The sequence below is a fragment of the Pelobates fuscus genome, chromosome 10 (assembly GCF_036172605.1).
Source record: "Pelobates fuscus isolate aPelFus1 chromosome 10, aPelFus1.pri, whole genome shotgun sequence".
Classification (NCBI taxonomy): domain Eukaryota; kingdom Metazoa; phylum Chordata; class Amphibia; order Anura; family Pelobatidae; genus Pelobates; species Pelobates fuscus.
In genome coordinates, this window is record NC_086326.1 from 69512130 (window position 1) to 69584218 (window position 72089).

Consider the following 72089-nt stretch of genomic DNA (forward strand, 5'->3'; position numbering starts at 1 on the left):
CTCGCGTTTTTTTTTTTTTTTTTCATTTGTTTGTATATATTATACGGTTTGAGAGGCCTGATTTAGCCACCATCAGTTCTACTACTTCAGAAAGGCTGTGTTTTACCTAAGGATATACAGCGGTAGGGATCTGGGATGGGATTTGGAGTAGCATGAGAAATCAGTGGCAGGTATAGTTAGCGATATCACAATAAAATAAGCATACAATCATATACTAACCACATAACAAATATCAGTGTGCAAAAAAGTACAACCCCAGTTAAACTTGAAGTAACCAGGGACAAATATATTTATCATTAGACCCATACGTTCTCTCCCATCTAAGATCCCCACATACATTCCAAGGCTTTCTACCACTTGATATTGCTTTACATGCATCAAATAGCAGAACACCCGAAGAATGTACGGATTCTAACACCGTTTTAATTATTAGGGTCCCCTGAGGATCTCCATTCCTGAGAGTCAACCAAATTGTACGGGGTTGATACTCTGGATTGAAGCGCTTAGGTTCTCCTATCCCTAAATGGCATACACTATACTCTACATTTAAGTATCTACACCTAGACACATCACCTTTACACTCATATTGCGAATGCCAAATTAGGGTCTGGGAAATATGGTTACCTGTTCTTGTAGTCTTAATGCATACCTCACAGCTAGGAGTGTCGGTACCTCTACCTTCCTGAATATAAAAAGACATATAAATAAACATTATCATAAGCACATCTTTCGTCGGCATCCTCAGTCTTCGTCCGTGCGATGGCACCTCAGCTTCCAGGCTTTAAGGGCTGCAGGGAATGGAGTTCTGCTCGTCTTCACAGGGGTCCCTTCGAGACTTTCCTGGCTTTTAAATTACACGTTGGTGAGCAGACAGGCTTTATTATGGCCGTCTAAACACTCACTTACCAATCTCTGAAACAATAAAATTTGTAATCCACAAGTTTCCTCGTCACTCCGACTGAGTCGTGCGCTTTAACCGGATCTTGCAGGGATTCTCTGGATCTGATGTAGCTTGCCAAGAATCTACCGCTGCTGGTTTAACCCTGGAGTGATGAATCCACGGAGTCACTTCAGCCACTTTTATCGCTGTAGGGGTAGACAAAAGAACAACATAAGGATCTCTCCACTTGGGCCCTAACGGTATATTATTCCACTCTTTAATCCACACTTGGTCTCCTGGGTGGTAACTATGAACAGGGGGATAAATATTCACAGGTAATCTATCTTGTACCCATTTCTGTACCTCCTCCATAGTCTTACCCAACTCTACAACCTGCTGCCGGGTAATTCCTTCTCCCAACTGACTCAAATCCCCCCTTAAGTTACCAAGTACGGGAGGTGGACGCCCATACATGATTTCAAAAGGAGAGAGACCCATCCTTCTGGTAGGTGTACTGCGAATTCGCAACAGAGCTATGGGCAAAAGAACGTTCCACTTAAGTTGGGTCTCCTGACACATTTTTGCCAACTGGTTCTTAATAGTTCTATTCATTCTCTCTACTTTACCAGAACTCTGAGGTCTATATGCCGTATGAAGTCTCCACTTTATACCAAGCATATGAGTCAGTTGTTGTAGGCACTGATGAACAAAAGCTGGACCATTGTCCGATCCTATAGAGCAGGGTAGTCCATATCGGGGTATTATTTCTCGTAGCAGGAATCTCACAACTTCTCCTGCTTTCTCTGTACGAGTAGGACATGCTTCTACCCAGCCTGAATAGGTGCACACAACTACTAGTAGGTAGCGATGTCCACCAGATTTAGGCATTACTGTATAGTCAATTTGTAAATCGGACATAGGGAGTCCCCCCATATACTGAACTCCTGGTGGCTTTACTGGTCCTTGCCTTGCATTATTTTTAGCACACGTTACACATCTTCGTACAATGGCCTGAGTTAAGTTGGACAATCTTGGTATGTAGAAATGTTTTCTGAGAGATTCTTCTGTACTATCTCTTCCAGAATGCGTCCCGTTATGATAGTTTTGGACGATTTCTACCGCTAGTGATGCTGGAATAACTATTCTCCCATCTTCTAACTGATACCATTTGTTCTCCAAATACTTTCCAGGTTCAGTCTTTAACCACTCTTCTTCTTGAGCTGTATAAACTGGAGTCCATTGAGACAGTGGAGTTGGAATAAGAGCAGCTATATGTTCCACATATTCCTGTCTTCCTGATTCAGCGGCACGCTTAGCTGCACTATCTGCCATCCGATTTCCTTTGGTTACATCACCATCTCCTCTCAGATGCGCTCGACAATGTATAATTCCGACTTCTTTCGGTTCCCATACTGCTTCCAATAGTTGTAGTATTTCAGCTGTGTACTTGATTTCTTTGCCCTCTGAATTCAATAGTCCTCTTTCTTTATACAAAGCTCCGTGGGCATGAGTGGTTAAAAACGCATACTTGGAGTCCGTGTAGATGTTCACTCTTAAACCTTCAGCCAATTGTAACGCTCGTGTCAGTGCTATAAATTCTGCCTTTTGTGCCGATGTTCCTTTTTACAGTGGCCGAGCTTCTATCACCTTATCTATCGTTGTTACTGCGTATCCTGCATAGCGAATCCCTTCTTTCACATAACTACTGCCGTCTGTGTAATATTGAACATCGGGGTTCTGGATGGGAAAATCACGAAGATCTGGTCTACTTGAAAATACTTCATCCATCTCTTCCAAACAATCGTGTTGACTTTCAGTAGGTTGCGGCAGAAGGGTAGCTGGATTTAAGGTATTTACAGTCTCTAAATGCACTCTAGGGTTTTCACACAACATTGCTTGATACTTGGTCATACGGCTGTTACTAAACCAATGATTTCCTTTGTAATCCAACAACGTCTGTACTGCATGTGGAACTCGTACATAAAGTTCTTGACCCAGAGTGAGTTTATCGGCTTCAGCTACCAGCAGGGCGGCTGCAGCTATGGCTCTTAGACAAGGTGGAAGTCCGCTGGCCACTGCATCCAGTTGCTTAGACATATAGGCAACAGGTCTTTGCCATGATCCCAAGTACTGTGTCAATACTCCCACAGCCATTCTTCTTTGCTCGTGTACATACAGGTAGAATGGCAGTGTGTGATCAGGTAGACCTAATGGTGGGGCACTCATCAAAGCCTTCTTCACATCTTCAAATGCCGGTTGCTGTTCTTGAGTCCATAAGAAGGGGTCGTGTTCTGTACCCTTGATAGCTGCATACAGAGGTTTCGCCAATATCACGTAACTGGGAATCCATATCCTACAGAAGCCTGCTGCCCCCAAGAACTCTCGCACTTGTCTTCTATTCTTGGGTGTTGGTATTTGGCACACAGCTTCTTTTCTCTCTGGCCCCATTATTCTTTGACCTTCAGAGATATGGAATCCCAGATATTTGACAGTTGGCAGACACAACTGAGCCTTCTTCCTAGACACCTTGTATCCTGCCTTCCAGAGAATGTGTAGTAGATCGCGTGTTGCTTGCTGACATATTTCTCTTGTGACTGCGGCTATCAACAAGTCATCTACATATTGTAATAATACACACTCTCCTGGGATGGACTCGAAATCCAGTAGATCTTGACTTAGAGCTGAACCAAATAGGGTAGGTGAATTTTTAAACCCTTGGGGCAGTCTTGTCCAAGTCATCTGGCGTTTTGAGCCCGTTACAGCATTTTCCCATTGGAAAGCGAAGATACATTGGCTTTCTGCGGCAATTCGGAGGCAAAAGAAGGCATCTTTGAGGTCTAAGACTGTAAAATAGGTAGCCCCGCCCGGAATTAAAGCAAGCAGGTTATACGGATTGGGCACAACTGGGTGTATACTAACAACCGCATCATTGACTGCTCTCAAGTCCTGCACAGGACGATACTCATCTGTACCGGGCTTTTGAACAGGCAGCAATGGGGTGTTCCAGGGGGAAGTACAGAATTTTAGGATACCATACCGTATGAACTTATCCAGATAAGATTGAATATTTTTCTTAGCCTTCTGCGGGATGTGATATTGCCGTAGGCTCACTGGATAAACCCCAAGCTTTAGTTCGATTCGAATGGGTGGAATATTGCGGGCCAGTCCTGGTGGGTTGTTCTCTGCCCAAACTCCTGGTATGTTGAATAAGGATTCATCACTCTTAAGGTTTTGGCTAGTCAATGCTGTATAAAGTCGCCACTCTTCTTCCTTTGGTACGGATAATGTCATAATACCTGAAGGTCCATTGAACTTTAAGGATGTTGTTCCGTTTGGTAGGAACGTAATCTGCGCTTGTAATTTGGATAGCAAATCACGTCCCAACAATTGGACTGGACATTCAGGCATGTAAAGGAATTGATGTTTTACTACGTGGCCTCCCAATGTACAGAGTCGACTTTTAAGAACCGGTTTTTCAGCACTCCTTCCAGTTGCTCCTATTACGGTAATAGTTCTTCCAGATGGAGGAGCAACTAGATCAGTCACCACCGAATGTTCAGCACCAGTGTCGATCATGAATGCACTCCTTTTTCCCCCTATTGATACATCGACCATAGGCTCCGCTCGACCAAGGGGGATGGAGCCCGGTCGGTATCAATAGCTCTCCTTGACCGTGTCAGCCAATCCTACAAAGTCCCTATCTTCTCTATCGCGGGACCTTTGCGCTGCGGGATAGTATCTGTCTTCTCTTACACTTCCTCTGTTATTACTATTACTCCCTCCGGGACCTCCTCTACCTTTCGCTCTGCCTCTAAAGTTTCCATAACCTGCCCTGGGTGGGTCTCTCTCGTATTGCTCTCTTTTTGGACACTCGCTTCTCCAATGCCTTTCTTCTCTACAATACGCGCACTGATTCCTACTCAGGGGTTCCCTATTCCACCTACTATCGCCTCTGTCTGGGCCCCGTCTATCTACGCCTGCGATCGCTACCGCTAGCATATCCGCCTTTTTACGCATCTTGCGCTCTTCCTCTTTCTTACTTTCTGATTCCCTATTCATATACACCTTATTTGCTACCTCCATTAGTTGGGTGATGGACATTCCTGCGAACCCTTCTAACTTCTGTAGCTTGCGCTTAATATCTCCGTAAGCTTGGCTGACAAAGGCAGAGTTTACCATTCGGGAATTCTCAGTGTCTTCCAGATTAAAGGGGGTATACAGGCGGTATGCCTCCAATAATCGGTCATAAAAGACACTGGGCGCTTCATCACTTTTCTGAATCACCTCAACCGTCTTCGACATATTTATGGCTTTTCTCCCTCCGGCTTTCATGCCAGCAATTATAGCGTCTCTATAGGCTTTTAGTTGAACCATATCTGCGCCATTAACATCCCATTCGGGATCAGCATTAGGATAATGAGTTGCGGCCCATGCTGCTGGATTTGCTTGGTTTAAAGTACGGGCTTCTTCCTCCAGCGCTTTAATAGCCGCTTGGTTTATCCTAGTCCTCTCCTCGTTGTTAAACAATGTCATTAATAATTGCTGGCAATCAGCCCAAGTTGGATTATGCGTCTGGACTATCGAGGTGAACAGGTCGGTCATGGCTTGTGGCTTTTCAGTATACGAGGAATTGTGGGTCTTCCAATTCAAGAGATCGGTAGTCGTGAACGGGACATATACGAAGACTGGGTCAGCATACACCATTTGACCTAAATCATTAAGGTAGGCTGACCCAGGATTCAAACGAAGAGGCATCTGGTAATGTTTAGGTTTTTGGGTTCCAGTCAGTTGTCGGGTTAGTATAGGGCTTCATGGAGGGGCGTCGGTTAGGGGTTCCGGTCGGGGGGTAATAAGACGTGGGGATGTAGAAGCTTTATTATAGGGAAGGCCGGTGAATAAAATATTCCGAGCCGGGCTAGAGGAAGCCTGACCGGAAGCTTGAAGTGGCGCCAAATCAGGATGGGTGGGTTTAACGGAGGTTGGTTCCGGAAGGGGAGGTTTAGTATGACGTGGGGTGGATTCTGAGCTGGAGGAGGAAGTAGATAGGGACAACGGGGGAGGGGGTGTGGAACTTCCTGTACTTGTATCACTTCCCCTTGCAGAGAAGTAAGGGGGCGGCATAGGGATCTCGGACTCAGGGGGCGTGTCCAAAATGGGCTTAACCGTGGTCCTAGTGGACAAACAAGTCCTGGCCACCATGAGGCGACATTGCTCCTCGTGGCATATCCGGATCCATCTTGGCGAGTCGTTTACGGCCTGCCTCCAACAATCAATGTATGGAAACTGTCCGTAAAGTTCAGGCCTACCTGATACAGCCACGTGTACACGCTGTACCAGATTTGGATCTAAACTGCCACGTGGCGGCCATGCCGCAACCAAAGTAGGCCATTCCCTAGTGCACAAAGTGACCAAACGTGCAGGAGACATTTTAACCCCAAAATCACATACTGTAAATCCCTTTTTAAAATTCTTTACCATACATCCTAAGGGATCCAAAATCGTCGACTCCGACGCACCCATACTTATCAATGGAGCGTCGTTGACAACGAATGCTATACACACGCTCTATTCAACAGTCACACCCGTTTCTTCCGGCAACAGCATCACGTGGTACAGTTACCAAGTGAAACGTACACAATAACACAATAAAAACACTCAGGGAATTCCCGTACACACACAGCTGTTACACCAGTCACTAAGTAATCGAAATTATGCCCTTTGGCGAAACTATACCGTCACCCACGCTATAATTCTCTATATATGAATTACCCGTCTATAACACACCCCAGTAACATCGTCTTTTACAAACAGCGGTTACAGTACGGTTAGCATAGGTCAAAGTACAATTTAAGGTCACAATACAATTATTAGTGGTTATGGTGTTAAACATGCAATAGACGACAGTTATTAGTACTTATATACAGTGTCAGTAAATATACAGGGTTATGGTACCGTACACTATAATACAGCAACACACTATTAACACTCTCGCTAGATGGCAGAGCTCACGCTATCTAACAAGATATACACGTTACTAAACAATCTTTATCACATATACAATCCCAACTAATCTATTGGCCAGTACCTTGATGGACTACCTAAAACTATCTACATCCGTTTTGGTTAGCCACACTGCCCAAGCACCACATATAGCGAACTAGAGGGCGGAATTTACAACAGATAGAGAATTTACAACAGCCAAGATAGGTTGAGAGCTAGCGGACCGAATTTACACAGACGCCGCTTAGTCTCCCGGTCCCTCCGACCTAGCGAACAAATTGTACACCCTAGAACGCTAGTCTAGACAAGACACCGGTGTCCGGCTAGGGCTATTTACACAGAACCCCGCCTGACTCCAAACCAAATCAAACGGTCTTACTAAAGAGCGTTCGATTGAGCGGTGCGCCTTCGCTCCTTCCCTCCGACAGAGGGGGCAGATTCCATACACAGATTAACCCCTTATGGGCCTACCACACAATCGGTATACCCCTAGTGGGTCCGCCGTCTAAAACAGCGGTCGTCTTACCTCCTCGTTCCTAAACCTGAGTTCACACTCATCGACGGGGACACCCCAGCACTTACTACGTAGAGGCCGATGATCTCCTGGACAACAGACCAGTGGCGCCGAGACGAAGGGAGGTCCATGCAGAAGTTCAGGGGTGCAGCCGTAGAGAACGTGGGCAAAGATAGACCGTCTCACGCCTCTGCTTCTCAGCTACCGTTGAACGATGAGCTTCCCGGCCAATGCACCAAATGATACCGGAGAAACTGATGGAAGCCAAGCACAGAGAGATGGACACAGGTTTCTTCAGGAAGGAAGAGATTCTTTATTCGGTTCACCGATCGGGACTCAGAGGGACTAATGTCACCAAAATACAACAAGTTCTGAGCGCCGGACAATAGTGCAGGCTCCTTATATAGGCACATAACTCCTCCCATATTAAGCTCCACCCGCACATTCTCTTGACCAATCAATACAAATAAGAATTAACTTCCTGCTTGACCGCATAGCCTGTCCAGCCGAATGGAGGAGGGGAATACTACATCCTGTATTCTCGCACATGCTCCGTACACTACTGATCGTATCTTGCCACGTGCAACCAACTGATCGATACGTCAGCATATGCACGTACACATGCCACTTGGTAATCTCGGCCTACTAAATTTATTTTTACCGAGATTCCACCACAGCAGTAGGGAAGCAAGGTGAGTAAGATTTACAGGAGGGCAGGGAGAGAAATGGTTCTGGGGGGGCGCAGGGTGAGAAAGAGTTAACGTGTGGGGGTGGCAGGGTGTGGGGGGCTGTGTCCTACCTTTATTTCTAATATAATAAATCTCCTGGTGGTCCAATGTCTCTCCCTGATGGTCTAGTGGGTTAACTCTGCGGTTTGCAGCTCTGCCAGGTGCAGAGCTGCAAACCGCAAGCCCCCAGAGTGTTGCCATGGTAATACTCTGGGTGCTCGTGAGACCTCTTTCACATGGTCTGCAGCTCTGCACCCGGCAGAGCTGCAGACTGCAGGTGCTGGGCTCATTCTCAGGCAGACTGATGGCAAACAGGGCAAGCCGACGGGCCCCCTCCTGGTGTCGGGACGGCAGTCATGGACAGAGGTCTGTGCTAATTAGTCAGCCTGATGGTCTCCTAGCTTTAGGTTGTCGGTGGCCCTGGATGCGCGGATCAACGCGACCCACGGGAAATCAGCCAGCGACCCACACTTTGGGAAACCCTGCTCTGTAGATTTTTGTTGTGTTTGCATCATTTCTACAGAATAGAGCTACACTTTGCCACTGTCCTCTGAACCACTGATAAATTCAATTAAAGCTAGGCATGCCATTAGTTCCTTTTGAAGGTTTAAGTGCTATGCAAATAATCTCAGCACTAAAGCAGCTAGTACAGGCTATCTAGCTCATGCAGATATGAGATATTAGAAAAGTTCAGTTTTCATTTTGCATTCATTAGGCTATTGTTAACTTTCCATTTGTTTATTCTGTTCTATTAGTTTTTGACTAATTCTTTTTAACAGTGGAACGCTGATCAGTTAGTGGTGTTTTAAAAACATACCAATGGCTTATCTTTCTGCATAGGATTTACTTACATTTTTCCCGTTACAGGTCATTTACAGATTCAAAGCTTGACATTTTTTAAATGGGATTATAACAATTATTAGCAGCCAGGGCCTCCACCATAAATTTTGGGGCCCCTAACTCAGCTCAGGGTCTGGGCCCCCTGGGGCCCGCCTCCAAATACCGCCCACAAGGTCCGCCTCCAAATACCGCCCACAGGAATACACACACAGACACAAACACACACACTGATACAAAAGGACACAGATACATACTAACAGACACACATACTGAAACAGACATACACGCATACAGGCATACATGCTGACACACACATACTGAGACATACACACATATACAGACACACAGGCATACATAGTGACAGACACATACTAACGTACATACAGACACACATGCATGAGGAACAGGACCGGCGCTACCGTAAGACGGCCCAGGCGGCCGCCTTAGGGCGCACGGGTCCAGGGGGTGCGATCTCCAGGGAACAGAAGGAGGAGAGTGCCATTCGCATCGCTCCCCTCCTCTCTGTCACTGCGTGGTGCGTGGCTGAGCGGGCGGAACGCTACTTACCCGGTCTGACAGGAAATGCTTCCTGTCAGACCAGAACAGGAAACCGGATCCTTCGCCACAGACCTCCTGCTCAGTCACATGGATGGCGGTGCGGAGGGGTCAGTGAAAGGTACGAGGGGATAGGTACAGTTCGGAGGGGGGGCAATAAAAGATACAGTAGGGAGAACAATAGTAAAATGTACAGGAGGGGAGAGGAAGGAGACAATAAAAGGTACAGAAAGGTGGGGGCAATAAAAGAGACATGAGAGGAGGGGGACAATAAAAGGAACAGGAGTGTAAGGGGACAATAAAAGGAACAGGAGTGTAAGGGGACAGGAGGAGGAACAATAATAAAAGGTAGAATAGGGGAGTGGGGGACAATAAAAGATACAGGGGACAACAATAAAAGGTACAAGAGGGGAGGGGGACAATAAAAGATACAGGACAGGAGGGGGAAAGGGTATAGGAGGGTAGGGGTACAATAAAAGGTACAGGATGGGGGGACAAGAAAAGGCACAGGTTGGGAGGGGGGACTATGAAAGGTTCAGGAGGGGAGACAGTAAAAGGAACATTAGTAGGATTCTGAAAGAAACAGGAGGGGGGCAATGAAAGGTACAGAAGAAGAAGGGGAGATAATAAATGGGACGGGAGCGGGGACATTAAAAGGTATGGGGCATTGAAAGACACAGGAGGGAAAGGTCAACTATGAAAGGTTCAGGAGGGGAGGAGGGGAGACAATAAAAGGTACAGGAGGGACAATAAAAGGTACAGGAGGGGAGAGAGGGGCAATAAAAGGTACGGGAGAATATTAAAAGACACAGGAGGGCTGGGGGCACAAAGAAACATACAGTGGGGTTAAGGGGGGACAAACACAAAGGGGCTGGGGGAGAAAGAGTCGCACAGAAGGGTGAGGGGCTGGGGAAAGATGCACAGAGGGGCTGTGGGGGAGAATGAAGCACAGAGGGGCTGTGGGTGAGAAAGAAGCACAAAGGGGCTAGGGGGAGAAAGAGATGCACAAAGGTACTGGGATAAAAATACACACAAATATGTTGGGGAGAAAGAGCCACACAAATGGGCAGGGGGACGAAAGACACACAAAAGGGCTGGGGGGAGAAAGAGAAAGGCAAAAGGGCTGGGGACGAAAGACACACAAAAGGGCTGTAGGGAAGAAAGAGAAAGGCAAAGGGGCTGGGGGAAGTAAAAAAATACACAAGGAGGGTTGTAAGAGACACAGGAGAGATAAAATACAGCAAAGGGGACACACAACGGATAAAAGGGGGGGCAAGACAGACAAAATGGGATATAAAACACTAAAGGGGGTAAGTTAGTCAAAAGGGGGGTAAAAGACACACAGGTGAAGATAAAAAAAATTTCGACGGGGAGGGGGGTCGCAAAATTCATCTTCGCCTCTGTAGTCAAAAATCCTTGCACCGGCCCTGATGAGGACATGAAGACACATACATACATACACACTGACATACAGGGAGTGCAGAATTATTAGGCAAATGAGTATTTTGACCACATCATCCTCTTTATGCATGTTGTCTTACTCCAAGCTGTATAGGCTTGAAAGCCTACTACCAATTAAGCATATTAGGTGATGTGCATTTCTGTAATGAGAAGGGGTGTGGTCTAATGACATCAACACCCTATATCAGGTGTGCATAATTATTAGGCAACTTCCTTTCCTTTGGCAAAATGGGTCAAAAGAAGGACTTGACAGGCTCAGAAAAGTCAAAAATAGTGAGATATCTTGCAGAGGGATGCAGCACTCTTAAAATTGCAAAGCTTCTGAAGCGTGATCATCGAACAACCAAGCGTTTCATTCAAAATAGTCAACAGGGTCGCAAGAAGCGTGTGGAGAAACCAAGGCGCAAAATAGCCCATGAACTGAGAAAAGTCAAGCGTGCAGCTGCCAAGATGCCACTTGCCACCAGTTTGGCCATATTTCAGAGCTGCAACATCACTGGAGTGCCCAAAAGCACAAGGTGTGCAATACTCAGAGACATGGCCAAGGTAAGAAAGGCTGAAAGACGACCACCACTGAACAAGACACACACGCTGAAACGTCAAGACTGGGCCAAGAAATATCTCAAGACTGATTTTTCTAAGGTTTTATGGACTGATGAAATGAGAGTGAGTCTTGATGGGCCAGATGGATGGGCCCGTGGCTGGATTGGTAAAGGGCAGAGAGCTCCAGTCCGACTCAGACGCCAGCAAGGTGGAGGTGGAGTACTGGTTTGGGCTGGTATCATCAAAGATGAGCTTGTGGGGCCTTTTCGGGTTGAGGATGGAGTCAAGCTCAACTCCCAGTCCTACTGCCAGTTTCTGGAAGACACCTTCTTCAAGCAGTGGTACAGGAAGAAGTCTGCATCCTTCAAGAAAAACATGATTTTCATGCAGGACAATGCTCCATCACACGCGTCCACAGCGTGGCTGGCAAGAAAGGGTATAAAAGAAGAAAATCGAATGACATGGCCTCCTTGTTCACCTGATCTGAACCCCATTGAGAACCTGTGGTCCATCATCAAATGTGAGATTTACAAGGAGGGAAAACAGTACACCTGTCTGAACAGTGTCTGGGAGGCTGTGGTTGCTGCTGCACGCAATGTTGATGGTGAACAGATCAAAACACTGACAGAATCCATGGATGGCAGGCTTTTAAATGTCCTTGCAAAGAAAGGTGGCTATATTGGTCTCTGATTTGTTTTGTTATGTTTTTGAATGTCAGAAATGTATATTTGTGAATGTTGAGATGTTATATTGGTTTCACTGGTAAAAATAAATAATTGAAATGGGTATATATTTGTTTTTTGTTAAGTTGCCTAATAATTATGCACAGTAATAGTCACCTGCACACACAGATATCCCCCTAAAATAGCTATAACTAAAAACAAACTAAAAACTACTTCCAAAAATATTCAGCTTTGATATTAATGAGTTTTTTGGGTTCATTGAGAACATGGTTGTTGTTCAATAATAAAATTAATCCTCAAAAATACAACATGCCTAATAATTCTGCACTCCCTGTACATACAGATACCTACATACATTCATACATACAGACATACTGACAGACATACAGACACTGACATCCATACACACATACATTCATAATGGCATACAGACACACATTCATAATGGCATACAGACATACATTCAGACTGACATACATGCATATATACAGACATACTGACAGACATACATACATACTGACATACATGCATACAGACATCCATACACACAGACCAGAAGAAACATTGACCTTATCTGGCGTCAAACGACCATGGATACGCCCACTGTTGTTGTATCAATCGATGCGGAGAAAGCCTTCGATAGGGTAGAATGGCCCTATCTTTTTAATCTGTTGACATTTTTGGGTTTCCCGGAAAGATATGTATCTACCATTAGAGCCATGTATAACCAAGTATACGCACAGGTGAAAATTACCGGTGCAAGACCTAAACCATTCAAGCTGGTGAACGGAACTAGGCAGGGATGCCCTCTCTCCCTGCTACTGTTCGTACTTACGCTGGAACCAATCCTACAAGCTCTACGACAACATCCCCACATACAAGGGATTACGATAGGAGGACAGGAATTCCTTGTATCCGCCTACGCGGACGACGTCCTGCTGACACTAACAAATCCGATTGCATCCATGCGAGCCCTACAGGATGTCCTCACGAAATTCGGAGATTTCTCGGGATACAAGGCCAATCTAGAAAAATCTTGCGCCATGCCAATGGGCCTGTCTGTGGGGGACACGGCGGCACTATGGGCAAACTATAACATCCCCATAGCAAGGGATCACATTAAATATGTAGGGATCCAATTAACGAGCGATCCAACCAAAATATTCCAGCAGAACTATGCACCACTCATACACACACTAATGCAGGACATGGAGAAATGGCTAGATAAACCTATCTCCTGGATCGGTCGTATACATTCTGTTAAAATGAATATATTACCCCGTATACTGTTCTTCTTCCAGGCACTACCCATTAAACTCCTTAAATCAGATCTAGCCCTGCTACAAAAAGCTATAGGGGAATTCGTGTGGCAAAACAGGTGCCATAGAATATCCCGAAATACCCTATACAGACAGAAACAGAGGGGGGGACTAGGACTACCACATCTATATTTCTATTATTTAGCGGCACAGCTTGCACAGGTGGCCATGTGGCATGCGCCACTGGATGCGAGGAGATGGGTGGACCTAGAGTCCCTCCTCAAGGGACCGGACCTGCCCCAATACCACATGTGGGTACCCAAGGCAGAAAGACTGCTCTTAAGAACCAACTGCCCTGCAATATTAAACTCCCTACGAATATGGGACCTATCGGCACATAAATACAAATTAGCAGCATCGCCATCCCCATTAACACCCCTGCTGAGAAATAGGGCCTTCCCCCCAGGTATGGCACCTAGAGAGTTCGCAAACATAGAAAACGTGGGATTGCAGAGGATTTGCCATATGTTTCAGGATAACGAGGTAGTATCATTTGAACACCTCAAACAGAAAGCACACCTCACACCAGCAGACTTTTTCCGGTACCTACAACTAAGAGACTACACACAAAACCCCCACATACAAAAAGCGGGTAAGGGACCATTGACCTTTTTTGAGAAAATGTACCTTAATGAAACAACACCACAGGGTCTAATAACCATGATGTACGCGCACATTTGCTCAGAAACAGAGGAATGGGGAACATTGACATACACGGACACCTGGGAAAGGGAATTAGGAGAATTATTGGAGGGGGTGGAATGGAGGGACATATGGGAGGCAAACAACTCGGTATCAATATGCGTATCCCTCCAGGAACAATCCCTCAAAACGATGCTCAGGTGGTACACCACCCCGGTCAAACTATACCACATGAAACAAACACCATCCGACGACTGTTGGATAGGATGTGGCCACAGGGGCACTTACCTCCACATGTGGTGGGAATGCCCAAAGGTACAAATTTATTGGAAGAAAATATACAACATAATCAAGAAAATATTTCAGAGGGCTCCAGAGCTTAGCCCTTGGACATATTTACTAAACAGACAAATAGATGACTGGACAAACAGAGAACAGAGATTGATCCAAAAACTGACATTAGCAGCTAGAAGAGCGTTAGCTCAGACATGGCTGAAGGTAGACATGCCGCCTATTAAATGAGTCATATCCAATATAAAGGAAGTTCATCTAATGGACAACCTTACAGCTAGGGTGAGAGTATCCAAGACCAAATTTGAAAAACTATGGGAACCCTGGGTAAACAGTGAGTACGCCTGACGCACCTCCACCCACCCTACAGGGGAACAGAAAACCGACTGGGGGCCCCCTATAAGACAGTGCACACAAAGAGGGGGCGTGGTCGTGCCGCCCCCTGTACCACACCGGCGTATTCCCCCCCCCCTTCTCTCTCTCTCTCCTCTCCTCTTCTCCCTTCTAACTATCCTCCCTCTAGATAACCTTTCCTCCCACTGGTCTTTACTCTCTCTCCACTTTTTCCACGGGAAGGGACGCAAATGCAGAGTCCACTACACTGGCTCCCACCACAAACCTTGGACACCTGACGGGGTCCACGTCAAAGTGCCTAGTTATTGAGTCCCAACCCACACAACAAACAATACCACAGGCAACACAAACTGCTCATCACAGAAAGCTTACCGAACTGCCCACCGCTGGTTTTTCTCCAAGTTATACAAAAACAAAAATGAAGGATCCTTGTTGCAACTAGTAACAGAAGTGTTTTAACTGATACAGGAACGCAATGTTGTTGATGCCACAGAGGCAATGTTAACCTGTACGTCAATCTCACTGATCTGATGCATATTGTATTGTAACTTTTCCAACAAGATTTTTCAAACAAAAATAAAGTTTAAATAAAAACAACAACACACAGACACCACGACTGACACACACACACCATGACAGACACACCATGACACAGACATGACACAGACAGACACACACACACCATGGACAGACACACACACACACCGTGACACAGACACACACACACCATGACACAGACCATGACACAGACAGACACACACACCGTGACACAGACAGACAGACACACACACAGCATGACAGACACACACACACACCGTGACACAGACAGACACACACACCATGATACAGACACACCGTGACACAGACACACACACACACGACACACACACACGACACACACACACACACACACACACCCTGACACAGACACACACACACACACACCATGACACAGACAGACACACACACACACCATGACACAGACAGACACCATGACACAGACACACACACACCATGACACAGACAGACAGACACACACACACACAGCATGACAGACACACACCATGATGTTGTAGAATTATTAGGCCCCTTATAAACTATACCCTTACTGGGCCCCTTTAAAACTATACTCTTATATTCCTTTCATAGGCCTCATAGTTTAAATCCTACAAGAATGCTTTGTTCATAGAAATAGTGTGTCAGCAGGAAATGCTAGGATCCTGTTAAGTGAAACATTGTAGCAGATAGTCTTAATAAAATGTGTAATTGCTAAAAAGGCCTTGAGAGACTAACGTGCCAGTTACTCAAAATGGATAGCTGCCAAAGCCCACCTCCCATCGAGTGAGCTCCTCGTGCCAGCAAGATGGTGCTGAAACCTGGAGGAGAAGATCATGACGTCAGCTATGACATGAGATGTAACACCCAGTGGGGAGGGCATTTAACTAACCACTTTACACCTAAGCCAATTGATAATGTTTTCTTGTTGATATCTTGATTTTCTTCAATGATGTAATTTTGCCTTTATAAGGGTCTGCGCACCCACTTTTTAACAGATGCCATTAAATTTTCTGAAGTTCTTTCATTTAACCTGAACCTCGTGTCAGTGTGAATTTACTTCTGTGTATACGCAATTTAATCATCTCTAATTTGGCCAGGAACAGATAGTCATTCAAACTTATTTGTTTGCTGAAAAGATTACTATATCAGTTGGCGCCCAACGTGGGGTTCTGGGTTATGCCCTGCTAGGGCAGCCGTCCAAGAAGACGCGGGGTGGATGAATCCTGGGGGAAGGAAGGAGATTGATCACCTCTGAATATGCGGTAGAGTTTGCTGCAGCACCTGGCCGGTATGTTCCAGCCCCTGTGATTGACCTGCCCCAGCGTCTGAGATTGGCTGCCGAGAGGACATCAAAGTCAGGTAATATCTTGCCCAGAGACCCCTGTACCTTACCTGTTGACTATCTGTTACCTGGGTGTGTTTGAATTGTTTTGTCTTTAGCTTATGTGCCCGGGTTGAGTGATTGCCTGTTTACCCCTTGTAGGAGCCACGTGGCTGTGGCTGTAAGGAAAGAGGGGGGTGGATCTGTGGAAGTTTTCCTGGGGATCCTCTGTTTTCCTGTTTTACTCTTTTAGGGGCCGAGTAGCTACGGCAGTAAGGAAAAAGAGGGGTGGGAATCTGTGGAGGGGTGTAGACTCACTGCTTCCAGGGGATTCCCCATAAGTGTCGCTTTGACAAGCTAGCCTCATTGGACACCACGTTACTCTGCTTGCAGAGGGGTGGAACACTTCAGCCTCGAGCGCTGACGCTGGAAGTGTTCCGTTTTGTATTGGTGGGATTGGATTCGGGCAGGCATTGCTGTCTCCATCACCATGTGGTAGTGTGACTTGCGGGTGGTTCCGCAACAGGGACACTACGGGAGTGAGGGTAGAGGTGGTTACGGGTTCGAACCACTATAACGAGGGAGGCATACGGAACTCGGGCCGGTGTTTGCTGTGTTCTGTTGCTGTCATGTAGTGCGGCTAATCTGCAGTCATTCCCTGAGCATTATTACATTGAGGGAGGTGGCTTCGTCCACATGAGTAAAGGAAAGGGATTACTGTTGAACTTATTTGCACTGTGATGCATGTACTGTATTTACGCTTGAATATTGTCTTCATTGTCTGTCACGCAGATTCCTGTGTTTACTTTCATCTTACTCTCTGTATCATTTACACTTTCCCCTCCTATTTCTCTTTATTGAGAGAAGTGATTGGTCACACACTTCTCGCCTCGCTCCAATCCGCAGCTACCTCGGGTAGGCGGAACCAGTGACTAGTCTACATTTTGGGAAGACGTACGTAGGATTTATTCTTACGTAGCAGTCGAGCACTGTAGACATTCTCTTTCCATTTATCTTTCTCTATATCTGGGACGCCTTATATAGAGGGTATGGGACAGAAATTAGGTAAACCCAATAAGGGTTGGTTAGCGTGTGATTTGGTAGAAGATAGAGAAGGAGAAGAGATGGTTAAAAAGGTTGATAAAATTGCTAAAGTGTGTGGGATTGCCGTACCTCCGTGCGGTAGATTGCAGCCTGAATGCTGGCATAAGTTACTGACAGAAAAGAAAGGAAAGCTGTTAGATCATGATTTAGTCCGGACAGTGGAGTCTTGGTACCGAGTGGCAAAGGCTATTCAGCAGGAGGGATGGATTGAGGAAGAGGTTGAACATAAAGGTTTAAAGATGTTTGTGTACTATAAAAGCTTTGTTGCCGGGAAGTTCTCCCAGCCGGCCCCCACCCCTGGTCCTTTCCCCATCACTGCCCCTGTTTGCCCAGTCCTGAATGCTGATGGATCCCTATTTTCCCCGCCATCAGTCCCGCAACTCCCATCATCCTCATCCAACCAATCACCCCGTCCATCTCCCTCTAGTCCATTCCACCCCTCCAACAGGACCTCCCTCCGTCCGTCCTCACCCACACGCCCACGTGCCCACCCACCTTCCATTTCTTCTCCCACGGACCCATCCCCTCTGTCCGTCTCTCCTCCTACCACTCCCCTGCTTTCCCCTCTTGTCTCTCCTACTTCCCCCGCTCCACCTTCTCCTCCTCCTACTTCCCCCGCTCCACCTTCTCCTCCTCCTACTCCTCCAATCCCGCCTACTCCACCCTCATCCCCTCCTACTCCACCCGCTTCTCGTCCTTCCTCTTCCGCGTCCTCATGTCCATATCCTTTGTATCCTTCCGCCCTTCCCAGTCCCTACCCGCCGCCACCACCCTACGCCTACTCTGCCCAAATGTCTTGGCCCCTCTCATATCCTCACCCGTCACTTCCACCCTATTCATCCATTACCCCTGTGCCTCCCGTAGTCACGCAGCCGGCCCATACTTTGCCCACATCCAATATGGCCGCCACCTCCGTGCTGAACCCAAACGTCACTTCCTTCCACGCCTCTAATATGGCGTCTCCCAGTCACACAGCACCTCTTATGCCGGTCCTTCCGAATGATTTGCTACCACCAACTTTTAATTCACCAGCAGCCCCGGCCGGTGGAGTGCCACTCCTACCTCCAGCCTTGACACCACAAGTAGTGCATCCCCCGGGAGCCACGCGCAGATGAGTTTGATGCAGTTAGTTCCCATGACTACCAGGTCCCGCCAGTCTCCAGGGGAGTTTCGCCCCAATCATCCCGGCGTTCTCTAAGCGACCCCTTCGGCCGTAGACATCAGGGAGACAAGGCCCCTATAATGTATGTCACCTTTAACCCAACTCAGGCTAGTGCACTAATGAAATCACTTCCTGACCCTGAAAAGCAGCCCATGCCCTTCTACAGAGCGATAGTTCAGATCCAGCAGACCTATTCCGCCGCCTGGCGAGACTTGTTGAGCCTTTGTGCCATTAAGGCAGGAGATGCCTATTGGCCTAGCATTGCCCGCCATCTCTGTACTAATTGGTTAGTCAGTGATACAGATTATATGTCTGGAATTGAGTTCTGTGATCAACTGAGGGCCTGGGCTAAGGACAAGCTTGCAGACCTGGCAGCAGGCCTTAATGACATTATCCAGGAAAAAGGTGAATCTGTAGATAGATTTCATGCCAGACTTTTCCAAGTGTTCACTGACCTAGGGTTTGAACTCAGCAATAAGATACACGCTCAAATGCTCTCTGGAGCTTTTGTTCAAGGCATCAAAGACTCTATACGCAAAGGTATTATTGCTGCCTGCCCTGAGTATAGAGTGGTCCCCCTTGATAAGCTGCTCCTAGTTGCTAGGGGCCTAGAGGCAGCACAGGTTCCGAGGAGACCTCTTCCCACTCCTATTATGGTGTCACGACCACTGAACCCCAGAGGCACCAGGCATGCAGATGTAACCTGCTACAACTGTGGGTAAAAGGGCCATTACAAGAGCAATTGTCCTGCACCCCCTAAACAACAAAGACCATATGCTGACAGGCAAGGATCTAGGCCTACAGCCACCACAAAGGCCCCAGCATCTCCTCCTGATTCAGCCCAAGAAGACTAGGAAATTGGCAAGCCTGTATCATTAACCCCTGTTATGGCAGTGTCTACAGGGGAACAAGTGGGTCCATTAGCCACTGTTACCTTACCCATAAAAGGTCACCCCACCACATTCCTTGTTGATACAGGTGCAGCCTGAAGTGTTCTGCGAGAACAAGACCTGCCTGATTCTTCATTTCTGTCCAATATTGATGTCTCATGTGTGGGAGTAGATGGTCTTCCAAGACATAGCCCATTAACTAAAGATAAAGAAGTGAAAAAGCCCTAATAACTCTTCCCTATTGGGGAATAACCCACGAATAATAAATAGAAAAAAAAGACGGAAAGTATGGAACCAAAGGTTCCTATGTGGAAGAGTTATAAATGTAAAGGGAGTCCCTACCTTTAATAATCCTAAGGGTATAGGTAAATAAAAAAGACAGGAGGGAAAGATAAGGTAAAGGGACTAGCTGTGTAAAAACACATGCAGATCCAAACAACCACTTAAACAGAGAGATTCCAAACCTAATATGGTGAGGTCAAACACCTCCAAACTGAAAGGTTGTTAAAGGGGTAGGAGGAAAGCGGAGGAGGAGGAGGAGGAGGCAAATACACCTCCTTAGAGGGGAGAATAGAAAATCCCCAAAACCAATTACAAAAAAAAAAAAAAAAAAAGTAGTAACCCCCAATCTCTGAAAGAGAGGGTACTGTTTCTGTTACATCGGCACTGTGATAAAACACAAGTGCCTACCTTATTACCCTACTACCTTCCTGGCTAAATAGCTAAAAACGAATCCACCCTAACAGACGTACAAACCAAAATACTTTCTAAAGGTTTATCTTTTGTACCGACACACCCTAACAGACGTACAAACCAAAATACTTTCTAAAGGTTTATCTTTTGTACCGACCCCACTCTTTAATAAATTGATGTGGACGAAAGACTTGCACTTGTTTGCCCGCAAGTTAGCTCTACATAAGTATCACACACATAAAAAAGAAGTGCAAGCACAAAACCTAGGACTCACAATCACAGACATGGACTGCTTAGATACTTTGATCGAACTACTTGATTCTAATGACCCCGTAAGTAATATCCCAACCACGCATCTCGCACCCAAGAGCCGATTTACTCCCCATCTGAAAGACTACAAAAATATCGAAGTCTTTTTGGAGATGGTATGTAGAGATATCGAAAAGGCAGACTTGGGAGATCAGAATATCAAAATCTGTGGTAACCTCACTAGAATGGAAAAATTGGCATGCAAACAACTGAATGAGAATGTTGACTTGGTAATCAAACCATCCAATAAGGGTGGGAATATAGTGCTTATGGATCGGTCCAACTACATCCAAATGGCACAGTGTCTATTGGGCGATAGGGAAACCTATCAGATTCTTAGTCACGACCCCACTCCACAATACTCTGTTGAAATTAAAACTTTGCTGAACCAGGCCTTAGTAGACAAACTCATTACTAAGAATGAGTTTGACTTTATGCTGGTTAAACAGCCAGTACTTTCTACGTTTTATAGTTTACCTAAAGTTCACAAGTCTTTAGTTAATCCATCAGGTAGACCAATCGTGTCAGGATGTGGCAACCTGACTCAGAACTTGAGCATATACCTAGACAAAATTTTGTCCCCCATTGTGTCAAGATTACCCTCTCATATAAGGGATACCAAGCAAATGCTAAATTTTTTGAAGGACATATCCATACCAGAGCAAGCAGTGCTATGTAGTCTGGACGTGGAATCGTTGTATAGCTCTATACCACACTTGAAGGGCATTGATAATATCAAAGCAATTCTACAACAAGAGCTTCAGTCCTCAAACCTCTATATCAATTTTGTCTCGGATGTACTCAGAATGGTACTGACTAAAAACGTTTTTCTGTTTAATGGCACCATCTACCAACAAATTAAAGGGACAGCCATGGGGACTTCGTGCGCCCCATCCTACGCTAACCTTTACTTGGGAACTTGGGAGAATCAAACCCTAAAGGCGCCACCTTTACAGAAATATTCAGAGTCAGTAGCATTCTGGAAAAGGTACATCGACGACGTCCTATTTGTGTGGACAGGGTCTATTAAGGATTTTGACGATTTTGTTAAAATCCTGAATACAAATGATTTCGATCTAAGATTTACTAGCGAGATAGGTGGTAACCAAATCAACTTCCTAGATATTACTATCACGATTAAGGAAGGGGGACTGGTACAAACAACTTTGTTCAAAAAACAAACTGCTACGAACAGTTTCCTTAACTGGACTAGTTACCACCCAAAACCACTCAAGGCTGGCATTCCAATCGGCCAGTACCTCCGATTAAGACGCAATTGCTCATCTACGGAAGACTTTAAGACCAAAGCTTGGGAATTAAGGCAAGCCTTCAAGAACAAGGGGTACCCAAATAGGGTCCTACGTAGAGCTTATGCTAGAGCCATCAAGACTGACAGGGATACACTTCTCATTGATGAGAAGGTACAACCAGTAGATGACAAGAAACTGATTAGATGTATCGCCACATTTGACGCTGGGTGGGTTTATATGATGGATACACTCAAGCGTTACTGGCCGATTCTTAAGTCCGACCCACATCTGAAACATGTAATTGCCCCCTTCCCCTCAGTTACGGCGAGGAGGGGGAGAAATTTTAGAGACACCCTGGTACAGAGTCATCTGGCACCCTGGAAAAGGAGCCGTAATAATTATCTACCGAAGGGGTCGTATAAATGTGGGCATTGCAGTGCATGCGAATTTATGGAAAGGAATTCCAAAGAATTCACTGACAGCAATAATACAGAGGTGTTCCCTGTTTGGTCATTCTTCAACTGCAGAACAGAAGGGGTGATTTACTTACCCACCTGTTCGTGCGGCATAAAGTATGTGGGGAAAACATTCAGACCTTTTAAACTACGGATCAGGGAACACGTTAACTCAGTTAGGAGACCCTTAGAAACACCTATATCCCGTCACTTAAGAATACACCATTCAAATTCCTCTAAAAAACTGAGGTTTATGGGAATTGAGCACATCCCTCAGACTCAAAGGAAAGGTGATTGGGACACGAAATTGAGACAACGTGAGTCCTACTGGATCTACAGACTGAAGACTCTCTCTCCCGCTGGATTGAATGAGGGTTTTTCATTCACTGCTTTCTTGTGATTACTCTCTTTTTTAGATGTAATATATAATTAGGGACATCCCTTACAAGTCCTATGTACATAGTAGGTTGGACACTTGTATATAGTCACTGTTTATTTAAATGTATGTTTTATCACTGTGGACTCTGGTGTGGGATTGAGTATAGGGAACCAATAAATCTGATAGTCCCTTGTACCTACCTTTTCAGGACCTTATAGGGTTGTTACCCATTAGTCTGTAAGGCAAGGAGACTAATAAAGTTGTGTCCTTACTATCAATACTTTCATCACCAAGTTTTCCTCTTTATATTTCGTGTTAGGGTGCAATCTAATACTGCTTTGTGTCATACAAAAGTGCACAATTTAGAATCTTCTCAATAATATCCTAGTTACCTAGGATGCAGTAAGATTGATAATCAGACCGGGCATATTAAGGGGGGTCGTGTTACTGACTGTCTATACGTCTTTACAGAAAAATCTCCGCTAGAGGATTATGACAGATTAATCCAGCCGCAGGGAGGTCTTAAAATGATCGACAGCGGCGTCATCACATGACGCGATCAAACCACTCCCCCATATGTGCCGTCTGCCCCCACGTGTGCACTCATCTAATATGGGAGGGTACATGGGAGGTCTTACCCTGATTGATAGTCGTGTCACCACATGACATGACCAGACCACTCCCCTATACGCTCCCACGTGTGCACCCATTAACCTTTCCGGTCATATGGTCTATAGAGCACTCCAATCAAAATCTTGACTGGCATCCTCTGACCAATCAACGGACCGTTCAAAACGGCGGGGTGCGCACGCAGGATTGATACACAGCGGTAAACTGTTTCAAGTTGATTGCAACAATCCCTATATAAACGAGCACAAAGCCATGCAGAGGCTTATTACTCCTGACGACGGCGTGTTAGCACGCTGAAACGCGCGTCGAGTTCTCATTTATTTAATTATTTGTTGTGTTCACTTGGGTAGCACTTATGGATTAGTTTAATTTAATTTAATTCGTTTTTAGCTATTTAGCCAGGAAGGTAGTAGGGTAATAAGGTAGGCACTTGTGTTTTATCACAGTGCTGAGGTAACAGAAACAGTACCCTCTCTTTCAGAGATTGGGGGTTACTACTTTTTTTTTTTTTGTAATTGGTTTTGGGGATTTTCTATTCTCCCCTCTAAGGAGGTGTATTTGCCTCCTCCTCTTCCGCTTTCCTCCTACCCCTTTAACAACCTTTCAGTTTGGAGGTGTTTGACCTCACCATATTAGGTTTGGAATCTCTCTGTTTAAGTGGTTGTTTGGATCTGCATGTGTTTTTACACAGCTAGTCCCTTTACCTTATCTTTCCCTCCTGTCTTTTTTATTTACCTATACCCTTAGGATTATTAAAGGTAGGGACTCCCTTTACATTTATAACTCTTCCACATAGGAACCTTTGGTTCCATACTTTCCGTCTTTTTTTCTAGCCCATTAACTACTCCTTTACGGGTTGGCAACTGCCCCAGCCTGCTCGCCCGTTTTGTGGTGTCATCCACATGTCCCATTAACCTATTAGGCGCTGATGTGCTTTCACGCCTCCAGGCATCAATCACCTTCACACCAGAAGGCCAAGTGGAATTATCCTCAGCTCTGTCTGATTCAGATACTTCCGCCCTGTGTTCCTTGCCTTGTATGCTCCATCTAGAGAAACCCCATGGTTATGCAAAGGCCATGAGAGACAATTTCCCTGAATGTCTAATGAACAGTGTCCCTAAGACTCTGTGGTCCTCAGGCCCAGAAGACATAGGCCATCTTAAAGTCCCTCCAGTGATGGTCAAGCTCATTCCAGGGGCAAAACTGTTGAGAAAGTCCCAATACCCATTGAAACCTGCCCAAGCAGCAGCCATCACTAAGCAAGTACAAGCACTACTGGAAAAAGGGGCTCTTGTCAAATGTGAATCTCCATATAACACTCCATTGTTTCCTGTAAAGAAAAAGACACCCAAGGGTGAACCTGAGAAGTACCGAATGGTCCAGGACCTCAGGGCAGTAAATGAGGCGACAGTTCTGGACACTCCAAATGTGCCAAATCCGCACACACTCCTCTCTGGTGTTCCACCATCTGCTAGATACTTCACGGTGATTGACCTGGCCAATGCTTTCTTCAGTGTCCCCCTGGAACCGAGCTGTCAATACCTGTTCGCCTTCACACATGAAAAACAGCAATATACATGGACTGTCATGCCCCAAGGGGCACAGAATTCCCCAAACCAGTTTGCAAAAGCAATGAGTTCTATCCTTAACCCCTGGCAGTCTGACCATCCGGAAGTTGTTCTACTCCAATACGTGGATGACCTACTCCTTTGTGGGGACGATGTCCCTACAACAGAAAAATGTTCCCTGGATCTCCTCTGTTATCTTGCAAATCAGGGATGTAAGGCGTCTCTTGTCAAATTGCAATTCCGCCAACCTACTGTGATTTTCCTAGGCCACTGCCTGTCACATGGCACCAGACATCTTACACGTGACCGTGTCAGAGCAGTGTTGGCCATTCCACCTCCAAAGACCACAAAATCCCTGCATGCCTTTCTAGGCCTCATCTCCTACTGGATCCCTGAGGCCTCTCTGCTCATGCAACCCTTGTATGATTCTCTCAAATCAGACCCCTTTTGTCTGTCACCAGAAGCTTATGACAACTTTTATATTCTTCAGCGCGCTATTGCTTCAGCCCCTGCTCTTGGCAAATTATTTGTGTCTGAAAGAAAAGGCCATGCTACAGGTGTCCTCACCCAGCCACATGGTCCCGGAGGACGCCAGAGGCCTATTGGATTCTTCTCATGTCAACTGGATATTGTGGCCAGAGGAACTCCCTCCTGCCTTCGTGCTGTCTTTGCAGCTCAAGAACTTATTGAATGTACTGGGGGCCTGGTTCTAGGACACTCTCTTACTGTTTTGGCACCTCATGACATTTCCGCCATAATTAACCAGGTCCAAATTAAACACGTTACAGCTGCCAGGCACCTTCGACTCCAATGTCGTCTACTGCTACCTGACAACGTCACTCTCCAAAGATGCCAGGTTTTAAACCCGTCCACTCTTCTGCCACTCCCTGAGGGGGGTAGCTACTATGGATTCATCATGGATGAGGGATATGTCCTACTCCTTGCACACACCCTTACAAAACTGCTCCCCAATTTACCTCCCTGTGACGGGCCCGAATATGCCTTCTGTACCATGTGGTACAAACCAACCATCAACCCTGACCCTCATTATGAAGATTAACTTTTTCAATTGGTTGAGGTAACATTCACCTTACAAGATTTCTACTACGATACTGAAGGTAACAGCATGGCTTTGATCCAACTGCCACATGGACTTGAACATCTGTACCATCATTGGGACACAGCTATTCCACATGTCCCTGTAACCAAGTCAAAGACTAAGTCATGGGGTGATCTTGGGCCTATGGCAAAATTATGGGCTACCATGGATGATTCACAACTTCAAGAAATAGGTGTTGCCAGGTATGCATCAACTGAACATGAACATGTAAGAGCATGGCCACGTTACCTTCTGGAAGAAGAATTTGAAGACCTGGTCATACACCACGACTATGATCCAGAGACCCCCCATGACTGCTTCGAACAGATGAAAATGGAAACAACACACCTACCAACCGTGCATGAGGATCCACTAACAGATCCTGACATCACCCTGTTTGTGGACGGCTCCAGGTATGCTGATGAAGAAGGAAAATATCATACAGGATATGCCGTCACCACAACAGATGAAATTATTGAGTCATCATCTCTACCATCAACAAAGTCTGCACAAGAAGCTGAATTACAAGCTCTAACTTCAGCATGCAAGATCTCTGAAGGAAAACGCGCCAATATCTACACAGATTCAAGATATGCACTGGGCGTGGCTCATGACTTCGGACTGATTTGGAAAACAAGAGGATTTCTTACTACTGCCGGTACACCAGTCAAGCACAGTTTTGCAATCAAGGAGCTGATGGATGCCCTCCTACTTCCAGAAGAGGTGGCAGTTTTGAAGATAAAAGCACATGGGAAGTTGGACTCGGATGAAGCAAAGGGCAACCATCTAGTTGATCAAGCTGCAAAGCAAGCTGCAAGAGGACCACAGGAAGTGGAAAGAAGAGTGTCCGGAAATGAAGAAACTCCAATATTCACTTTGCAGACTCTTCCAACCGATCTAAAGATCTTACGAGAACAACAGGCTACAGTAGCCCCCGAAGAAATACAAAAATGGAAACAGAAAGGGGCTGTTCTAAAAGATGGAGTGTATTACAAGTCGTTGAGGAGCCAACTCGTAAAGAGGCCATACTAGATTTAGTGTTAACAAATGGAGATTTGGTATCAGATATTACTGTAGGTGAAAGTTTAGGATCCAATGATCATCAGTCAGTGTGGTTTAATATAAGAACAGTGACTGAGTCACACCACACAAAAACTAAAGTTTTAGACTTTAGAAAAACAGACTTTTCTAAAATTAGAATATGTGTAAAGGAGTCATTATCAGACTGGAGCAACTTAAATGGAGTCCAAAATAAATGGGATTATTTAAAAGCTGCACTACTGAAGGCAACAGAAAATTGCATTAGGCTTGTCAGTAAAAGCAAAAAATTCAAGAAACCACTGTGGTACTCCGCAGATGTGGCCAAAATAGTAAAAAACAAAAAGTTAGCATTTAGTAATTATAAAAAAACCCAGAGTGAGGAAGACAGAATGACCTATACGATTAGGCAGAAAGAGGCTAAGCAAGTTATAAGAGCTTCCAAATCACACACAGAAGAGAAAATAGCACAGTCAGTAAAAAAGGGGGACAAAACTTTTTTTAGATACATAAATGAGAAAAGAAAAGTAAAACAAGGATTAGTTAGATTAAAAACAAAAGAAGGAAGGTATGTAGATGAGGATAAAGGTCTAGCTGACTGCCTCAATGAATATTTTTGTTCGGTATTTACAGCTGAAAATGAAGGAAAGGGACCTCTGTTAAAAAAAGGATAAATGAGTCATTTATTACATGTGAGTTTACAGAGGAAGAGGTTCTATTTCAACTGTCAAAAGTAAAGACAAATAAGTCAATGGGACCTGATGGAATACACCCAAAGCTATTAAAAGAGCTTAGTGGTGTACTAGCAAAACCATTAACAGATTTATTTAACCAATCATTGTTAACAGGAGTAGTCCCAGAAGATTGGAAGTTAGCGAATGTTGTGCCCATTCACAAGAAAGGTAATAAGGAGGAGTCGGGCAACTATAGGCCAGTAAGCCTTACTTCAGTAGTGGGGAAAGTGATGGAAACCATGTTAAAGGATAGGATTGTTGAACATCTAAAAACACATGGATTTCAAGATCAGAGACAACATGGGTTTACTTCAGGGAGATCATGCCAAACTAATCTTATTGATTTTTTTGATTGGGTAACTAAAATTATAGATCAGGGTGGTGCAGTAGACATTGCTTACCTAGATTTCAGTAAGGCTTTTGACACTGTTGCACATAGAAGGCTTATCAATAAACTGCAATCTTTGAGTTTGGATTCCAATATTGTTGAATGGGTAAGGCAGTGGCTGAGTGACAGGCAACAGAGGGTTGTAGTCAATGGAGTATATTCGAAGCTTGGGCTTGTCACCAGTGGGGTACCTCAGGGATCTGTACTTGGACCCATTCTCTTTAATATTTTTATTAGTGATATTGCAGAAGGTCTTGATGGTAAGGTGTGTCTTTTTGCGGATGATACTAAGATATGTAACAGGGTTGATGTTCCAGGAGGGATAAGCCAAATGGCAAATGATTTAGGTAAACTAGAAAAATGGTCAGAGGTGTGGCAACTGACATTTAATGTGGATAAGTGCAAGATAATGCATCTTGGACGTAAAAACCCAAGGGCAGAGTACAGAATATTTGATAGAGTCCTAACCTCAACATCTGAGGAAAGGGATTTAGGGGTGATTATTTCTGAGGACTTAAAGGTAGGCAGACAATGTAATAGAGCAGCAGGAAATGCTAGCAGAATGCTTGGTTGTATAGGGAGAGGTATTAGCAGTAGAAAGAGGGAAGTGCTCATGCCATTGTACAGAACACTGGTGAGACCTCACTTGGAGTACTGTACACAGTACTGGAGACCATATCTTCAGAAGGATATTGATACCTTAGAGAGAGTTCAAAGAAGGGCTACTAAACTGGTTCATGGATTGCAGGATAAAACTTACCAGCAAAGGTTAAAGGATCTTAACATGTATAGCTTGGAGGAAAGACGAGACAGGGGGGATATGATAGAAACATTTAAATACATAAAGGGAATCAACACAGTAAAGGAGGAGACTATATTTAAAAGAAGAAAAACTACCACAACCAGAGGACATAGTCTTAAATTAGAGGGACAAAGGTTTAAAAATAATATCAGGAAGTATTACTTTACTGAGAGGGTAGTGGATGCATGGAATAGCCTTCCAGCTGAAGTGGTAGAGGTTAACACAGTAAAGGAGTTTAAGCATGCGTGGGATAGGCATAAGGCTATCCTAACTATAAGATAATACCAGGGACTAATGAAAGTATTTAGAAAACTGGGCAGACTAGATGGGCCGAATGGTTCTTATCTGCCGTCACATTCTATGTTTCTATGTTTCTATGTTTCTATTACAACAACCTCAGATTCTGTCTCCCTAAGAGTTTGTACCCAGCAGTTGTTCAATGGGCACATGGCCCTGCACACTTATAAAAAGATCTGATGAATGCCCTTGTACAGAAGTACTATGAAGCTCCTGGAATTACCACGCTAATCAATAATTACTGCAAGGCTTGTGTCATCTGTGCTAAATGTAATCCTGGGAAAACAGCTAAAGTCCCCTTGAAACACCTGGCCAAACCCATGTATCCATTCCAAAGAATCCAGATAGATCACATCCAGATGCCAAAGAGCGGCAATTATGAATATGCACTAGTGATAGTGGACATGTTCTCAGGCTGGCCAGAAGCCTACCCAGTAATTAACATTACCGCCAAAACAACAGCACGACGTCTACTTACAGAAATTGTGTGTAGATTCGGATTGCCGGAAGTTATTGAAAGTGACCAAGGTCCGGCCTTCACAGCATCAGTTACCAAAGAAATTTGGACTGCTCTAGGAGTGACTCTTGCTTTTCATACCCCTTATCACACACAGAGTAGTGGTAAGGTGGAGCGTATGAATGGTACCTTGAAAACTAGAATGTTAAAAATGTCACAAGAAGCAAAGATGCCCTGGCCAGAAAGCTTGTCAATAGCCCTGTTCAGTGTCAGACATACACCCAGAGGAAAGCCCTCATTGTCCCCTTATGAGATTCTATTTGGGACTGCACCCAGGCTAGGTTGCTATTTTCCCCAACAACTACAACTACAAACTGATGTTTTGGTAGATTATGTAACTGAACTTGCAGGTGCCTTAAACAAAATCCATGCCCAAGTTTTCTCTTCAATTCCAGATCCCGATACTGACACAGGCAACCACAGCTTGCTCCCTGGTGATTGGGTCCTGGTCAAGAAATTTGTGCGGAAACACACCCTGGAACCCAGATTTGACGGACCATTCCAAGTTCTGCTGATCACCTCCACTTCTGTCAAGTTGGCCGGGAAAGGCAACTGGATCCACGCCTCCCACTGCAAGAAGACACCTGCCCCAGAGAAAACCGATTCCGCACAACCATGTACTTCTGGTACCTTATCCCCTTAATTGGTCTCCTTAAAGCCCAGCAAGTGGCCATTACTAAAGATACTAGTGGGTACACCTTCTGGTATAATTAATCATGTACCCGCGTAGCCACCTTTACCTTTGATTACTGTGATATTATAGATTGCCCATTCCCTAAATCACAGATCCAAGCCATTTATTACGTTATACCACAAGCAAAAGACCCCTATATTTGTGTAGTTGACAAACAGTGGGGACACAACTGTAACCATTGGGGGGCGGCGGGATGGAATGCCGGGCCTGCCTGGGGTTACAAACCAAAAAGTGCCTTATCAAAGATAGATGACCATGGTAGATCCCTCCTCCAAAGAATGACTTTAAGAAAGCCTGGAGGAGGTACACCTATGAAATTAATGTTAAATATTGAACATCCTGGCCCAGAGGATGCTGATCAATATGTAATGGGAATGTATTGGAGAAGGGGTTTCTATAACAAACTAGGTCATTTCTACCTCAAGGACATGTGTCACTCTCCAGAGTGGCAAGGGGCTTAACATATGGTCCCAAATCCGCTGAAACCAGATATCCAGTCCTTTAAGGACATGATGGCCATTGCTAACCCCACTTTTGAAGATACCATGGCCGCTGAAACTGGATTTAATGACATTAATTTGTGGTTAGAGTGGATGAGATATAATGCCAACAAGCATAATAGAACCGCACGTTATGTATGTGGTGGTGCCCGACCTCATCTTGGCACCGTTCCCCTAACTCTCCCTTTAGAAATAGAAGATTGCTTCTTGAGTCTTTTTGCCTACCGCTATGATTTCAAATGGTCCCTCTGCAAAGCATGGACAGCAGAGTACCCTCTCCTAGTAGGAAGTGTCAAACCCCCAGATGGAATCACAATCTATAAAGGTAATTACACTTGTTACACCATGTATGATGGGATTGGTAAATTCATCATACAAAGGTTATTGTGCCACCTACAGAACTGTTCCTATGCGCCTATCACTAGGAGATATTTACTGGTTATGTGGGGATTTACAGTTAAGATCTAGACTGGAGTCTGAATGGTGGGGAGAGTGTACCCTAGTTAAAGTCATCATGCCCATTCACATTATTTCTGATAGTCATCCTGACATTCATTATCCTTTACAAACATCAGCCAGAATCAAGCGTGAAACCCCAGTAAAAGGCAGTTTTGACCCACATGTTTACATAGATGCCATTGGGGTGCCTACCTAATGAATTTAAGGCTAGAGATGAAGTTGCAGTGGGGTTTGAATCACTGTTCACGATAGTCACTGCCAATAAAAACCTTAACTGGATAAATTATATCTATTACAACCAACAGCGCTTTGTTAACTATACCAGGGATGCCCTCCAGGGTTTAGCCGAACAACTACAAGCCACATCCCAGATGACCTTCCAGAACAGACTGACCTTAGACATGATTCTGGAATGACTTGTTGCACTTACATTCCAGAAAACACAGGCCCTAGAAAAATTAAATAAACTCTCAGAAGAATTGAAAAGGAATTCTGGGGTAACAGATCCCTGGGAAAAATGGTTTGGTTGGATGACTGGTTGGCAGAAAGCTTTAGTTCATATTGGTATGGCTCTACTAATTTTTCTTTTTATTCTTGCTCTTCTCGTTTGTTGTGTCCTCCCATGCCTCAGAAAGTTGCTACAGAAGACTGTAGAACAAACGACACCAACCTTTACTCATCTGGAAATTGGTGATCAAGATCTCACATCGCCCTGTATTCCGCTACAAACTCTCCCTTATGATGATGAAGTGCAGAAATTCTAGGAAGGGACAGCTAAGGGACAGCTTCCGTCTGTATGGGTTAGTCTACTGTGTGGAGAAGTGGTGGACAAGCCACCGCGGGATACCCATGGAGTGAAGTGTTCGAGAGCCGTACTGACGGATGAGCTGCAGCCTGTTAGGGTCAGAAAAGGGATAGACTTACACTTTGCATTAACACCAAGCTAGCGGTCATGGGGTTTATGTGTCTTTGGGCTAACAAATCTTCTGATATTAACAAATAAAGTTTATCCTTTTTAGTAATTAACATTTTAAGGGGGGACTGTTGTAGAATTATTAGGCCCCTTATAAACTATACCCTTACTGGGCCCCTTTAAAACTATACTCTTATATTCCTTTCATAGGCCTCATAGTTTAAATCCTACAAGAATGCTTTGTTCATAGAAATAGTGTGTCAGCGGGAAATGCTAGGATCCTGTTAAGTGAAACATTGTAGCAGATAGTCTTAATAAAATGTGTAATTGCTAAAAAGGCCTTGAGAGACTAACGTGCCAGTTACTCAAAATGGATAGCTGCCAAAGCCCCCCTCCCATCGAGTGAGCTCCTCGTGCCAGCAAGATGGTGCTGAAACCTGGAGGAGAAGATCATGACGTCAGCTATGACATGAGATGTAACACCCAGTGGGGAGGGCATTTAACTAACCACTTTACACCTAAGCCAATTGATAATGTTTTCTTGTTGATATCATGATTTTCTTCAATGATGTAATTTTGCCTTTATAAGGGTCTGCGCTCCCACTTTTTAACAGATGCCATTACATTTTCTGAAGTTCTTTCATTTAACCTGAACCTCGTGTCAGTGTGAATTTACTTCTGCGTATACGCAATTTAATCATCTCTAATTTGGCCAGGAACAGATAGTCATTCAAACTTATTTGTTTGCTGAAAAGATTACTATATCAATGATACAGACACACCATGACACAGACACACACACATGACACATGTCCATCCTCCTGGACACAAAAGGTAAGCTAACAGGAGGGTGGCTGCAAATATAATAATTACATGTATGTGTCTATATGTATGTATGTATGTGTCAAGGTCTCTGTATGTATCAGTGTGTGCATCTGTGTGTCAAGGTGTGTATATGCCAGTGTGTATCTGTGTGTCAGAGTGTGTGCATATGCGTGTGCATGTGTCAAGGTGTATGTATCTCTGTGTTAGGGTGTGCATCTGTGTGTGTGCATGTGTCAGTGTGCATATCTCTATGTCAATGTGCATATCTCTGTATCAGTGTGTGTATGTGTGTCAATTTGTTTATCTATGTGTGTATGTCAGTGTGTATATGAATGTGTGTGTGTATACCACTGCCTTCCAATAGTAACAGTACGTACAAATACACCCCTACATGCACATACATACGATATACTAAAACAAAAACAAAATGGTGAGAGAGGCTTTATAGGAAGTAATGTCATTGCTGCGTCACTTCCACATTCTATACATTAATCTGCCCATACCGAGAGAAACAAAGATGGTGCTTCGGGAGTGATGTTGCGTCTGGTCTAATATCAGGATGGAAACAGCTGTGGGCACATGCCCTTCAATACCGCGGCCAATTAGGGACGAAATACGGATACAAACACAACAACCCTCCAGGAAGCAGGTATCCCAATTGATAAAACCCTCAGCCCTCTCGGACAGCAAAGAACTACAAAGAACTATATTTGGACTGGTATCATATTTATTTTTAATGTTTTACATCTTTTTTTATTTTCAGTTGGCATATGAATATAGTATATTAGCTTGTACCTGAAGTGGATTCTGAAGTGGATTCTTGCCGAATTCTGCTGCAAAGAAGGGTAGTGCTCCCCTAAAGACACACGCATCATTATACTAGGAGCCTATAATTTAAACTTATGTACATTCACTTAATTTTAAATTTGTTTGAAAAGCAATCTATATACTGGTGTTTTAAAACACTTTGTGTTTTATTAAATTATTCTGCTAGCAATGCATCAGCAACAAGATGATAATAAATGCAAGGCACAACTAGTTTCTAGATATGAGATACAATCATTCACAATAACAAATTATAAGTCTATTAATGTGGTTAAATATGACTTACACAAAAATGTGAGCATGAGAAAATTAGAAAAAAAAACGTAAAAAAGAGCATGTTACACAATATATAATTAACTTACTACTCGAAATTCATGCATCAGCCAAATTTAACAAAGTTCGCTAAGATCTATTATATTGTTTGTACAAAACAAAGTGGTTCTGCTTTTTAATGTTATCAAAAAGCAGAACCATTTAAAAAGGAAAAACTGATTAATTAAAAAATGTTTTTAAAAGAGATTCCTTTTTAAGAGCAGTCATATAGTTTTACTGTATTTGTGAAATAGCATATACATGGATGTAACAACTAATATAGCAAAGCTCTTACAATTAGGCACGTGTAAACAATGCTACTAAGTTATAAGCAGTTCTTTAAACTAGACATTTTAATCACAATATATGTTAAAAGGCACATTACATCTGTAAATATTGGTATGTTGCAGGAAATAGTATAGATTCCATAAAGTTGTTGTTTTTTCTGCATCTAATATCTTCTACTATCACCCAGTCCACTTCATCTCAATAAAGTGGTGTGGGTGCAGTGTTCCTGTGTTTACATTGCTGGGTTACGTCCACTTCTTGTGGCTGTCAAATTGACAGCCACTAGAGGCGCTTTCACTGCACTGACCTAGTAAAAATTATTTATGTTTTATTGAAAATTTTTGATGGTTTAACATCATTATCTGTCTCATGCGTTACATAGATTCATATGTGACATGTAATGTAAAACGACTAGTATACATATTGTTAGTATATAGGTGTAGGACTATTAGTGTAAAACAATTGGTAAACATATGGGTAATATATAGGTAGATAAGTATGTGAGGAATAAACTCTCGCTATTTTAGCAGCAGTCCTGGGTAGAAGACACATTTTCAATCCTATAGTGAGTCACTTAGTGAGTAAAACTTATTTATGTGATGCAGAAGCCCCCATAGGAAAGCATTGAAGCGGGGACAGTTAAATGTTCCCCGCTCATGTGCATTAGATCCCCAAAGCTCCACTATGAGTAGCATTGGATTAAAAGCTATACTGTCTTTGACTCTACTATTGCAGTAGATAATAATGTGGTCTCTTTCTCGGTGATTACAGCTCATCATGATCTTTCTCAACATGAATACCAATTACTTTACGTAATCTTGCCCAAAATAACTTCTGTCCATTAGGATCTTCTGGCCATTCCAAGTAGGTTTTTTTATCTAACAGTTTGGTCAGTCTGTGATAGCATTGAATCTCTTCCTTGGAGATCTTATCAAGGAATATCAATATGAGAGAATTATTATTCTCTGCTACAAGTTTGTAAGTTGCCATTCGCAACTCTAGGGAGCACCAATAACTTTGTAGGTAACTATGTGTAATAAGGCAGATAGTCCACCTGCTTTTATAGATACTGTCCACTATATTCTCAACTATGTCTCTGCCAATCTCAAAATCACGATTATGGATGCACACTTTAAAAATAGGGGGACCATTGTTTTCCAGATTGGGAAGTAACTCCTCTGTTATCCACTGTTCATTAGTGGTATTATAGGAAACAAATACATCATACTTGTATTGTTCGTCTTCTTTCCGGCGATTCAGCCAACATTTCACTGTATAGAATAAATATAGGGTATACCACCAAATGCTTTCATGAAAGAGAATTATCAATATAAACAGTACCATGCCTACAAATGAAGCTATAAAAAGTGTAAATTGCAAATCTGTTGTACAGCTATCTAAGAACGTTGACAATGTGGAGTCAGACTTTTTTGCTCTAACCAAACACTTCTGATCATAGAAATCAATGAATGAAACTTGCTTGTTATACAGGAGCCACTGATTAAACCAATTTAGCTGACAGTTACATGCTAAGGTTGTATCATATAAATAAATATAGTTTAAGTTACTCATTGGGGAAAATGCCTCAGCTTTTATGTCCTTTATATTTTGATTTTCTATGAGTAAAAATATCACAGATTTTAAATCATTAAACATCATATTGGAGGTAAAATATTCCAATCCTGAATTTATCAATTGTAAAGTCTTAAGGTTTACTAAGCCCTGAAATAACTCATATGGGTTTATGAGTAAATTTTCTGCAAATTTTTCTGTATTATCTAAGCAAAGAAATTCAAGTTTTTCTAAATATCTTATTGATGAATTGATTGTGACCGTCATTTCTAAAGGCTCGGTATAATATGCTCTGTAATATAGTTTTTCAAGATTTATGAAATTGCCCAGTACTGGCAGTGTTGCATCCATGCAGTCAAAAACAATGTTATTTAATAAATGCAACTCCTTTATTCTATGAAAGGGGAAATACTCACAAATGTCAACATATAAATATTGGGCATCTAATTCTAGGTTTTCTAAGTGAAACAAATTGTTGAAATTCTCATATAACAGCGTGATATATGTATTTGTGGTTTTTAGAGAAAGTTTATTTAGCGTATTAGCAATATGTTTTGACCACCAAATTTCTTCTACATCGTATGTAAAAGTAAGTGTAAGCTCTTCTATTTGATGTAGATCATAAAATGCCCACTCATCTATTGAATTTAACTGATTGCCATACAAATTTAACTGTTTTAAAGCAAATAGATCTGAAAAGGCATATTCTTGAATCATGTAAATGTGGTTATAGTCCAAATGTAAAACTTCCAGTACCTTTAAACCACAAAATGTACAGTTTCTTATTTCAGCAATTTGATTGTTACTCAGATCCAACATTTTTAGATTTTTTTGACAAGCAAATTGTCCTTCTTCTAATGATGTTATAAAGTTGAATGATATATTAAGGTAGAGAAGCTCCATTTTGATTGAAAATGTATTGGGACATACAGCCAATGCATTAATTCTGTTGTTGGATATATTAAGGTCGGTTAAGTTTTTCAATTTTTCTATCTGCAAAAAAGACACCTTTTCTATCATGTTGTAAGATACATCTAAAGTCTCCAATGTTGAGCATGAACCGTTCGCTGTTTCAATACTAACCAATTCAGTATTCATTAGTCGAAGATCTTTCACTTTAAAGTATGACGCATATACACAAATTTCAATATACCCAAACTGTATATCTGCTAATGACATTGTGTCAACTGTCTCAATTCCAGTGTAAAATAAATCGTCAGCACTCAGTGGGTGAAGATTAATTTTAAAAAAAGAAAGCTTTGGAAAATTGCATAATGAATTATTTTCCAAAGAGTGTATCTGGTTTCTACCAAAACTCAGATTACGAATACTAAAATTTACATAGGGATTACCAAGAGATAACTTGTCAGAAACGCAATCGACTTTTTGGAGTGCATGGATTTTATTCTCCACGAACAGATCCTGTAAGTATTTCAGCTTTGTCAAATGCTCTGTCAAGAGTGAAAATGATGTGATCTCATTGTGAGACCAATCCAATTGCTTCAGTTGTGTCAAGTCCCCAAACGTTGACATATTTACATCAGAAAACTGAAATTCATTTAATTTGAGCCTTTGCAGGTTGTTAAGTCTTCCGAAGTCCAGTTTTCCAGTGACTGTGTAATGATGCGGGAGTATCCAAAGAGTGGTAAGCTGGGTAAGGCGTTCAAAACTTTCAGGTAAAAGTTTGAAATCGCCCATTAAATATAAAGATTTCAGGTTACTGAAGCGAGAAAACATTCCAGTTTTGATGGTGACATCGGAAAAGAATATACAAAGCCAGTCAGTTTCTACTGGCACTTCTTCCAGGGAATTGTGTAGATTATAATTATCAACTGGACAATACGCTGCAATCGTGAAATTCACTTGTGTAAAGTCATCACAATTATTAAACACGAGATCTGCATATTTCTCATATTGTCTCTCCATGACCTGACAAGGTCTTCTTACCAAACAGAAGCATGAAAGATGAATGGATGTGAAATAGAAAATCCATAATAGATTAAAACAACTGGAGCCCATGCTTCAATTGTTTTTTTTTTCAGTACAAGAGTGTGTGCAAACAAAAGCAAAGTGTTTTACCCGAAAACAAGTGACACAAAACCAGTGACTTCCTGTTTTTAAAAAGGAACTCAACAAATGGAAAGAAATTTTACTGAGCCCTGCACCGCTTTATATGAGGTGCAAAGATGTTTTTTTAAAGGCTGTCTTAGTTGCTTGCAAAATTGTAGAAAACACCAATCGAGGACTATCAAAGTCGGGTCCATTCACAAAAGTAAAACTAATTTGAAAGTTTCAATCATCAAGCTAGAACATAACAAGGAAAATGTGAAGTATTAAATACAAAAACAGAGATAAATTCACTTGGGGTTCTTCACTCAACAGGAGTTAAATTAGAAAACATCTGTAAATCAGTAATTTTTTTGTAGTTTTTTTTAAGTTAAAGGAACACTACAGTCACTAAAACAACTTTAGCTTAATGAAGAAGTCTGTGAGTATAGATCATACATTTGAAGTCTCACTGCTCAATTATCTGCCATTTAAGAGTTAAATCACTTTTGTTTCTATTTATGCAGCCTTAGTCACATCTCCCCTGGCTGTGACTGACACAGCCTGTATGAAAGTAAAATGGTTTCATTTCCAATCAAATATAACTTACTGTGAAGGATTTTAGCTCCTGCTTTAAAAATTGAACTTTAATTACATACAGGAGGAGACTCCTGCAGGGTCTAGCAAGCTATTACCAGAGCAGGAGATAATAAATTCTAAATTAAACAGAATTTGCAATAAAGAAAGTGTAAACATTAAATCACTCTTTACATGACTTGCACTCTTTACATGGTATCAGCTACACCTCCCTGACAAGGCCTAAAGAAATCCAAAACAATCATCTGACGTTGCTGTATCTCTCATGCAGAAAGAACTTGCTGGCATTTCGGCTCTGGACTACCCTTATGGGTGAGATCAGTCTGACATGCCTTGGAATATGTTCTCTCTTTAATGGCACAAGTGAGCAAAACCTATTTTGAGACCTGAGTGGGGATCTACCGAAGACAAAGCTATTGAGTTTCTCCAAGAGTTATCAGAGTTCTCGTATTCTCTGTTTTTGTAACCATTACTTAGTAACTGGTTTCCAAATAGTTTCTAACCATGTCTATACTGATCTTCAAAACACCAGCCTCATGTCTGCTACAAAGAAATTAACAGCTTACATTAACAGCTGAATCCCTATGCATCTGATAGGTAAATCCAGTTGGGAAATTTAGCTAGCAATGAAGAATTGCATCAAAAACCTAAAGCACACATTGAATCATATTAAACCATATCAAACAGCAATAAAATTACAGAAATGTCCAGACACATGATAAAAAACATGAATTATTTTCGCCTTACGTCCAGTTTGTTGCCAAAATCTGTCAATTCCACCTTAAATACATTGCCAGCAGAAGGGTGCAGGATGAGAAAGGGTAATATTTTTTTTTTAGAATATTGTAAAGCACAGTGTGAGAAAGTATTACAGTGTAGGGGGCAGGGTGACAAAGGGTTACAGTAGAGCGGCCGGATGAGACAGGGTTACAGTGGGAGGCAGGGAGAAAAAGGGTTACAGTAGGGGGGGCAGAGTGAGAAAGACTTACCTTCAGGGGGCAGGGTGAGACATGGTTATAGTGTGGGGACAGTACTAGAAAGGGTTACAGTAGGGAAGCAAGGTGAGTGAGATTTACAGGAGGGCAGGGAGAGAAATGGTTCTGGGGGGAGCAGGGTGAGAAAGAGTTAACGTGTGGGGGTGGCAGGGTGTGGGGGGCTGTGTCCTACCTTTATTTCTAATATAATAAATCTCCTGGTGGTCCAATGTCTCTCCCTGATGGTCTAGTGGGTTAACTCTGCGGTTTGCAGCTCTGCCAGGTGCAGAGCTGCAAACCGCAAGCCCCCAGAGTGTTGCCATGGTAATACTCTGGGTGCTCGTGAGACCTCTTTCACATGGTCTGCAGCTCTGCACCCGGCAGAGCTGCAGACTGCAGGTGCTGGGCTCATTCTCGGGCAGACTGATGGAAAACAGGGCAAGCCGACGGGCCCCCTCCTGGTGTCGGGACGGCAGTCATGGACCGAGGTCTGTGCTAATTAGTCAGCCTGATGGTCTCCCAGCTTTAGGTTGTCGGTGGCCCTGGATGCGCGGATCAATGCGACCCACAGGAAATCAGCCAGCGACCCACACTTTGGGAAACCCTGCTCTGTAGATTTTTGTTGTGTTTGCATCATTTCTACAGAATAGAGCTACACTTTGCCACTGTCCTCTGAACCACTGATAAATTCAGTTAAAGCTAGGCATGCCATTAGTTCCTTTTGAAGGTTTAAGTGCTATGCAAATAATCTCAGCACTAAAGCAGCTAGTACAGGCTATCTAGCTCATGCAGAGATGAGATATTAGAAAAGTTCAGTTTTCATTTTGCATTCATTAGGCTATTGTTAACTTTCCATTTGTTTATTCTGTTCTATTAGTTTTTTACTAATTATTTTTAACAGTGGAACGCTGATCAGTTAGTGGTGTTTTAAAAACATACCAATGGCTTATCTTTCTGCATAGGATTTACCTACATTTTTCCCGTTACAGGTCATTTACAGATTCAAAGCTTGACATTTTTTAAATGGGATTATAACAATTATTAGCAGCCAGGGCCGCCACCAGAAATTTTGGGGCGCCTAACTCAGCTCAGGGTCTGGGCCCCCTGGGGCCCGCCTCCAAATACCGCCCACAAGGTCTGCCTCCAAATACCGCCCACATGAATACACACACAGACACAAACACAGACACTGATACAAAAGGACACAGATACATACTAACAGACACACATACTGAAACAGACATACACGCATACAGGCATACATACTGACACACACATACTGAGACATACACACATATACAGACACACAGGCATACATAGTGACAGACACATACTAACGTACATACAGACACACATGCATGAGGACCAGGACCGGCGCTACCGTAAGGCGGCCCAGGCGGCCGCCTTAGGGCGCGCGGGTCCAGGGGGTGCGATCTCCGGTGAACAGAAAGAGGAGAGCGCCATTCGCATCGCTCCCCTCCTCTCTGTCACTGCGTGGCTGAGCGGGCGGAACGCTACTTACCCGGTCTGACAGGAAATGCTTCCTGTCAGACCAGAACAGGAAACCGGATCCTTCGCCACGGACCTCCAGCTCAGTCAGATGGATGGCGGTGCGGAGGGGTCAGTGAAAGGTACGAGGGGATAGGTACAGTTGGGAGGGGGGGCAATAAAAGATACAGTATAGAGAACAATAGTAAAAGGTACAGGAGGGGAGAGGAAGGAGACAATAAAAGGTACAGGAAGGTGGGGGCAATAAAAGAGACATGAGAGGAGGGGGGACAATAAAAGGAACAGGAGTGTAAGGGGACAATAAAAGGAACAGGAGTGTAAGGGGACAATAAAAGGTACGGGAAGGGGGGACTATGAAAGGTTCAAGAGGAAAGACAATAAAAGGTACAGGAGGAGGAACAATAATAAAAGGTAGAATAGGGGAGTGGGGGACAATAAAAGATACAGGGGGCAACAATAAAAGGTACAAGAGGGGAGGGGGACAATAAAAGGTACAGGATGGGGGGACAAGAAAAGGCACAGGTTGGGAGGGGGGACTATGAAAGGTTCAGGAGGGGAGACAGTAAAAGGAACATTAGTAGGATTATGAAAGAAACAGGAGGGGGGACAATGAAAGGTACAGATAATAAATGGGGATAATAAATGGTACAGGAGGGGGGACATTAAAAGGTATGGGGCATTGAAAGACACAGGAGGGAAAGGTCAACTATGAAAGGTTCAGGAGGGGAGGAGGGGAGACAATAAAAGGTACAGGAGGGACAATAAAAGGTACAGGAGAATATTAAAAGACACAGGAGGGCTGGGGGCACAAAGAAACATACAGTGGGGTTGAGGGGGACAAACACAAAGGGGCTGGGGGAGAAAGAGTCGCACAGAAGGGTGAGGGTCTGGGGGAAAGATGCACAGAGGGGCTGTGGGGGAGAATGAAGCACAGAGGGGCTGTGGTTGAGAACGAAGCACAAAGGGGCTATGGGGAGAAAGAGATGCACAAAGGTACTAGGATAAAAATACACACAACTATGTTGGGGAGAAAGAGCAACACAAACGGGCAGGGGGACGAAAGACACACAAAAGGGCTGGGGGGAGAAAGAGAAAGGCAAAAGGGCTGGGGGACGAAAGACACACAAAAGGGCTGTAGGGAAGAAAGAGAAAGGCAAAGGGGCTGGGGGAAGTAAAAAAATACACAAGGAGGGTTGTAAGAGACACAGGAGAGATAAAATACAGCAAAGGGGACACACAACGGATAAAAGGGGGGGCAAGACATACAAAATGGGATATAAAACACTAAAGGGGGTAAGTTAGTCAAAAGGGGGGTAAAAGACACACAGGTGAAGATAAAAAAAAAATTCGACGGGGAGGGGGGTGGCAAAATTCATCTTCGCCTGTGTAGTCAAAAATCCTTGCACCGGACCTGATGAGGACATAAAGACACATACATACATACACACTGACATACATACAGACACCTACATACATTCATACATACAGACATACTGACAGACATACAGACACTGACATCCATACACACATACATTCATAATGGCATACAGACACACATTCATAATGGCATACAGACATACATTCAGACTGACATACATGCATATATACAGACATACTGACAGACATACATACATACTGACATATATGCATACAGACATCCATACACACAGACCAGAAGAAACATTGACCTTATCTGGCGTCAAACGACCACGGATACGCCCACTGTCGTTGTATCAATTGATGCGGAGAAAGCCTTCGATATGATAGAATGGCCCTATCTTTTTAATCTGTTGACATTTTTGGGTTTCCCGGAAAGATATGTATCTACCATTAGAGCCATGTAGAACCAAGTATATGCACAGGTGAAAATTACCGGTGCAAGACCTAAACCATTCAAGCTGGTGAACGGAACAAGGCAGGGATGCCCTCTCTCCCCGCTACTGTTCGTATTTACACTGGAACCAATCCTACAAGCTCTACGACAACATCCCCACGTACAAGGTTTACGGTAGGAAGACAGGAATTCCTTGTATCCGCCTACGCGGACGACGTCCTGCTGACACTAACAAATCCGATTGCATCCATGCGAGCCCTACAGGATGTCCTCACGAAATTCGGAGATTTCTCAGGATACAAGGCCAATCTAGAAAAATCTAGCGCCATGTCAATGGGCCTGTCTGCGGGGGACACGGCGGCACTATGGGCAAACTATAACATCCCCATACCAAGGGATCACGTTAAATATGTAGGGATCCAATTAACGAGCGATGCTCCCAAAATATTCCAGCAGAACTATGCACCACTCATACACACACTAATGCAGGACATGGAGAAATGGCTAGATAAACCTATCTCCTGGATCGGTCGTATACATGCTGTTAAAATGAATATATTACCCCGTATACTGTTCCTCTTACAGGCACTACCCATTAAACTCCTTAAATCAGATCTAGCCCCGCTACAAAAAGCTATATGGGAATTCGTGTGGCAAAACCGGCACCATAGAATATCCCGAAATATCCTATACAGACAGAAACAGAGGGGGGGACTAGGACTACCACATCTATATTTCTATTATTTAGCGGCACAGCTTGCACAGGTGGCCATGTGGCATGCGCCACTGGATGTGAGGAGATGGGTGGACCTAGAGTCCCTCCTCACGGGACCGGACCTGCCCCAATACCACATGTGGGTACCCAAAGCAGAAAGACCGCTCTTAAGAACCAACTGCCCTGCAATATTAAACTCCCTACGAATATGGGACCTATCGGCACATAAATACAAATTAGCAGCATCGCCATCCCCATTAACACCCCTGCTGAGAAATAGGGCCTTCCCCCCAGGTATGGCACCTAGAAAGATCGCAAACATAGAAAACGTGGGATTGCAGAGGATTTGCCATATGTTTCAGGATAACGAGGTAGTATCATTTGAAAACCTCAAACAGAAAGCACACCTCACACCAGCAGACTTTTTCCGGTACCTACAACTAAGAGACTACACACAAAACCCCCACATACAAAAAGCGGGTAAGGGACCATTGACCTTTTTTGAGAAAATGTGCCTTAATGAAACAACACCACAGGGTCTAATAACCATGATGTACGCGCACATTTGCTCCGAAACAGAGGAATGGGGAACATTGACATACACGGACACCTGGGAAAGGGAATTAGGAGAAGTATTGGAGGGGGTGGAATGGAGGGACATATGGGAGGCAAACAACTCGGTATCAATATGCGGATCCCTCCAGGAACAATCCCTCAAAATGATGCTCAGATGGTACACCACCCCGGTCAAACTATACCACATGAAACAAACACCATCCGACGACTGTTGGAGAGGATGTGGCCACAGGGGCACTTACCTCCACATGTGGTGGGAATGCCCAAAGGTACAAATTTATTGGAAGAAAATATACAACATAATCAAGAAAATATTTCAGAGGGCTCCAGAGCTTAGCCCTTGGACATATTTACTAAACAGACAAATAGATGACTGGACAAACAGAGAACAGAGATTGATCCAAAAACTGACATTAGCAGCTAGAAGAGCGTTAGCTCAGACATGGCTGAAGGTAGACATGCCGCCTATTAAACGAGTCATATCCAATATAAAGGAAGTTCATCTAATGGACAACCTTGCAGCTAGGGTGAGAGGATCCACGACCAAATTTGAAAAACTATGGGAACCCTGGGTAAACAGTGAATACGCCTGACGCACCTCCACCCACCCTACAGGGGAACAGAAAACCGACTGGGGGCCCCCTATAAGACAGTGCACACAAAGAGGGGGCGTGGTCGTGCCGCCCCCTGTACCACACCGGCGTATTCCCCCCCCCTTATCTCTCTCTCTCCTCTCCTCTTCTCCCTTCTAACTATCCTCCCTCTAGATAACCTTCCCTCCCACTGGTCTTTACTCTCTCTCCACTTTTTCCACGGAAAGGGACGCAAATGCAGAGTCCACTACACTAGCTCCCACCACAAACCTTGGACACCTGACGGGGTCCACGTCAAAGTGCCTAGTTATTGAGTCTCAACCCACACACCAAACAATACCACAGGCAACACAAACTGCTCATCACAGAAAGCTTACCGAACTGCCCACCGCTGGTTTTTCTCCAAGTTATACAAAAACAAAAATGAAGGATCCTTGTTGCAACTAGTAACGGAAGTGTTTTAACTGATACAGGAACGTAATGTTGTTGATGCCACAGAGGCAATGTTAACCTGTACGTCAAATCTCACTGATCTGATGCATATTGTATTGTAACTTTTCCAACGAGATTTTTCAAACAAAAATAAAGTTTAAAAAAAAGAAAACAACACACAGACACCACGACTGACACACACACACCATGACAGACACACCATGACACAGACCATGACACAGACAGACACACACACACCATGGACAGACACACACACACACCGTGACACAGACACACACACCGTGACACAGACACACACACACCATGACACAGACCATGACACAGACAGACACACACACCATGACACAGACAGACAGACACACACACAGCATGACAGACACACACACCATGACACAGACAGACAGACACACACACACCATGACACAGACAGACAGACACACACACACAGCATGACAGACACACACACACACCATGATACAGACACACCATGACACAGGCACACACACATGACACAGACACACAAACCATGACACAGACACACACCCTGACACAGACAGACACACACACACCATGACACAGACACACACACACCATGACACGGACACACACCATGACACAGACAGACACACACACAGCATGACACAGACAGACACACACACAGCATGACACAGACAGACAGACACACACAGCATGACACAGACAGACAGACACACACAGCATGACAGACAGACACACACACAGCATGACAGACAGACACACACACAGCATGACAGACACACACACCCCGTGTTGCTACTAGTGTTGTCGCGAACCCGAAATTTTCGGTTCGCGAACGGCGAACGCGAACTTCCGCAAATGTTCGCGAACCGCGCGAACCGCCATTGACTTCAATGGGCAGGCGAATTTTAAAAACAACAGGGACTCTTTCTGGCCACAATAGTGATGGAAAAGTTGTTTCAAGGGGACTAACACCTGGACTGTGGCATGCCAGAGGGGGATCCATGGCAAAACTCCCATGGAAAATTGCACAGTTGATGCAGAGTCTGCTTTTAATCCATAAAGGGCAGAAATCACCTAACATTGACACCTGTCCTCAAAGCCCAGCCCTGATACACACTGACACAGAGCAGAATAGAGACTGTTCCCCCTACATAGGGTCACTTGGCAGATATGGATTGACACCTGTCCTCAAAACCCCTGATACACACTGACACAGAGCAGAATAGGGACTGTTCCCCCTACATAGGGTCACTTGGCAGATATGGATTGACACCTATCCTAATGATCCCTGATACACACTGACACAGAGCAGAATAGAGACTGTTCCCCCTACATAGGGTCACTTGGCAGATATGGATTGACACCTGTCCTCAAAACCCCTGATACACACTGACACAGAGCAGAATAGGGACTGTTACCCCTACATAGGGTCACTTGGCAGATATGGATTGACACCTATCCTAATGATCCCTGATACACACTGACACAGAGCAGAATAGAGACTGTTCCCCCTACATAGGGTCACTTGGCAGATATGGATTGACACCTGTCCTCAAAACCCCTGATACACACTGACACAGAGCAGAATAGGGACTGTTCCCCCTACATAGGGTCACTTGGCAGATATGGATTGACACCTGTCCTCAAAACCCCTGATACACACTGACACAGAGCAGAATAGGGACTGTTCCCCCTACATAGGGTCACTTGGCAGATATGGATTGACACCTGTCCTCAAAACCCCTGATACACACTGACACAGAGCAGAATAGAGACTGTTCCCTGTCCACAGAGACCATGATACACACTGACACAGAGCAGAATAGAGACTGTTCACCGTCCACAGAGACCATGATACACACTGACACAGAGCAGAATAGGGACTGTTCCCCCTACATAGGGTCACTTGGCAGATATGGATTGACACCTGTCCTCAAAACCCCTGATACACACTGACACAGAGCAGAATAGGGACTGTTCCCCCTACATAGGGTCACTTGGTAGATATGGATTGACACCTATCCTAATGATCCCTGATACACACTGACACAGAGCAGAATAGAGACTGTTCCCCCTACATAGGGTCACTTGGCAGATATGGATTGACACCTGTCCTCAAAACCCCTGATACACACTGACACAGAGCAGAATAGGGACTGTTCCCCCTACATAGGGTCACTTGGCAGATATGGATTGACACCTATCCTAATGATCCCTGATACACACTGACACAGAGCAGAATAGAGACTGTTCCCCCTACATAGGGTCACTTGGCAGATATGGATTGACACCTATCCTAATGATCCCTGATACACACTGACACAGAGCAGAATAGAGACTGTTCCCCCTACATAGGGTCACTTGGCAGATATGGATTGACACCTGTCCTCAAAACCCCTGATACACACTGACACAGAGCAGAATAGGGACTGTTACCCCTACATAGGGTCACTTGGCAGATATGGATTGACACCTGTCCTCAAAACCCCTGATACACACTGACACAAAGCAGAATAGGGACTGTTCCCCCTACATAGGGTCACTTGGCAGATATGGATTGACACCTGTCCTCAAAACCCCTGATACACACTGACACAGAGCAGAATAGAGAATGTTCACCGTCCACAGAGACCATGATACACACTGACACAGAGCAGAATAGAGACTGTTCACCGTCCACAGAGACCATGATACACACTGACACAGAGCAGAATAGAGACTGTTCCCTGTCCACAGACACCATGATACACACTGACACAGAGTGTCCGCGTGAAATAGGGCCGTGAGTAATGACGTCACGGATAGCCTGCCCATAGTATCGCATAGGGTGGAAGAGCTGATAGGACATCTGAAACGTATTGGGATGGAGATGCTTAATTGTTCTCCAAAATGCTTGACACCACCCCATAGTGAATCTCTGCAAACTGTAATACCATCAGAGGAGGAAGAATGTGGCAGCCCACTGGGATTATTCGAAAAATTTCAAATTGATGATTTTCCAGACCCTGGGGTTGACATTAGTCCAGATTTACATCTTGTGACCCATGAGGATGTTCCAGGCACTACTTGTGAAATAAAGACAGATAATAAAGTGAATGATCCTTCTCCTTGGGACTTGCACCCTGTCGTTGAAGGTGGAGTAGGCAATGGCAAGAGCATGCTGTGGGTAGTCAGTGCAAACACTCTCTTCCCGGTGAATAATGAGGAGACTAACTATGATGACGTTATTTGCGTTGAAAGTAATGATGCCAGAGATCTTTTGAAACCATATGGAAGGAACGAATTGGTTAAAAGAAAGGCAAGAGACAACCTGCATATAGACAAGAATACGCATAAGAGAAAGAAGAGAACAGGTGAAAAAGAGAAGCTGCAGACTGCCTATCTGCAAATAGTTGAGTTATGTCCTGAAGATGTCCGTGTTACCACAGTGCAGACTCTGTTTGATACACTACTGAGGAGAGTCAGAGAAACCCCAGATCTTCACGTATTGGATGAGTCGGTGCGTGGAGTTGCAGAGAACGTAGAACAAGAAATATTTAATCTTTTCCTGTGTACTGACAGCAGATATACATAGGGTCACTTGGCAGATATGGATTGACACCTGTCCTCAAAACCCCTGATACACACTGACACAGAGCAGAATAGAGACTGTTCACTGTCCACAGAGACCATGATACACACTGACACAGAGCAGAATAGAGACTGTTCACCGTCCACAGAGACCATGATACACACTGACACAAAGCAGAATAGGGACTGTTCCCCCTACATAGGGTCACTTGGCAGATATGGATTGACAAATCCCTGACAAACAGCTACCACATGCAAGGAAGGCAGCAGGGGCGCAAATGACCCACTCCCGACGCGGGAAGGTAGTGACGACAAATAACAATACAGGACTCTTTAGAGGCCCTGTAATTGTAATCAGTCCACTTGAAATCCTTTAACTTTGATCAATTGGAGGGAAGTCTGGTGCAGAGCCACTGACCCATGCGCAGGGCCAGCCTTAGGCCTTTGGGCGCCCTGTGCAACAAATCTTCACCCTGTCACACCCATGTGCAAGAAATCTTCACCCTGTCACACACACACACACAGGCAGACAGCCATACACACGCACACACACAACTGCGACTGACTAGGTTTGTCACCTCCTCAAAAGGACGCATGAGCCTACAGGCATTGCGCATGAGCGTCCAGTAACGTGGCAAAAAAATTCCCAGCTCCCCTGTGGATGTCCTAGCACCCCGGTCATACAAATATTCATTAACAGCTTTTTCTTGTTGGAGCAGGCGGTCGAACATTAGGAGTGTTGAATTCCAACGTGTAGGGCTGTCGCAAATCAAGCGCCTCACTGGCATGTTGTTTCGCCGCTGGATATCGGCAAAGTGAGCCATGGCCGTGTAGGAACGCCTGAAATGGCCACACACCTTCCTGGCCTGCTTCAGGACATCCTGTAAGCCTGTGTACTTATGCACAAAGTACTTGTACTATGCGTGCAAGCTACTGTGAGACCAGATATGATTGGCAATGTGAACTGTAACAGTTCTGCAGAGCACATACTGTAGGCCTGAGACACCCGCTTGAAGACAAGTAACTGCTATTCAATCTATAACAGTGAAAAACAAATTTTGGTTTTAAAAGCACGCTATAGAGACACCAGATATGATTGGCAATGTGAACTGTAACAGTTCTGCAGAGCACACACTGTAGGCCTGAGACACCCGCTTGAAGACAAGTAACTGCTATTCAATCTATAACAGTGAAAAATAAATTTTGGTTTTAAAAGCACGCTATAGAGACACCAGATATAATTGGCAATGTGAACTGTAACAGTTCTGCAGAGCACACACTGTAGGCCTGAGACACCCGCTTGAAGACAAGTAACTGCTATTCAATCTATAACAGTGAAAAACAAATTTTGGTTTTAAAAGCACGCTATAGAGACACCAGATATGATTGGCAATGTGAACTGTAACAGTTCTGCAGAGCACACACTGTAGGCCTGAGACACCCGCTTGAAGACAAGTAACTGCTATTCAATCTATAACAGTGAAAAACAAATTTTGGTTTTAAAAGCACGCTATAGAGACACCAAATATGATTGGCAACTGTCAAAGCACGCTGGAACAGGTCTACAGAGCACACGCTGAAGTAGGCCTGACACCCAGACGCTTGCAGACAACTAACTGATCTTCTATTACAGTGAAAAAAAATGATTTCTTTAAAATCTAAAGCTTAAGCTATTGTTAAAACAGATATGAGTGGTGGCACTGGGCAAGTAGGCACAGTATCCAATGTGAACCTCACACAGAAGTTGGCAGGCAGGCAACTGCTCTTCTATTACAGTGGAAACAAAATTTTGGTTGTAAAAGCACGCTATAGAGACACCAGATATGAGTGGCAACTGTCAAAGCACGCTGGCACAGGTCTGCAGAGCACACGCTGAAGTAGGCCTGATACCCAGACGCTTGCAGACAACTAACTGCTCTTCTATTACAGTGAAAAAAAAATATTTATTATAAATGTAAAGCTTAACCAATTGTTAAAACAGATATGAGTGGTGGCACTGGGCAAGTAGGCACAGTATCCAATGTGAACCTCACACAGAAGGTGGCAGGCAGGCAACTGCTCTTCTATTACAGTGGAAACAAAATTTTGGTTGTAAAAGCACGCTAGAGAGACACCAGATATGAGTGGCAACTGTCAAAGCACGCTGGCACAGGTCTGCAGAGCACACGCTGAAGTAGGCCTGATACCCAGACGCTTGCAGACAACTAACTGCTCTTCTATTACAGTGAAAAAAAATATTTATTTTAAATGTAAAGCTTAACCAATTGTTAAAACAGATATGAGTGGTGGCACTGGGCAAGTAGGCACAGTATCCAATGTGAACCTCACACAGAAGCTGGCAGGCAGGCAACTGCTCTTCTATTACAGTGAAAAAAAAATATTTATTTTAAATCTAAAGCTTAACCAATTGTTAAAACAGATATGAGTGGGGGCACTGGGCAAGTGGGCACAGTATCCAATGTGAACCTCACACAGAAGCTGGCAGGCAACTGCTCTTCTATTACAGTGAAAAAAATTATTTATTTAAAATCTAAAGCTTAACCAATTGTTAAAACAGATATGAGTGGTGGCACTGACTGTGCAAATGGGCAAGGCATCCAACCTGACACAGAAGCTGGCAGGCAGGCAACTGCTCTTCTATTACAGTGAAAAAAAATTATTTATTTTAAATCTAAAGCTTAACCAATTGTTAAAACAGATATGAGTGGTGGCACTGGGCAAGTGGGCACAGTATCCAATGTGAACCTCACACAGAAGCTGGCAGGCAGGCAACCGGCTTTCTACTACAGTGAAAATAATTATTTATTTAAAATCTAAAGCTTAACCAATTGTTAAAACAGATATGAGTGGTGGCACTGGGCAAGTGGGCACAGTATCCAATGTGAACATCACAGAAGCTGGCAGGCAGGCAACTGCTCTTCTATTACAGTGAAAAAAAATTATTTATTTTAAATCTAAAGCTTAACCAATTGTTAAAACAGATATGAGTGGTGGCACTGGGCAAGTGGGCACAGTATCCAATGTGAACCTCACACAGAAGCTGGCAGGCAGGCAACCGGCTTTCTACTACAGTGAAAATAATTATTTATTTAAAATCTAAAGCTTAACCAATTGTTAAAACAGATATGAGTGGTGGCACTGGGCAAGTGGGCACAGTATCCAATGTGAACATCACAGAAGCTGGCAGGCAGGCAACTGCTCTTCTATTACAGTGAAAAAAAATTATTTATTTTAAATCTAAAGCTTAACCAATTGTTAAAACAGATATGAGTGGTGGCACTGGGCAAGTGGGCACAGTATCCAATGTGAACCTCACACAGAAGCTGTCAGGCTGATGTTATAGCCCTAAAAAGGGCTTTTTGGGGTGCTGTCCTTACAGCAGAGATCATATGAGTCCTTCAGGATTGTAGTGGACACTGAATACCCTAGCCTAGCTATCAATTTCCCTATCTAATCAGCAGCAGCTTAACTTTCCCTCCTCTCACTAAGCATGCATCTTCCGAATGAATCGAAAATGGATGCTGGGAGGGAGGTTGGAGGGTGTGGAAGGGAGGGAGTGCTGCTGATTGGCTGGAATGTGTCTGCTGACCGAGAGGCACAGGGTCAAAGTTTGCCCAATGATGATGAATAGGGGGCGGATCGAACTGCGCATGTGTCCGCCCGCCGCGGCGAACGCGAACAAGCTAATTTCGTCGGGAACTGTCCGCCGGCGGACAGTTCGGTACATCACTAGTTGCTACCTGTGTGGGTGGGTGGGCAGACTGATAGGTGTCCTGCGGCCGCATGGAGACCTTGGATGGCGGCCGCAGGGGAAGCTCTTCTGGCGGCCGCTGGGGGAGCAGGCTGTTCTGTCTCTGCTCCCCCTCTCTCGCGCGCTAGAAATAGACCGGGGCCGGAATATGACGTCATATTCCGGCCCCGGTCTCATTAAGCTGCGCGCGAGGGGGAGCAGAGACAGAACAGCCTGCTCCCCCAGTGGCCGCCAGAAGAGCTTCCCCTGCAGCCGCCATCCAAGCTCTCCATGCGGCCGCAGGACACCCACATGTCTCCCCGGCCCCAGGTGCCAACGGCCCACCGGGAAATTTCCCGGTATCCCGGTGGGCCAGTCCGGCCCGGGCAGGGGGACTAGCTGTTATTCCAGACACTCCCCATGCTGGCACTGCTATGGACGGCTATTACGTCCATGTAATCATGAGGTCCTCGCAAGGACCTCATGATCACATGGCCCAGGAGGGCCGGATCAGCAGCAGGGGGACTCCCTGGGATGTCAGGTAAGTCCCCCCCATCGCGATCGTCAACGGAGGATCGCCAGCAAGCAGGTAAGTGGCCAGGATGGCGGGGACGTACTATGTCACCCACCGGCGTTTAGAGCTGGGTCCCAAAGGACGGCATAGCACGCCCAACATCCTTAATGGGTTAAAAGTGTGATTGGGCCCCTGTAATATGGCCGATGCTAGGAGGAAGTGACAGCCGATCACTTCCTCCCAGCTATAAGGACAGAGCCCACGCTGGAGGGAAAAGGAGGTGGAATGCAGCAAATGCAGCTCGAGGAAGAGAGACAGAAGTGAGCTGCTGCTTCAGACTCTCACTCCCACCAGCCTCATGCAGGAGCAGTAGGACCCAAAGTAAACCATGCTCCTGGACACAAAAGGTAAGCTAACAGGAGGGTGGCTGCAAATATAATAATTACATGTATGTGTCTATATGTATGTATGTATGTGTCAAGGTCTCTGTATGTATCAGTGTGTGCATCTGTGTGTCAAGGTGTGTATATGCCAGTGTGTATATGTGTGTCAGAGTGTGTGCATATGTGTGTGCATGTGTCAAGGTATGTGTATCTCTGTGTTCGGTTGTGCATCTGTGTGTGTGCATGTGTCAGTGTGCATATCTCTATGTCAATGTGCATATCTCTGTATCAGTGTGTGTATGTGTGTCGATTTGTTTATCTATGTGTGTGTATGTCAGTGTGTATATGAATGTGTGTGTGTATACCACTGCCTTCCAATAGTAACAGTACGTAAAAATACACCCCTACATGCACATACATACGATATACTAAAACAAAATGGTGAGAGAGGCTTTATAAGAAGTAATGTCATTGCTGCGTCACTTCCACATTCTATACATTAATCTGCCCATACCGAGAGAAACAAAGATGGTGCTTCGGGAGTGATGTTGCGTCTGGTCTAATATCAGGATGGAAACAGCTGTGGGCACATGCCCTTCAATACCGCGGCGGCCAATTAGGGACGAAATACGGATACAAACACAACAACCCTCCAGGAAGCAGGTATCCCAATTGATAAAACCCTCAGCCCTCTCAGACAGCAAAGAACTACAAAGAACTATATTTGGACTGGTATCATATTTATTTTTAATGTTTTACATCTTTTTTTATTTTCAGTTGGCATATGAATATAGTATATTAGCTTGTACCTGAAGTCCAGTGGATTCTTGCCGAATTCTGCTGCAAAGAAGGGTAGTGCTCCCCTAAAGACACACGCATCATTATACTAGGAGCCTATAATTTAAACTTATGTACATTCACTTAATTTTAAATTTGTTTGAAAAGCAATCTATATACTGGTGTTTTAAAAAACTTTGTGTTTTATTAAATTATTCTGCTAGCAATGCATCAGCAACAAGATGATAATAAATGCAAGGCACAACTAGTTTCTAGATATGAGATACAATCATTCACAATAACAAATTATAAGTCTATTAATGTGGTTAAATATGACTTACACAAACATGTGAGCATGAGAAAATTAGAAAAAAAACGTAAAAAAGAGCATGTTACACAATATATAATTAACTTACTACTCGAAATTCATGCATCAGCCAAATTTAACAAAGTTCGCTAAGATCTATTATATTGTTTGTACAAAACAAACTGGTTCTGCTTTTTAATGTTATCAAAAAGCAGAACCATTTAAAAAGGAAAAAATGATTAATTAAAAAATGTTTTTAAAAGAGATTCCTTTTTAAGAGCAGTCATCTAGTTTTACTGTGTTTGTGAAATAGCATATACATGGATGTAACAACTAATATAGCAAAGCTCTTACAATTAGGCACGTGTAAACAATGCTACTAAGTTATAAGCAGTTCTTTAAACTAGACATTTTAATCACAATATATGTTAAAAGGCACATTACATCTGTAAATATTGGTATGTTGCAGGAAATAGTATAGATTCCATAAAGTTGTTGTTTTTTCTGCATCTAATATCTTCTACTATCACCCAGTCCACTTCATCTCAATAAAGTGGTGTGGGTGCAGTGTTCCTGTGTTTACATTGCTGGGTTACGTCCACTTCTTGTGGCTGTCAAATTGACAGCCACTAGAGGCGCTTTCACTGCACTGACCTAGTAAAACTTATTTATGTGATGCAGAAGCCCCCATAGGAAAGCATTGAAGCGGGGACAGTTAAATGTTCCCCGCTCATGTGCATTAGATCCCCAAAGCTCCACTATGAGTAGCATTGGATTAAAAGCTATACTGTCTTTGACTCTACTATTGCAGTAGATAATAATGTGGTCTCTTTCTCGGTGATTACAGCTCATCATGATCTTTCTCAACATGAATACCAATTACTTTACGTAATCTTGCCCAAAATAACTTCTGTCCATTAGGATCTTCTGGCCATTCCAAGTAGGTTTTTTTATCTAACAGTTTGGTCAGTCTGTGATAGCATTGAATCTCTTCCTTGGAGATCTTATCAAGGAATATCAATATGAGAGAATTATTATTCTCTGCTACAAGTTTGTAAGTTGCCATTCGCAACTCTAGGGAGCACCAATAACTTTGTAGGTAACTATGTGTAATAAGGCAGATAGTCCACCTGCTTTTATAGATACTGTCCACTATATTCTCAACTATGTCTCTGCCAATCTCAAAATCACGATTATGGATGCACACTTTAAAAATAGGGGGACCATTGTTTTCCAGATTGGGAAGTAACTCCTCTGTTATCCACTGTTCATTAGTGGTATTATAGGAAACAAATACATCATACTTGTATTGTTCGTCTTCTTTCCGGCGATTCAGCCAACATTTCACTGTATAGAATAAATATAGGGTATACCACCAAATGCTTTCATGAAAGAGAATTATCAATATAAACAGTACCATGCCTACAAATGAAGCTATAAAAAGTGTAAATTGCAAATCTGTTGTACAGCTATCTAAGAACGTTGACAATGTGGAGTCAGACTTTTTTGCTCTAACCAAACACTTCTGATCATAGAAATCAATGAATGAAACTTGCTTGTTATACAGGAGCCACTGATTAAACCAATTTAGCTGACAGTTACATGCTAAGGTTGTATCATATAAATAAATATAGTTTAAGTTACTCATTGGGGAAAATGCCTCAGCTTTTATGTCCTTTATATTTTGATTTTCTATGAGTAAAAATATCACAGATTTTAAATCATTAAACATCATATTGGAGGTAAAATATTCCAATCCTGAATTTATCAATTGTAAAGTCTTAAGGTTTACTAAGCCCTGAAATAACTCATATGGGTTTATGAGTAAATTTTCTGCAAATTTTTCTGTATTATCTAAGCAAAGAAATTCAAGTTTTTCTAAATATCTTATTGATGAATTGATTGTGACCGTCATTTCTAAAGGCTCGGTATAATATGCTCTGTAATATAGTTTTTCAAGATTTATGAAATTGCCCAGTACTGGCAGTGTTGCATCCATGCAGTCAAAAACAATGTTATTTAATAAATGCAACTCCTTTATTCTATGAAAGGGGAAATACTCACAAATGTCAACATATAAATATTGGGCATCTAATTCTAGGTTTTCTAAGTGAAACAAATTGTTGAAATTCTCATATAACAGCGTGATATATGTATTTGTGGTTTTTAGAGAAAGTTTATTTAGCGTATTAGCAATATGTTTTGACCACCAAATTTCTTCTACATCGTATGTAAAAGTAAGTGTAAGCTCTTCTATTTGATGTAGATCATAAAATGCCCACTCATCTATTGAATTTAACTGATTGCCATACAAATTTAACTGTTTTAAAGCAAATAGATCTGAAAAGGCATATTCTTGAATCATGTAAATGTGGTTATAGTCCAAATGTAAAACTTCCAGTACCTTTAAACCACAAAATGTACAGTTTCTTATTTCAGCAATTTGATTGTTACTCAGATCCAACATTTTTAGATTTTTTTGACAAGCAAATTGTCCTTCTTCTAATGATGTTATAAAGTTGAATGATATATTAAGGTAGAGAAGCTCCATTTTGATTGAAAATGTATTGGGACATACAGCCAATGCATTAATTCTGTTGTTGGATATATTAAGGTCGGTTAAGTTTTTCAATTTTTCTATCTGCAAAAAAGACACCTTTTCTATCATGTTGTAAGATACATCTAAAGTCTCCAATGTTGAGCATGAACCGTTCGCTGTTTCAATACTAACCAATTCAGTATTCATTAGTCGAAGATCTTTCACTTTAAAGTATGACGCATATACACAAATTTCAATATACCCAAACTGTATATCTGCTAATGACATTGTGTCAACTGTCTCAATTCCAGCGTAAAATAAATCGTCAGCACTCAGTGGGTGAAGATTAATTTTAAAAAAAGAAAGCTTTGGAAAATTGCATAATGAATTATTTTCCAAAGAGTGTATCTGGTTTCTACCAAAACTCAGATTACGAATACTAAAATTTACATAGGGATTACCAAGAGATAACTTGTCAGAAACGCAATCGACTTTTTGGAGTGCATGGATTTTATTCTCCACGAACAGATCCTGTAAGTATTTCAGCTTTGTCAAATGCTCTGTCAAGAGTGAAAATGATGTGATCTCATTGTGAGACCAATCCAATTGCTTCAGTTGTGTCAAGTCCCCAAACGTTGACATATTTACATCAGAAAACTGAAATTCATTTAATTTGAGCCTTTGCAGGTTGTTAAGTCTTCCGAAGTCCAGTTTTCCAGTGACTGTGTAATGATGCGGGAGTATCCAAAGAGTGGTAAGCTGGGTAAGGCGTTCAAAACTTTCAGGTAAAAGCTTGAAATCGCCCATTAAATATAAAGATTTCAGGTTACTGAAGCGAGAAAACATTCCAGTTTTGATGGTGACATCGGAAAAGAATATACAAAGCCAGTCAGTTTCTACTGGCACTTCTTCCAGGTAATTGTGTAGATTATATTTATCAACTGGACAATAGGCTGCAATCGTGAAATTCACTTGTGTAAAGTCATCACAATTATTAAACACGAGATCTGCATATTTCTCATATTGTCTCTCCATGACCTGACAAGGTCTTCTTACCAAACAGAAGCATGAAAGATGAATGGATGTGAAATAGAAAATCCATAATAGATTAAAACAACTGGAGCCCATGCTTCAATTGTTTTTTTTCACTACAAGAGTGTGTGCAAACAAAAGCAAAGTGTTTTACCCGAAAACAAGTGACACAAAACCAGTGACTTCCTGTTTTTAAAAAGAAACTCAACAAATGGAAAGAAATTTTACTGAGCCCTGCACCGCTTTATATGAGGTGCAAAGATGTTTTTTTAAAGGCTGTCTTAGTTGCTTGCAAAATTGTAGAAAACACCAATCGAGGACTATCAAAGTCGGGTCCATTCACAAAAGTAAAACTAATTTGAAAGTTTCAATCATCAAGCTAGAACATAACAAGGAAAATGTGAAGTATTAAATACAAAAACAGAGATAAATTCACTTGGGGTTCTTCACTCAACAGGAGTTAAATTAGAAAACATCTGTAAATCAGTATTTTTTTTGTAGTTATTTTTAACTTAACCCATTAAGGACCAAACTTCTGGAATAAAAGGGAATCATGACATGTCACACGTCATGTGTCCTTAAGGGGTTAAAGGAACACTACAGTCACTAAAACAACTTTAGCTTAATGAAGAAGTCTGTGTGTATAGATCATACCTTTGAAGTCTCACTGCTCAATTATCTGCCATTTAAGAGTTAAATCACTTTTGTTTCTATTTATGCAGCCTTAGTCACATCTCCCCTGGCTGTGACTGACACAGCCTGTATGAAAGTAAAATGGTTTCATTTCCAATCAAATATAACTTACTGTGAAGGATTTTAGCTCCTGCTTTAAAAATTGAACTTTAATTACATACAGGAGGAGACTCCTGCAGGGTCTAGCAAGCTATTACCAGAGCAGGAGATAATAAATTCTTAATTAAACAGAATTTGCAATAAAGAAAGTGTAAACATTAAATCACTCTTTTCATGACTTGCACTCTTTACATGGTATCAGCTACACCTCCCTGACAAGGCCTAAAGAAATCCAAAACAATCATCTGACGTTGCTGTATCTCTCATGCAGAAAGAACTTGCTGGCATTTCGGCTCTGGACTACCCTTATGGGTGAGATCAGTCTGACATGCCTTGGAATATGTTCTCTCTTTAATGGCACAAGTGAGCAAAACCTATTTTGAGACCTGAGTGGGGATTTACCGAAGACAAAGTTATTGAGTTTCTCTAAGAGTTATCAGAGTTCTCGTATTCTCTGTTTTTGTAACCTCTACTTAGTAACTGGTTTCCAAATAGTTTCTAACCATGTCTATACTGATCTTCAAAACACCAGCCTCATGTCTACTACAAAGAAATTAACAGCTTACATTAACAGCTGAATCCCTATGCATCTGATAGGCAAATCCAGTTGGGAAAATTAGCTAGCAATGAAGAATTGCATCGAAAACCTAAAGCACACATTGAATCATATTAAACCATATCAAACAGCAATAAAATTACAGAAATGTCCAGACACATGATAAAAAACATGAATTATTTTCGCCTTACGTCCAGTTTGTTCCCAAAATCTGTCAATTCCACCTTAAATACATTGCCAGCAAAAGGGTGCAGGATGAGAAAGGGTAATATTTTTTTTTTAGAATATTGTAAAGCACAGTGTGAGAAAGTATTACAGTGTAGGGGGCAGGGTGACAAAGGGTTACAGTAGAGCGGCCGGATGAGACAGGGTTACAGTGGGAGGCAGGGAGAAAAAGGGTTACAGTAGGGGGGGCAGAGTGAGAAAGACTTACCTTCAGGGGGCAGGGTGAGACATGGTTATAGTGTGGGGACAGTACTAGAAAGGGTTACAGTAGGGAAGCAAGGTGAGTGAGATTTACAGGAGGGCAGGGAGAGAAATGGTTCTGGGGGAGCAGGGTGAGAAAGAGTTAACGTGTGGGGGTGGCAGGGTGTGGGGGGCTGTGTCCTACCTTTATTTCTAATATAATAAATCTCCTGGTGGTCCAATGTCTCTCCCTGGTGGTCTAGTGGTTTAACTATGCGGTTTGCAGCTCTGCCAGGTGCAGAGCTGCAGACCATGTGATGGAAATCTCGCAAGCCCCCAGAGTGTTGCCATGGTAATACTCTGGGTGCTCGTGAGACCTCTTTCACATGGTCTGCAGCTCTGCACCCGGCAGAGCTGCAGACTGCAGGTGCTGGGCTCATTCTCGGGCAGACTGATGGCAAACAGGGCAAGCCGACGGGCCCCCTCCTGGCATCGGGACGGCAGTCATGGACCGAGGTCTGTGCTAATTAGTCAGCCTGCTGGTCTCCCAGCTTTAGGTTGTCGGTGGCCCTGGATGCGCGGATCAACGCGACCCACAGGAAATCAGCCAGCGACCCACACTTTGGGAAACCCTGCTCTGTAGATTTTTGTTGTGTTTGCATCATTTCTACAGAATAGAGCTACATTTTGCCACTGTCCTTTGAACCACTGATAAATTCAATTAAAGCTAGGCATGCCATTAGTTCCTTTTGAAGGTTTAAGTGCTATGCAAATAATCTCAGCACTAAAGCAGCTAGTACAGGCTATCTAGCTCATGCAGATATGAGATATTAGAAAAGTTCAGTTTTCATTTTGCATTCATTAGGCTATTGTTAACTTTCCATTTGTTTATTCTGTTCTATTAGTTTTTGACTAATTCTTTTTAACAGTGGAACGCTGATCAGTTAGTGGTGTTTTAAAAACATACCAATGGCTTATCTTTCTGCATAGGATTTACTTACATTTTTCCCGTTACAGGTCATTTACAGATTCAAAGCTTGACATTTTTTAAATGGGATTATAACAATTATTAGCAGCCAGGGCCGCCACCATAAATTTTGGGGCCCGGGGGGCGGGGCCTGACCAGCATGGAGGATAGACGTGCCACTGCAGAGCTCCTCAGAAACTAGAGCTAAAAACGACCACTCACCCCTCCAAACTTCGTTTATGGCAACCCCAAAAGTCTCCTCTGAACCAAGAAGGGGAATAGAATCGAACCAGCAACCTGAGAGCACTCTGAAGCCGGCTGGCAGACCGGCTTGCGCCATGAGGCTTGGCGACCGTAGAGCGGGAGAGGCGGCCGATCCCCCGGTCCGGTGCCACGAGAAGCTGACACAACGCAAGCGGGAACCCCGCTACCCCCCCCCCTGGACCGTCGGGGGTGATCGCGGTCCACACCCGAGCAACAACTTGAAACCAACGCTTATGCAGAGGGAGAAAGCACTGGGTCGTAAGCAGCATCAAGCTACACCCAACATGGCGGACGCCACGTGTTCCCCCGGGCCTACTGGCCCTCAACTTGGGACCCGGCGATCTATTGAAGCTATCTTTGAAAACTTCTGGCGCAAGCTGGAGGCCAAACTAACTTTGAATGCCTCACTACTGAAAGGGAAGAGCCACGCAAGCTACACTCATGGCGCTGCCAAGAGGGCCGTCGAACCTCGACTACACCAGAGAGCTAAGTCTGACTCTCCGGTCAAAGGGGCATGCAACGCTGCTAACCTGCCAACCCGAAAACCTTCTGGGCTGGGAGCCCATCAGGGATTAACCCCAAGCCGTCCATACCCCTGTGGGAACACCCGAGACGGGGAGAACCCGCGGGCCCCCGAGCCGACCGCCGTGTCTGGGAGGCTCCATGGACACAAGGCGAGGGCTCTCGCTAAGGCCCGGAGCCAGAGGACCGGGACGTCAAGCCGCAGTGGAACCGCCAGAGAGGAAAGGCGAGCCCTTAATAGCACGACGGGTCCCCCTTTTGCCAGAGGAAATCTGCACCCGCAGCCACGTACAAACGGAGAAGCATTCTGGTACCACTTCTATTACAAAGTACGAGGTACTCATGACAGACCGGGGCGACTCGGAGGTTTACCAACAAGGCCACAACTACAGCCAGAAAGGAGGAGAGGGATCCCCCCAAAAGCGATCGAGGAACCAACCTGCCTGCCTGCACCTAGCAGCTTTGCCATACAGGACTACCACTCATACCTGGACTGTATCCAGCACCCAAAAGGTATTGGCTGATCTGCTATGGACACACTGCAGGCAAAACAGCCAACACACTCCTTTGGGGTTGATCGCCTGCCCCCTGGACTGACTCTGAAACACAGCAAGCTGCATCTTAACACCGGTTACCTGCAACACATCTGCACCCGATTATCCGCAACAGTATGATAATAATACCGTTATGCTTAACGTTCAGCCTAGCACACACCTATTGTATAAAAGGGAGACTTGCCTTTGCACTACAGGGTTACTCACTGAAGCACTTGATAGCCTCACTTGTCTTAGACTAGCACCTAGCATATGGCAACGCAGCCATTACGCACATAGCCCACTCAGCCTGTTACTACTACACTTCAGTGCAGAAAGTACACTAACCATGTATGTTCCCCCCCCCCCTGTATAAAAGTTAGACCTAGCCTGAATCAATCGGTTCCTATGTTACTATATGGCACTCACAACTAGCCAATTTATTTACTGCTTGCCTAAGTTTTTTTTTTTTTTTCTTGTTAATAACTAATCTCACTAGCCTGGTGCAGGGCAGCGATGTATAAGCTACTGTTCTATCATACCTCTAACGCATTAGCCTTGAATTTTTGACATGTGATTGTCTTAACCTATGTGATGTTTTCGCCTATGGTTCTTCGCACTTCTAACCTTACTGCTAGGACCTCACCTATTGCTTACTAACTATGTGCCTAAGCTTTGTATAGACCACCGCTACCCTCTTACAGTCTAACAGAATAGGCATTGATATTAGCTACAACAAGCGTGTGTTAACATAATTTAAAAAAAAAATGAAGCATTCTCATTCAGGAAATGTATTATCCTAAGCTACCGATGTACTTACCTCCTAATGTAACCCATTTTTACATTTCCCTCTCTTTGTTTCTGTACCCCGACTAATATGCTTCAATAAAAGAAAGATTTACAAAAAAAAAAAAAATTTTGGGGCCCCTAACTCAGCTCAGGGTCTGGGCCCCCTGGGGCCCGCCTTCAAATACCGCCCACAAGGTCCGCATCCAAATACCGCCCACAGGAATACACACACAGACACAAACACACACACTGATACAAAAGGACACAGATACATACTAACAGACACACATACTGAAACAGACATACACGCATACAGGCATACATACTGACACACACATACTGAGACATACACACATACACAGACACACAGGCATACATAGTGACAGACACATACTAACGTACATACAGACACACATGCATGAGGACCAGGACCGGCGCTACCGTAAGGCGGCCCAGGCGGCCGCCTTAGGGCGCGCGGGTCCAGGGGGTGCGATCTCCGGTGAACAGAAGGAGGAGAGCGCCATTCGCATCGCTCCTCTCCTCTCTGTCACTGCGTGGTGCGTGGCTGAGCGGGCGGAATGCTACTTACCCGGTCTGACAGGAAATGCTTCCTGTCAGACCAGAACAGGAAACCGGATCCTTCGCCACGGACCTCCAGCTCAGTCACATGGCTGGCGGTGCGGAGGGGTCAGTGAAAGGTACGAGGGGATAGGTACAGTTGGGAGGGGGGCAATAAAAGATACAGTAGGGAGAACAATAGTAAAAGGTACAGGAGGGGAGAGGAAGGAGACAATAAAAGGTACAGGAAGGTGGGGGCAATAAAAAAGACATGAGAGGAGGGGGGACAATAAAAGGAACAGGAGTGTAAAGGGACAATAAAAGGAACAGGAGTGTAAGGGGACAATAAAAGGTACGGGAAGGGGGGACTATGAAAGGTACAGGAGGAGGAACAATAATAAAAGGTAGAATAGGGGAGTGGGGGACAATAAAAGATGCAGGGGACAACAATAAAAGGTACAAGAGGGGGACAATAAAAGATACAGGACAGGAGGGGGGAAAGGGTATAGGAGGGTAGGGGTACAATAAAAGGTACAGGATGGGGGGACAAGAAAAGGCACAGGTTGGGAGGGGGGACTATGAAAGGTTCAGGAGGGGAGTGTAACGTGAATATACCCCTACACGCAGTATCCAGCCAAACAGAAGACAGCACAGAGGAGCGATACGTCTACCGGACCTTAGAGTGGCCGGACTCGACGTAATAGGAGAAGTACAGAGTCAGGAACAATCCGAGGTCAAGGGCACAAAGAGACAGCATAAACGAGAACTAGCCGGGGACTGGTACACAGGAATCAGCAAGCTGGCAAACAGTACAGACAAGGATAAAGCGAAAACGAAGTTAGAATACAAAGCCAAGGTCAAATACGGAGGAACACAACTGAACGCAACAAGCACTAAAGGGAACTGTAGCAGAAACCACGATAGGGCAAGGAACTAAGGGAAAAGGGTAAGTATAAATAGGTTCAAAACTAATGTGATTGGCTCCTGTCACTTCCACACCCCCAAAAGGTAAGTGTATGGGGTGTGTGGGATGACAGGGGCCAATGGGAGCCTTTTGGCAATTTAGGCTCCCACTGTCTCTTTAAGAGCGCGCCCGAGACTCGCGGCGCGCTCTTAGATTCAGGCGGAACATGTGACCGCATCTCGCGGTCACTGCCCGCCTTCCTGCCTGAAGTGTCGGATGAGCCGCGCGCGGCTCGAAGAGAGGACCGCGGCCGGCCCCTGGGAAAGGTGAGTAACGCTACAGGGAGACAGTAAAAGGAACATTAGTAGGATTATGAAAGAAACAGGAGGGGGGACAATGAAAGGTAAAGAAGAAGAAGGGGGGATAATAAATGGGACGGGAGGGGGGACAGTAAAAGGTATGGGGCATTGAAAGACACAGGAGGGAAAGGTCAACTATGAAAGGTTCAGGAGGGGAGAAGGGGAGACAATAAAAGGTACAGGAGGGACAATAAAAGGTACAGGAGGGGAGAGGGGGGAATAAAAGGTACAGGAGAATATTAAAAGACACAGGAGGGCTGGGGGCACAAAGAAACATACAGTGGGGTTAAGGGGGGACAAACACAAAGGGGCTGGGGGAGAAAGAGTCGCACAGAAGGGTGAGGGGCTGGGGGAAAGATGCACAGAGGGGCTGTGGGGGAGAATGAAGCACAGAGGGGCTGCGGGTGAGAAAGAAGCACAAAGGGGCTAGGGGGAGAAAGAGATGCACAAAGGTACTGGGATAAAAATACACACAAATATGTTGGGGAGAAAGAGCCACACAAATGGGCAGGGGGACGAAAGACACACAAAAGGGCTGGGGGGAGAAAGAGAAAGGCAAAAGGGCTGGGGGACGAAAGACACACAAAAGGGCTGTAGGGAAGTAAGAGAAAGGCAAAGGGGCTGGGGGAAGTAAAAAAATACACAAGGAGGGTTGTAAGAGACACAGGAGAGATAAAATACAGCAAAGGGGACACACAACGGATAAAAGGGGGGGCAAGACATACAAAATGGGATATAAAACACTAAAGGGGGTAAGTTAGTCAAAAGGGGGGTAAAAGACACATGGGTGAAGATAAAAAAAATTTCGACGGGGAGGGGGGTGGCAAAATTCATCTTCGCCTGTGTAGTCAAAAATCCTTGCACCGGCCCTGATGAGGACATAAAGACACATACATACATACACACTGACATACATACAGACACCTACATACATTCATACATACAGACATACTGACAGACATACAGACACTGACATCCATACACACATACATTCATAATGGCATACAGACACACATTCATAATGGCATACAGACATACATTCAGACTGACATACATGCATATATACAGACATACTGACAGACATACATACATACTGACATACATGCATACAGACATCCATACACACAGACCAGAAGAAACATTGACCTTATCTGGCGTCAAACGACCACGGATACGCCCACTGTCGTTGTATCAATTGATGCGGAGAAAGCCTTCGATAGGGTAGAATGGCCCTATCTTTTTAATCTGCTGACATTTTTGGGTTTCCCGGAAAGATATGTATCTACCATTAGAGCCATGTAGAACCAAGTATACGCACAGGTGAAAATTACCGGTGCAAGACCTAAACCAAGCTGGTGAACGGAACTAGACAGGGATGCCCTCTCTCCCCGCTACTGTTCGTACTTACGCTGGAACCAATCCTTCAAGCTCTACGACAACATCCCCACATACAATGGATTACGGTAGGAGGACAGGAATTCCTCGTATCCGCCTACGCGGACGACGTCCTGCTGACACTAACAAATCTGATTGCATCCATGCGAGCCCTACAGGATGTCCTCACGAAATTCGGAGATTTCTCGGGATACAAGGCCAATCTAGAAAAATCTAGCGCCATGCCAATGGGCCTGTCTGCGGGGGACACGGCGGCACTATGGGCAAACTATAACATCCCCATAGCAAGGGATCACATTAAATATGTAGGGATCCAATTAACGAGCGATCCAACCAAAATATTCCAGCAGAACTATGCACCACTCATACACACACTAATGCAGGACATGGAGAAATGGCTAGATAAACCTATCTCCTGGATCGGTCGTATACATGCTGTTAAAATGAATATATTACCCCGTATACTTTTCCTCTTCCAGGCGCTACCCATTAAACTCCTTAAATCAGATCTAGCCCCGCTACAAAAAGCTATAGGGGAATTCGTGTGGCAAAACAGGCGCCATAGAATATCCCGAAATACCCTATACAGACAGAAACAGAGGGGGGGACTAGGACTACCACATCTATATTTCTATTATTTAGCGGCACAGCTTGCACAGGTGGCCATGTGGCATGCGCCACTGGATGCGAGGAGATGGGTGGACCTATCACGGGACCGGACCTGCCCCAATACCACATGTGGGTACCCAAAGCAGAAAGACCGCTCTTAAGAACCAACTGCCCTGCAATATTAAACTCCCTACGAATATGGGACCTATCGGTACATAAATACAAATTAGCAGCATCGCCATCCCATTAACACCCCTGCTGAGAAATAGGGCCTTCCCCCCAGGTATGGCACCTAGAGAGTTCGCAAACATAGAAAACGTGGGATTGCAGAGGATTTGCCATATGTTTCAGGATAACGAGGTAGTATCATTTGAACACCTCAAACAGAAAGCACACCTCACACCAGCAGACTTTTTCCGGTACCTACAACTAAGAGACTACACACAAAACCCCCACATACAAAAAGCGGGTAAGGGACCATTGACCTTTTTTGAGAAAATGTACCTTAATGAAACAACACCACAGGGTCTAATAACCATGATGTACGCGCACATTTGCTCCGAAACAGAGGAATGGGGAACATTGACATACACGGACACCTGGGAAAGGGAATTAGGAGAAGTATTGGAGGGGGTGGAATGGAGGGACATATGGGAGGCAAACAACTCGGTATCAATATGCTTATCCCTCCAGGAACAATCCCTCAAAACGATGCTCAGATGGTACACCACCCCGGTCAAACTATACCACATGAAACAAACACCATCCGACGACTGTTGGAGAGGATGTGGCCACAGGGGCACTTACCTCCACATGTGGTGGGAATGCCCAAAGGTACAAATTTATTGGAAGAAAATATACAACATAATCAAGAAAATATTTCAGAGGGCTCCAGAGCTTAGCCCTTGGACATATTTACTAAACAGAAAAATAGATGACTGGACAAACAGAGAACAGAGATTGATCCAAAAACTGACATTAGCAGCTAGAAGAGCGTTAGCTCAGACATGGCTGAAGGTAGACATGCCGGCTATTAAACGAGTCATATCCAATATAAAGGAAGTTCATCTAATGGACAACCTTACAGCTAGGGTGAGAGGATCCAAGAACAAATTTGAAAAACTATGGGAACCCTGGGTAAACAGTGAGTACGCCTGACGCACCTCCACCCACCCTACAGGGGAACAGAAAACCGACTGGGGGCCCCCTATAAGACAGTGCACACAAAGAGGGGGCGTGGTTGTGCCGCCCCCTGTACCACACCGGCATTTCCCCCCCCCCCTTCTCTCTCTCTCCTCTCCTCTTCTCCCTTCTAACTATACTCCCTCTAGATAACCTTTCCTCCCACTGGTCTTTACTCTCTCTCCACTTTTCCCACGGGAAGGGACGCAAATGCAGAGTCCACTACACTGGCTCCCACCACAAACCTTGGACACCTGACGGGGTCCACGTCAAAGTGCCTAGTTATTGAGTCCCAACCCACACACCAAACAATACCACAGGCAACACAAACTGCTCATCACAGAAAGCTTACAGAACTGCCCACCGCTGGTTTTTCTCCAAGTTATACAAAAACAAAAATGAAGGATCCTTGTTGTAGCTAGTAACAGAAGTGTTTTAACTGATACAGGAACGCAATGTTGTTGATGCCACAGAGGCAATTTTAACCTGTACGTCAAATCTCACTGATCTGATGCATATTGTATTGTAACTTTTCCAACAAGATTTTTCAAACAAAAATAAAGTTTTAAAAAAAAAACAACACACAGACACCACGACTGACACACACACACCATGACAGACACACCATGACACAGACCATGACACAGACAGACACACACACACCATGGACAGACACACACACACCGTGACACAGACACACACACACCATGACACAGACCATGACACAGACAGACACACACACCATGACACAGACAGACAGACACACACAGCATGACACACACACACACATCGTGACACAGACAGACACACACACCATGATACAGACACACCGTGACACAGACACACACACACATGACACACACACACATGACACACACACACACCCTGACAAAGACAAACACACACACCATGACACAGACAGACACACACATACACCATGACACAGACAGACAGACACACACACACCATGACACAGACACACACCATGACACAGACACACACACCATGACACAGACAGACAGACACACACAGCATGACAGACACACACACACACACACACCATGATACAGACACACCATGACACAGACACACACACACACATGACACAGACACACAAACCATGACACAGACACACACCCTGACACAGACAGACACACACACACCATGACACAGACACACACACACCATGACACAGGCACACACCATGACAGAGACAGACACACAGACACACACCATGACACAGACACACACCATGACACAGACAGACACACACACAGCATGACACAGACAGACAGACACACACAGCATGACAGACAGACACACACACACAGCATGACAGACAGACACACACACACAGCATGACAGACACACACACACCCTATGTTGCTACCGGTGTGGGTGGGTGGGCAGACTGATAGGTGTCCTGCGGCCGCATGGAGAGCTTGGATGGCGGCCGCAGGGGAAGCTCTTCTGGCGGCCGCTGGGGGAGCAGGCTGTTCTGTCTCTGCTCCCCCTCCCTCGCGCGCTAGAAATAGACTGGGGCCGGAATATGACGTCATATTCCGGCCCCGGTCTCATTAAGCTGCGCGCGAGGGAGGGGGAGCAGAGACAGAACAGCCTGCTCCCCCTGCGGCCGCCAGAAGAGCTTCCCCTGCGGCCACCATCCAAGCTCTCCATGCGGCCGCAGGACACCCACATGTCTCCCCGGCCCCAGGTGCCAACGGCCCACCGGGAAATTTCCCGGTATCCCGGTGGGCCAGTCCGGCCCGGGCAGGGGGACTAGCTGTCATTCCAGACACTCCCCATGCTGGCACTGCTATGGACGGCTATTACGTCCATGTAATCATGAGGTCCTCGCAAGGACCTCATGATCACATGGCCCAGGAGGGCCGGATCAGCAGCAGGGGGACTCCCTGGGATGTCAGGTAAGTCCCCCCATCGCGATCGTCAACGGATGATCGCCAGCAAGTAGGTAAGTGGCCAGGATGGCGGGGACGTACTATGTCACCCACCGGCGTTTAGAGCTGGGTCCCCAAGGACGGCATAGCACGCCCAACATCCTTAATGGGTTAAAAGTGTGATTGGGCCCCTGTAATATGGCCGATGCTAGGAGGAAGTGGCAGCCGATCACTTCCTCCCAGCTATAAGGACAGAGCCCACGCTGGAGGGAGAAGGAGGTGGAATGCAGCAAATGCAGCTCAAGGAAGAGAGACAGAAGTGAGCTGCTGCTTCAGACTCTCACTCCCACCAGCCTCATGCAGGAGCAGTAGGACCCAAAGTAAACCATCCTCCTGGACACAAAAGGTAAGCTAACAGGAGGGTGGCTGCAAATATAATAATTACATGTATGTGTCTATATGTATGTATGTATGTGTCAAGGTCTCTGTATGTATCAGTGTGTGCATTTGTGTGTCAAGGTGTGTATATGCCAGTGTGTATCTGTGTGTCAGAGTGTGTGCATATGTGTGTGCATGTGTCAAGGTGTGTGTATCTCTGTGTTAGGGTGTGCATCTGTGTGTGTGCATGTGTCAGTGTGCATATCTCTATGTCAATGTGCATATCTCTGTATCAGTGTGTGTATGTGTGTCGATTTGTTTATCTATGTGTGTATGTCAGTGTGTATATGAATGTGTGTGTGTTTACCACTGCCTTCCAATAGTAACAGTACGTACAAATACACCCCTACATGCACATACATATGATATACTAAAACAAAATGGTGAGAGAGGCTTTATAGGAAGTAATGTCATTGCTGCGTCACTTCCACATTCTATACATTAATCTGCCCATACCGAGAGAAACAAAGATGGTGCTTCGGGAGTGATGTTGCGTCTGGTCTAATATCAGGATGGAAACAGCTGTGGGCACATGCCCTTCAATACCGCGGCGGCCAATTAGGGACGAAATACGGATACAAACACAACAACCCTCCAGGAAGCAGGTATCCCAATTGATAAAACCCTCAGCCCTCTCAGACAGCAAAGAACTACAAATAACTATATTTGGACTGGTATCATATTTATTTTTAATGTTTTACATCTTTTTCTATTTTCAGTTGGCAAATGAATACAGTATATTAGCTTGTACCTGAAGTCCAGTGGATTCTTGCCGAATTCTGCTGCAAAGAAGGGTAGTGCTCCCCTAAAGACACACGCATCATTATACTAGGAGCCTATAATTTAAACTTATGTACATTCACTTAATTTTAAATTTGTTTGAAAAGCAATCTATATACTGGCGTTTTAAAACACTTTGTGTTTTATTAAATGATTCTGCTAGCAATGCATCAGCAACAAGATGATAATAAATGCAAGGCACAACTAGTTTCTAGATATGAGATACAATCATTCACAATAACAAATTATAAGTCTATTAATGTGGTTAAATATGACTTACACAAACATGTGAGCATGAGAAAATTAGAAAAAAAACTTAAAAAAGAGCATGTTGTTACACAATATATAATTAACTTACTACTCGAAATTCATGCATCAGCCAAATTTAACAAAGTTCGCTAAGATCTATTATATTGTTTGTACAAAACAAACTGGTTCTGCTTTTTAATGTTATCAAAAAGCAGAACCATTTAAAAAGGAAAAAATGATTCATTAAATTTTTTTTTAAAAGAGATTCCTTTTTAAGAGCAGTCATATAGTTTTACTGTATTTGTGAAATAGCATATACATGGATGTAACAACTAATATAGCAGAGCT

General features: G+C 44.1%; 2 protein-coding genes across 2 annotated transcripts; both read right to left on the reverse strand.

Annotated features, from left to right (window-relative positions):
* Positions 1–35549: 35549 nt before the first annotated feature.
* LOC134574745 (toll-like receptor 13) lies at positions 35550–38318 on the reverse strand. Its single transcript, XM_063433839.1, has one exon. It carries the CDS (start codon positions 38316–38318, stop codon positions 35586–35588), a length of 2733 nt encoding a protein of 910 aa, XP_063289909.1. The 3' UTR covers positions 35550–35585.
* Positions 38319–55775: 17457 nt separating this feature from the next.
* Positions 55776–58544, reverse strand: LOC134574746 (toll-like receptor 13). Its single transcript, XM_063433840.1, has one exon. The coding sequence runs from the start codon at positions 58542–58544 to the stop codon at positions 55812–55814; it is 2733 nt and encodes a 910-aa protein (XP_063289910.1). The 3' UTR covers positions 55776–55811.
* Between the last annotated feature and the right edge of the window lie 13545 nt (positions 58545–72089).

Coding starts and splice junctions, on each gene's coding strand:
- LOC134574745 (XM_063433839.1), bottom strand. CDS start 38,318: ATGGAGAGACAATATGAGAAATATGCAGATCTCGTGTTTAATAATTGT.
- LOC134574746 (XM_063433840.1), bottom strand. CDS start 58,544: ATGGAGAGACAATATGAGAAATATGCAGATCTCGTGTTTAATAATTGT.